The sequence below is a fragment of the Gavia stellata genome, chromosome 1 (genome assembly GCF_030936135.1).
Source record: "Gavia stellata isolate bGavSte3 chromosome 1, bGavSte3.hap2, whole genome shotgun sequence".
Lineage (NCBI taxonomy): Eukaryota > Metazoa > Chordata > Aves > Gaviiformes > Gaviidae > Gavia > Gavia stellata.
The window spans coordinates 76,954,592-77,026,680 of record NC_082594.1 but is presented as its reverse complement, the minus strand read 5'-3'; positions in this window follow the sequence as shown (position 1 = coordinate 77,026,680).

Here is a 72,089-nt window from a genome sequence, read left to right as displayed (position 1 = left end):
TGTGATTTCTTGATGTATGAAGTTGAAGATTGGTTTGTGTGTCCTAAAGACTTGTGTAATTTTTGCAGCTATACCTGTTGGCCTAACAAAAGGTATTCTTTTTCCCTGCAAACATTTTCTTGCTGATTCAATCCAGTAACACCAGCACTGAACAATTAGTCAGCATAAATGTTGCTAACTTTGGTAAATACCTGGGTTAGAATCTCACCTGCCATAAATTGACTGAGCATTCCTGAAGAGCCACCCAAAATATTCACCCATTCTGTGAGCATCCCGACCTCTTTCTTTGGAAAGAAATTGAGTTTCATAGGTGATGTAATAGAGAAAGAGAGTGCAATCGATAGAGAGACAGTGTGACTGTAATTGAGGATATTCTTATTTTTCAACAGTCTTTTCACATGGGAAGTTCTAACCCTCTACTTATTCTTTTGAGTAAGGAAACTTTTCTTTGCCTGGGAGGTAGATATTTCATGTTTCTTTCCTTCCCATAGGCAAGACCTACTGTCCCTCTTCACAGAATCACAGAATCAGTACGGTTGGAAAAGACCTGTAAGATCATCGAGTCCAACCTGGGGGAAAAAAAAAAAAAAAAAAGAAAAAAAAACACACAACATCAAAAAACCCACAAAAAAAAACCACAAAACCCACGCCATACAACAACAATAACAAGCCACAACCCACCCAACACCACACAGCACCATGTCCATCAAGCTACATCCCACAATGCCACATCCACACGCTCCTTGAATACCTCCAGGGAGGGTGACTCTACCACCTCCCTGGGCAGCCTATTCCAGTGTTTCACCACTCTCTCAGTGAAGAACTTTTTCCTAATGTCTAGCCTGAACCTCCCCTGGCGCAACTTGAGGCCATTTCCTCTTGTCCTGTCACTAGTCACTTGGGAGAAGAGACCAACACCCACCTCTCTGCAACCCCCTTTCAGGTAGTTGTAGAGAGCGATAAGGTCTCCCCTCAGCCTCCTCTTCTCCAGGCTAAACAACCCCAGCTCCCTCAGCCGCTCCTCATAAGACTTGTGTTCCAGACCCCTCACCAGCTTCGTCGCCCTTCTCTGGACATGCTCCAGCACCTCAATGTCCTTCTTGTAGTGAGGGGCCCAAAACTGAACACAGTATTCGAGGTGCGGCCTCACCAGAGCCGAGTACAGAGGCATGATCACCTCCCTGCTCCTGCTGGCCACACCATTTCTGATACAAGCCAGGATGCCGTTGGCCTTCTTGGCCACCTGGGCACACTGCTGGCTCATATTCAGCTGGCTGTCGATCAACACCCCCAGGTCCTTTTCTGCAGGGCAGCTTTCCAGCCACTCATCCCCAAGCCTGTAGCGTTGCCTGGGGTTGTTGTGGCCGAAGTGTAGAACCCGGCACTTGGCCTTATTGAACTTCATCCAGTTGGCCTCAGCCCATCGATCCAGCCTGTCCAGATCCCTCTGCAGAGCCTTCCTACCCTCAAGCAGATCAACACTCCCTCCCAACTTGGTGTCATCTGCAAACTTGCTGAGGGAGCACTCTATCCCCTCATCCAGATCATCAATGAAGACATTAAACAAGACCGGTCCCAAAACCGAGCCCTGGGGGACTCTGCTTGTGACCGGCCGCCAGCTGGATTTCACCCCATTCACCACAACCCTCTGGGCTCGGCCATCCAGCCAGTTTTTTACCCAGCGAAGAGTGTACCTGTCTAAGCCACGATTCTCCAGCTTCTCCATGAGAATAGTGTGGGGGACAGTTTCGAAGGCTTTACTAAGTCCAGGTAGACAACATCAACAGCCTTTCCCTCATCCACTAGGCGGGTCACCTGGTCATAGGAGGAGATCAGGTTGGTCAAGCAGGACCTGCCTTCCATGAACCCGTGCTGGCTGGGCCTGATCCCTTGGTTATCCTGCATGTGCCCTGTGAGCGCCCTCAAGATGAACCTCTCCATCATCTTCCCCGTCACCGAGGTCAGGCTGACAGGCCTGTAGTTCCCCGGATCCTCCTTCCAGCCCCTCTTGTAGATTGGCATCACGCTGGCAAGCCTCCAGTCATCTGGGACCTCTCCTGTTTAACCAGGACTCTTGATACATGATGGAGAGTGGCTTGGCAAGCTGCTCCACCAGCTCCCTCAGCACCCTTGGGTGGATGCCATCAGGCCCCATAGACTTGTGAGTGTCCAGGTGGCATAGCAAGTCATTAACTGCTTCCTCCTGGATCATGGGGAGTTTGTTTTGCTCTCCATCCTTGTCTTCTAGCTCAGGGAGCTGAATAGCCTGAGGATACCTGGTGTAGCTATTAAAGACTGAGGCAAAGAAGGCATTAGGTACATCAGCCTTTTCCTCATCCTTGGTGACAATGTTCCCCCCCACCGCATCCAGTAAAGGATGGAGATTCTCCTTGGCTCTTTTTTTGTTATTAATGTATTTGTAGAAACATTTTTTCTTATCCCTTACGACCATGGCCAGATTGAGCTCTAGCTGGGCTTTTGTCTTCCTAATTCCCTCTCTGCACAACCTAACGAGGTCCTTGTACTCTTCTTCATTTGCCTGACCCTTCTTCCAGAGGTGGTAAATTCTCTTTTTTTTCCCGAGTCTCAGCAAAAGCTCCTTGTTCAGCCAGGCCGGTCGTCTTCCCTGCAGGCTCTTCTTACGGCGCATGGGGACTGCCTGTTCCTGCGCCTTTAAGATTTCCTTCTTGAAGAATGTCCAGCCTTCCTGGACCCCTTTGCCCTTTAGGACCTTAGTAAAGTATTGTAACCTGCAACATTGAAATAATTAATATGTATTTGTAATCATCTTTAGGTGTCACATCTGTAATGCTATAAAGTGTCTGTGTGGACAAGAAGATTGCTTACAATGCAGTCAGGCAAGGTGAGGTGAGCTGATCTATTAGGTTGCTGCTAGGAAAATAACCAAACACACTCTGCTTTCCCTGTTCCAGCAGTAAATTTCCCCTAGGTCCCTTGCACCAGCTCCTTTGTTAATGTGGACTCCCCCTCAGCCAGTTCATTAATTTTGTTGGGTGGGTTGGTTTTTTGTCGGGTTTTTTTTTTTGTTTTTTTTTTTTAGGTTGGACTTGATGATCTTACAGGTCTTTTCCAACCTTAGTGATTCTGTGATTCTGTGATTCTGTGATTCTGTAATTTGCTAAAAAACTAATCGAGGTGTGTGGGGGGAGTGGAGTGTGTAGTTTTCTGCCTGGTTAGTGAGCTGAACTGGCTCATCCAGGCAACTAGTGAAAGGCCCACGAGTGAGAAAGAAAATGTACAGTGATCTGGAATGAAGTGAGGGGAAGCAGGAACACCTCTTCAACAGCAGTAAACTGTTAAGCTTGCCCTGACATTTTATCTGACTTTGCCTTATGAGCAACTAGAAAAAAAATCTCTTAGAATATAATGAGATTTCTGTATCATACCGAACTGTTCAATATACATGCTTTTGTAGTCTTGTGAATGCTTTCCTGAAGCATACGTAAGTGTACAGTTATAACTGTATGTAGTGACCCTGATCAGAAGACCACTGTAGATGGAGGAGTCAGTGACCCACATCACAGCTATCCTGAGCAGGTGCAGGCTTATGTTGTGCTGTGCCGCATGTACAGTGTGGCCTTCAGACCCAACTTGTGTTGCTCACATCCCTTGGCCTTAAGATAAACTTGGCCAGTAATTGTAACAGAGGAGCCTGCAGACAGCTCCCACTCGGTACCAGCGATTACACCACCTGCATGGCCTGGCCTTTATCTAAACAGTGAAGCAACAAGTTCACACATGCATATCTTCTTTGTTTGACAGTAGAAATGACGAAAATAGTTGTTTTCTTTTAAAAAATAGCTCAAATGACCAAATTGGGGCAACCCTACCACAGATGGGCTCTGCACAGCGTGCTGTGTCCTGATTAGAGGTCTGTTTGGTGCTGCACAACTCAGGGTTTCCAGCACCTGAAGGGAGGCAAGGTTATCTATACTACCCTCTCTTTCTTTATAGTGCTATCTCTAATAAATGCCATTTTAAGATATACTTTACAGAGTGCCTTTCTTATTGGGATCATAGTGAACCAGTACCTCCTGGTGCGAAGCATAGTGTATTCATTCCTCTTGATAGCACGAAAGCTGTACAGTCCAATAATCATTCCAGTGAAGAAGTGTTATCTTTATAAAAGGCAGGGTTGGTAAGAAAGAGAACACTCAGGCAAATTATCTTTTACAATAGTTTTCATTGTTTTTCACAAACTATGACTTATTTGCACATTCTCTAGACTATAAAGAAGGAACTCTTTGAACTGAATTTGTAGCAGCTTTCTAATGGCAGAGGAATTTGTGGAGATTTTTCCTTGTATTCTAGATGACTTGAAGACCTGCCCTCAAACAGACCATATCCCAGAATTTCTCATAAACTTGCACAACAAAAGAAACATTAATCTATTCCCTAGTCACCTCAGCACATTAAACACACAATTATGCTTAATAACAGCCACGAAACTAACAATAATGAGAAAAGCAAGTGTCTCAAGAAAATTCTTTTTCCCCTCATTAATGAACATTTTGCATACCCTAGCAAGCACTGTAAGACACACACTTACAACAAAAGTCCATGTGGCCCCATGAACTTATGCTGTATAACATGCTGTTCCATCAGTCCTGGTGTTTTGACTCATATAAATGGTTTCTTGCTGTGTAGAGAGAAAGCCATGTAAAGGGTTAAATGAAGAGGAGACAGGAGGTGAGGCTCTGGATACATGACCCCACAGCATCAAAACTATCTGCAATAAAAGGCTTAGGGGACTGAGTTTTGGGTTTTCTTTGTTGTGACCTATTTTGGTATTTCAGACTTAATTTTGAATGTGTTTGGGCTATGCGGTGCCAAACCTTTAAAACAAAATGTATCCTGTTACGGTTTCCTCTTACAGCCTTCAGTTCCATTCGTAAACTGCTGGACAATGTTTAAGAGTTTCCAGCTTATCCAGTTCAACTTTTAGAAAAGAACTATTATTAGAATAAAAATAGTCCTGGTGATTCATGCAACATGTCAGTGAATCTGAGGGAGATTCCCAGCTCATAAAAACCAAAACAAATAAGAAACAGGCTCTTTTTGCATAATCACACACAGCAAATGCTGAAAGGCTTAATAGTCGTTAGTTAAGGGGATCAGAAGACTTCTTTTTTTCTCTCTATTAACCTCACATAAACCAGGATGATAACACATGCATACATAACATACAAAATATAGGAAGCAAAACTACTTGATCATGGCAGACTTACTCAGCAAAGACTGGCTTGAGCCCTTCTTCATTAGAGATTTCTTTGTACTGGCTGACATAGCCCATCAGCTGAATTCAATTACTGAAGACTGGAATTGTGCTTCCTGACACTGTATGGAACTGAGGAAAACAAAAATTAACAGTAGTTAGAGATGTCCCTGAGAATCCCTGAGAGCAAAATGCATCTCAGAGCAAGGTATTACTAAAGGTAGACTGAAATGTAAAAATCTGGTCCTGAGTAAGGGAAAAACAAAATGGCTAAGGTCTGTCTCCCATTCAACAAGATCCAAATGGATTGTGCCATCCCCATTGTTATAGATGTTCTGTGAGTCTAAGTGCCCTTGGGAAAAGAAGGAGGAGCTGAGAAGCTGTTGCTTGTGGCCAGTTTCTGTTAGCCTGGATCACAGTGACTTACTCCCAAAGTAAAACCATGTCATTCTACTCAGCATGGCTGTCTGTATCATAATCTGCTTTCAATCTCCACCCGTACCAAATGCCCAGATAGAAACCTCAGGATTAATCCATTATATCAAATTAATTATAAATTAAGGGTATCATTCTGCACTTTTGTCCGTTTTCTCCAAACGTGCAGATCCTGGTATATTTACATGTGTTTGTATGACCCTTTCTCTTTCTTTAGATAGATATGTGTATGTCTGTCTGTGTGCATGTGTATATTTTCTGTGCTTTTATACATACATTTTCTTTGCATATACATGCATATATAGATGTGCATGCATACATACATTTTTGGTTATGTACACTCTGCCCTTTCTGTGTGGATAAATGAGGAAGATACATTGTAGAGATACACTAAAGAAATTAAAATAAAGTTTTTCCAAACTTATTTGGCCTGATAAGAAAACACACGTCCTTTTCCCTGACAGCAAAGCATGAAGTACTGTACAGTCCTGCAGAATGAAATCTCGGATTTGAGGAAGACCAGCCAGTGCTTCGACATGCTGGAATACCATGCTTGCCTCAGGCTAGTTGAGGGACCATTTTTGATGATTTTGGAAGTACCTAGATATTCCACGTCATTCAGGGGCTCAGTTATTGCTTTTCCTGGCAAAGCAGTATCTTCCAGCATGTCTTTGAATAGTCTCTCTTTATTCCTCTCAGCCAGCATGAGATGCTTTGGAAATTGATGACCCAGCTGCAGATGCAACAGTGAAACAGCAACTTTTGCAATGCTTTGATCATCTCAGGAAAACTCTCAGCTCTGGAAGTCTTTTTATCTTATATTCTGCCAGCATGATCCAGAGAAGACACTAGCAGTAGCTGGCAGGAACTAGCATCTGCTGATGTTACTTGAATGAGATTTACAATCTACATAAAGAAATGAGCTTTTTAAAAAAATCATCGTGATTTTCCTTGGCTTAGTAATAATAACAAATGAACAGGGGAGGATCACATTGTACATTTAAAAATACATATTTTAAAAGGGTATTGAGGAAGTTTTTAATTGATGGTTTTCTTGGTCTTGCTACACTTCTCTTAAAAATGCAAAGTGCCCCATTTTCAAGACTGCCAAAATCTGTATCTAGCACAGCAAGGGAGAAACAGTGTCTGTTGAACTCAAGCATGCTTGGCTGGTGGTGGACATCTACACAGCACTTCCTATTTAACCTTTCCCTCTACTTTTGTACTAATCTGCAAGACATGCTGAGAAAGATAATAAGCAAGATTACAAGATACAGCAGGCAAAACACACAGAAGTCATCAAAAGAATTATTGCTGTTATAGCAAGCTGATCGAGAATAGAGGCAAGTGAATAAATATTGCTTTGTTTGTGTTGGTATAATCCTACTGTCCTTGCTGAGATTAGATGGTTGAAAGTTAGGAAAGATTTTAGTCTGTTGTCTCAGATGATACATAACCGTGGCACACTCAAATCTTGACAATGACTCTTCAGTGAAGAAAAATTAACAGGATGCAGAAACGTAAGGACTCTCAGATATGAGGTAGCAAGATACTTTTTTTTGGAGATTACTTTTTATTATGATTCTTATAGCATCGATACTATCATCCTATTTTTTAGTTCAGGAAACGTATAAAGCAGTCATTATGTTTGGTGCCCGTTTTCAAATCACAGGACAGCTGTTGGCAGATCGTTGTGTAAGAATAGTACATTAAAAACGAGCACTGAAAATGTTGGAATGAATTATAAGAAAAAGAGAACTGAACACACAAGGTGAACAAGAATAGCACCAGAAACCACTGGATTGTTTAAGTCAAGTTAAACTTTGAGAATTTATTTGCACAGTAGTTCAAAAGGGATCTGCCTAAACTGCCTGAACTTTCTAGTGTCTGATTATTTTATTTCATGTGTTCATTAGATTAGAACGACACTCAGACATTGAGTCTTATTTCTAGATTAGCTGCATAAAGACTCTGAAAGAGTTTAAGTATGAAACCATCAACTAAATAATCCGGTAACTGCGGCCTTTGCATTTTTGGAGGGGCAGGGGTGGGGGATTTTGTTATAGGCACAGCAAGCAGTAATGTCTAAATTAAGATTGCCTAACTCAATGGAAACACTGAAAACTTCAGTGTGCAGATACTTATAACTTTGCTAAACTAATTGTTTGGACTGAAATGTTCCATGCTTGTCCTTTGCTTCTGATTCAGGATTTATGTTTTTATTTTGTTTCTTTGTAATTCTTAAAGGGTATTGCTGAAAATGGCTCAGTTGTTTCCAAAAATGAAGTTAAGGAAAAAATTTCTGCCAATATTGCAAACATTTTCCAACTATTTCATTGAAGTGTTTGGTGAAGACTATGATGTTTCGAAGAACATAATTCTAGCATCAAAGAGGGGTGTGTGTGTGTGTGTTCTGTTTTACATCCCAGTCTCAGTTGGCTCCTTCTTACCCCAAGTGATGTGTATAAGGGTAGAACAACACATTGATTAATATGACTCCCAGCAAGAAAATGTTGTGAACTAAATTCTCAGTGGTGTCCCCACATCCTGTAAGGATTCCAGATTGCAACTTGGGGAACAAGAACCTAAAATTAAGTTGCCACATGCACAGATGTTCAGCATCTATTCTGAAGAATAGGCTGAGCCTCTTCACTGTGCCCAAATAAACCTCAAGTTAAATTGAACAATTATTTGATCTGCTTACAAAGTATAGCAAACTTTGAAAATGCTGAACTAGATTATAAGGAAAGGAAAACAACAACAACAACAACAAAAATCTACATGGGAAATCAAGATGAACCCACGATACCACAGGAATGTAGTTTCTAAATTACTTGACTTTGATTAACACAGTTATATTGAAATCAACATCTAATACATTGCTGGGTAAGAGGTCGCCATGTAAAAAAAATCAAAAAAATACCTAAGTAAAACATAAAGATAGGCAAATAGCAGAAGACCATAACCTTCCAAAAAGTGTCCCACATCTACATGGGAATGAAGATACATGTGATTCAATAATTTTACTTACAACTCTTTTGGGAACCTCAACCTGGGATAGCAAGAAGATGAAATGGAGGCCAAATAGTGTGCTAATTAATCATAAACTCATATTGTCATGTTGTAAAATTCTGGGTAAGCATATGCCTAGAGAGCTTACTAAATTTTTTCAGATATTTGAGAAAAAATTATCTTGGCAGGATAGCTTTTCTAGATGATTTTATGTCTCCTTTCAGGAAAATGAAACCAAATATATGGCAATTGAGATCTTCCCCCTCTGCCCCAGCTTAATTTCCAGTGAGAATGAGGGCTTGGAAATGAAGTAGAACTGCTGGAGTGATCAAATCCCTCCTGCTTTATAAGACAATGTGCAACTGAAAAAGAAATGCATTGTCTAGACTTACCTGCTCGGATTCACTGTGGTGAAAACTGAGGTCTTCATCTCCTGGTCTTCAGGTTCAGACATCTGTCAGAGCATGTCAGGGATCCCTGCTCATGTGCCCAGGCCTCCTTTCTATAAAAAAAACTTGAATATGGAGCAGAAAAGCCTCTGACATGACAATATCTTGCCTTGATATGAATACAGGATACTGGGAATTTGGAACCCTTCCTCACCTCATAATGTAAATAAATGTGTTCATTGTCAAACAGACTAAGAAGAAAATATTGTTGCTTTAGAAAATTTCTGTGTTCTTTTTTTTTTTCCCTTGATCTAAGATAGGGCCTGCTTGGCTGAGAGGCAAACACAATAAGGCAGGAAGGATATCTGCTTCAAAAGATTAAGTGTACTAGATGATGACTACAATAGTAGCCATACATTTGATTTCCTTTCGTTCAGGACTGTCTGCAGTGAAACCTAGCTGGAATTTAGCTGCCATTTACCTGAAGCATAAAAGATGGGTGCATGTTGTGTGCCCAGATCAATATCTAAATAAGCATACGGACATACCAGAGAGTGAAAACTGAAAAGAATATCATTACATAATTCTGTCCTTATTCTTTGGGTGTTTTACACAGTGGCATTGAATCAAAGTGAAATTAGGTGTCAGTGCAAATACTTCTGTATGTCAAAAAAAGAGTTCATATTTCACTTTGTTTAAGGATTCTTTAGAATAAGAGATGCATTACATATATTTACCAAAATAAAGCAGCCCTAAAACAGTATTTACTAACAATGAGAACAAAGTTGGAAAATAACTTATGAGTGTATTAGCAGAGTACATCGGTAATCACTGCCTTTGATTACCTTTTTTTTCCTAATTCAGACTTTTTATTTAGTTGTGGTATTGTTAATGCTTCCTGTTTATTATTCCTCATCACACTGCATTTCCTTATGTTTCAAAATTTGCTTCTGCAGGGTGATAATTATGGACAAGATGTTACACTGATTTATACTGACATAACACTGCCATTATATCAGCTCGCTGTCTGTTTCCAAAACTCTATTTCAGGAATGCGGGTACCCAAAAGTGAATATAGGATTTAAGACATGTATCATGACCCCAGGAAAGGCTTTCGCACTTAATGTATCTTTCAGTTGTTCTGACTATATCATAATATCATATCATAGAATGGTTTCGGTTGGAAGGGACCTTAAAGATCATCTAGTTCCAACCCCCCTGCCATGGGCAGGGACACCTTCCGCTAGACCAGGTTGCTCAAAGCCCTGTGCAACCTGGCCTTGAACACTTCCAGGGATGGGGCATCTACAGGTTCTCTGGGCACCCTGTTCCAGTGCTTCATCACCCTCATGGTAAAGAATTTCTTCCTTATATCTAATCTAAATGTACCCTCTTTCAGCTTAAAGCCATTACCCCTTGTCCTATCACTACATGCCCTTGTAAAAAGTCCTTCTCCAGCTTTCTTGCAGGCCCCCTTCAGGCACTGGAAGGCTGCTTTAAGGTCTCCCCGGAGCCTTCTCTTCTCCAGGCTGAACAACCCCAACTCTCTCTGTCTTCATAGGAAAGGTTCTCCAGCCTTTGGATCATCTTCATGGCCCTCCTCTGGACTCACTCCAACAGGTCCATGTCCTTCTTATATTGGGGGCCTCAGAGCTGGATGCAGTACTCCAGGTGGGGTCTCATGAGAGCAGAGTAGAGGGGGAGAATCACCTCCCTCGACCTGCTGGTCATGCTTCTTCTGATGCAGTCCAGGATATGGTTGGCTTTCTGGGCTGCAAGTACACATTGCTGGCTCATGTTGAGCTTCTCATCAACCAACACCCCCAAGTCCTTTTCCTCAGGGCTACTCTCAATCCATTCTCCACCCAGCCTGTATTTGTGCTTGGGATTGCCCCAACCCATGTGCATGACTTTGCACTTGGCCTTGTTGAACTTCATGAGTTTTGCACAGGCCCACTCCTCAAGCCTGTCAAGGGCCCTCAGGATGGCATCCCTTCCCTCCAGCATGTCAACCACACCACACAGCTTGGTGTCATCGGCAACATTCCTGAGGGTGCACTCAAGTGGCCTTATAAAATGTATCCTCTCTTTCTCCTAAACTTTTTTTGCTTTTGTCAATAGACCTTTATGGCTATACCACCATTCCCTTAAGCACTGTATAAAACTGGACAAAATATGTATGGGTTGGGTTAATATGAGGAGAACTCATGTTAATTGGAAAAATTAAACACTCCTGAGTAAACCTGTCACATTCTTTTTAAATTTCTCAGGACAGAGGATTTCAAGTTGTATTAATGATATTGAGTAACCTCCTTTTTTTCTCTTCTTGATTTGAGACACTTCTAGAGGGCATCAGTTTAAGAAAGATCATTCACATTGGTCCCACTATTGTATTGCCAGTCTCAGCTCTTGATTTGTTCTCTGAATTCAAAGTATGCTCTATATAAGGGGGGGAAAAAAAAGAAAAAAAAAGACCAATAATATTCCTTTATGCTTTCTTTATGAGGATCATAAGAAATCTACTTTTTGTGGTTTTTCACTGGAAGGAGTTAGAAATATTAGGGATAGCTTGTATTTCAGTCTCTATGTACTGGATTCAATCTGTATGGCTTTTTGGGACTCTGTGTTAAACAACTAAACACCAGAATACCAGAATTTCTTTCAGTTCTCTATTAGTATTTTTAGGCTAGGAAGGCATTTTTCTACCTCTCTTAAACAAAAATAACCTCAAGCAATATGAAGTTGCTCAGTGTTCACTTGTAGGGATTCTTTCTTCAACTGTGTTCTGTTGCAGTCGAAATCTGGGTGCCTACATGTGTCCTCTCATCATTTATTCTGTCTTTTCACTTTGGGATATTTTTACAGTGCTTCATAACATCAACCTAAATAGTGGTTCTTAAATTACTATGACTTTTAAAATGTGTTAACATATATCTTGCAACATAAGACTCTTTCTAATCTTACTTTCTTCAGTCTTTGCATTTCTAGGATTTAAGGTTTCCTGTCTCTCCAGTCAGTCAAATTATGCTTTTGCTGGGATTCCTTATGACATATTTCTAATTTAGATCTTCAGTTTGATATCTTAGCCACACAATAATAATCGTCTTCTGAATGGGGCTGGTAATTACTGAATTTTAGCTTGCATTCTCACCAATTGATTCAAAAAGAATACTCAATAAAAGAAATATTGCTGACCAGGGTCTTAATGCAGCCCACTTGTATTTTCCTTTGAGGTCTTGATGTCTTTGGAACTTGAGTGTAGCTGACCAGTTTACCACCACTGAGACAATACCAGGGACAGGCAGCCAGAGACTGAAATGACACGACGTTGCTCTCAAAGTGTGGTCTCACTCAGATACTTAAAACATGCGTTTGTTTATATTGTATAGCTTCCTGAGCATTCGTCACCTCAGCAGTCCAGCCCTGCTGTCAGCAGTTTTGAACTAGCTGTTATTTTATACTCTGTGGACTCCTCTGTGCTTCTTCTCTATTTATTTTCAGTTGAAAAAATACTTGGAGCTTTCATTTAAACTTGTTTTGATTTCTCCTACTGTATCTGCTGAAACTGGTGTCACATTCAGTAGCTAGTGTTTTTGTTTACTGCTATAAAAATGTCCCTGACATCATGTCCAGGGGATTGATGTATTTTTTTTTACAAAATTTTTTTCTCTTTTCACAATATTAGAAAGATTTTTAATCACTGATAGGTTTTCCTCCACTATGAGCAAGAATGAATTATATAAAAACATATTAGGGTTTAAAAAGATACCACAAAGTAAGGTAAAACAAACATGTGTTGTTCAGCCACAGCAATAAGGAAGGGTCCTTTCTGCAGTTGCCTCTGCTTTTGTCTTCGGTCTAGTTCTGGGAAAAATCTTCAGGGTATTGTCCTTGGGAAAAACATTTGAGTTATTGAGTCATAATTTTAAGAAGGTGTCTAGTCGACCATTGTCAAAGAGGGTACCCACACACTCAAGTGCTTTGCTAGATTGGGGCCTTAGGCATTTTTCAAGTCATCTGCCAGGACTGTGTTTAGTACACTGCGATGCAATAGCCTTCCTAGCCTGAGCTATCCTTTCCTAACTTGTAAAAAATCCCTCCCTTTCCAGCTTTTCTTGGCAGAGAGTCAAACTTTTTGTTTCTTAGTTCTGTGAATATCTCACAGGAAAACTAACACACTCCCCAGAACTTTCTTGCTTGGTTTGTGTCAGGTTTTGTTATCATTTTACCAATCAGTCAGTCCAATAGTTTTAACAAGCGTGCAGTACTTCTTTGAGCTTTGTTTCCTATCACTCGAAAATAAAAAGCAGATTTGGTGAAGGAAATCAGACATTTTTTATTTAAAAGAGAAAAAACATCTAAAGTAAACCCAGGCAAAATCAGAGGCAGCTTGATTCTTAATGAACCGATACAACTTTACCTATAAAGGCAAACTTTCTCAAAACTGCAAACTGGATCTATTGAAGGATTTAGCACATAGTCCTGACTCATATTTTATATTACTTCAGGGCTAGGCTGCAGATGGGAGGATGAAAAATTTGATACCAAAATCCATATCTGATTTATGTTTGAGAAACTAGTTTTCCCTAGCTGACTGACATTCTGTCCAGAGAAAACTCAACATGAGCAGTGCTCTGCAGTTACAGTCTGTCTCAATCCTAGTCCCAAATTAAAGCCCAATGTGCTTGCTCTAAGGACAAATATTCATTGATGTCTACACAAAGCGTAAGAAAAAGAGGGAGATGGATAAATATAATATTCTTGCATCCATCTTCCCTCCTCTCCCTTCTCCTCCTTCTACTCCCCAACCAAAACATCTGTAATTAATACTTTCATGGAGGGACTTCTCCCTCTCACAGATATGATACTTGGTTCAGTTGCCCTCTCTTCCAGAAAAGGATTAAAATTATATCTTACAGAAATGCTCTAATTCAGGTCTTCTAGGGAAAGGTGGCTTTCTGTGTCCCTCTTATAGCTATTCTACTTCAAATTAAGAAAATCAGATACTTATGAAATCACAGCTAGAGCAGGGCCAAGTGCTACATCTTATAACCTGTACCACTCTCCATCTTCAACTGGATTTTGCTCCTACTGTCCTATGGGAAGGTTATTTCAGCATCTCACTCCTCTGATGGTTAGATGTCTACTAACATCTCTCCTAGCACATGTCCTTCATTAGTTTATACATAATTTTCTCTTTACAAGATTATCGTTTAGAAAATTCCTGTTAGGGTTGATTTGAAAATGCAAATCTGTTCATCTCCAAATCTTTCCTCTAAAAGATCTTAGCTTTTCAAAGGGCCAATTCAACTTGATTTTTTGCAATTTTCTTTCCTTGAACTTTTATTCCCCTAAAAAGAAGCTTTCTTTCCTAAGCAGTTTGCCTTTTTTTGCCTCAGTTTAATAAGATCCTCTCATATTCCTATTTTTTTCCTCCATTAGCTTTTAAGCCAGTTCTGTCAAGAACTCTTCCCTATCATAATTTTCCTGTGATTTAAATACAGCTTCAAATAGAACAGTTTGGGGTTTTTTTTCTTTTTTAAGTCACTGGTACACAAGCTGTGACTTATCCCATACAGCTCCCTGATCTTTATGTTCTAGTTAATTCTATTAACTAGTTCTCACAGTTTACCAAGGCTTAATTTTTTTTAAACATTGAATGTTAAATAATTTATACTAAATTCTTTTAAATATTGAATGTTAAATAATTAAATATTGAATATTGAATCTTAAATACTTTTGTATTTTGGGGAGGGTGGGTTGTTTTGTTTAATTACTTCTGGGTTTTTCTTTCTATTTAAACTCAGTTGGCTTGGTAGGGCCCCATCCAAAATTTCTTTGTACATACAGTTTCTATACAGTGTCTTCACTACTTTCCAACAAATCTTAAATTGCTTCATTTCTTCTGGTGAAGGTATTTCTTATTTCCTTCACAAGCATCCAACCATTGTTAGTATAATTTTCTTCTGAGAAATTAGTGTTTTCCATAATTGCATAATTCTCAATAGTACTTCTCTAATAATAATATGTGACAATCACATTGACTTCCAGCCCAGGGGAGGTAAAGGAAGTTCCCATATCAAGCTTTGTTTTTATACAGCCTTGAAGCAATTAGTTCAGTTTTCCATATTCTCTCTTAATATCCCCATTTGAGACTTGTCATGACATAAATGTAATTTTTTACACTTCTTATGTTTTTTGAGAAGCTCTTGTGACATGTTGAATAAAGACTGAACCTACGCTGGCTGTTACTTTTCTTGATTGTAGTTCTATGTCCTGAAGTATCTAAGACAGTATCTATACTTTGATTCTTCTATAAATATCCTTTCATCAAAAACCCTGACAATTTTGCTTTAAAAGGAGGTAGCTCCCATAAAGTCAGTAATCTTTTCTTACCTTTGGCATAAATTTCACATCCTTTCTCTCTTCCACTTCTTCCTTCTATATGTAGATTATGCTTTCTCTTGTTCTTGCTCAAGATACGCTAAATACCAGCCTTTTTCCCCTTGGAGTCCAGTCTCTAGTATCTTCATGCCACAGCACTTTCTGCTGTCTTATGGAAGTAGATGCCCTCTTTTTCTTCTTTACTTCTGCATCTTCCATTTCCTTTCTGTATCCTCCAGTGTACCAGATCTTTTCTGCCACTCAGTTCCCCACCATGAGTTCCTGTGCTCTGATGGCCCCATGCTTACATACCTCAGGGTGCTTGTTCAGATAACATAACCTCCTGCTCATCTCATTCACGAGATGTCTGCAAATCCCCCTGGCCATCTCCTTCATCAGACTTCTTTCAATTCTGTCTCATTTTTCAGATTTCTTTATTCCATATGCTCTGTCAATGAGGCAAAACAAGCAAATGTGCTTCACAAGGTTTTCACACATGCTCGGCACCACCATACAGTCCCTTTCACTATCTCCTTATTCTTCAGAATCTCTCACTGCTGCTCGTGGTTGTCACGAGTGGGATAAGACTATGTTTCTTCCTCTCAGGATGCTGGCAGTTTGGTTTTTTGAGCCTTTACCTTCAGGTAGTCCTGCTGTCTGAATAGCTTTGGAATTAATTACAAAGCAGTAGTGAAGCCAGAGGGATTCACTCATGTGCTGAGCTGCAGGATCTCTGTCCTCTAGGTAACACACAGCCCCCAAGGAGACTGCAAGCTAATAAACTGCTTGCAAACTGCATGCCTTGTAAACTGCATCATTAAACACACCTTTGGACGGACAATCCATTTACCACCAAAATACCAACAAACACTGTCATCTTTCCCCTTTAAAAGCAGATGTTACATAAACTTTTTCTGTTTTCTCGTCTCTGTGTGCAGGACAGAAATACCTATGAATATTGCTTATACAAATATTTTACAGATTGATACTTGAACTGGGCAACAGTACTTCCATCTTTCCCTGCCTTCCCTATCCACTGAAGTAAACGTCCTAACTTCTATGCTAATATCATGTATGAGCATACTTTCTCTGGACCTAGTGATTATGTGACCAGTCTTTGATTAGAGGAGTAAGTTTGGGTCATACAGCATGGTCACAGAACACAGAGCACTGATTCAAGGCAAGGATGTCCATGAGGTTTGGATTTGTTCAGGCTAACTTTGCACTCAGAGGCTTTAAGCTGTGTCAGGGACCATCTGGTCGTGCACACCCAGAGCCAAGCTAAGACAAAAGCACACAGCCAGCCTGAGCTCCATATCACACACTCTGGCTAATTTGACAGGACAGAAATGTTGGCATGTGCTTTCAGCATGATCTGGATTGTGTTTGTACCCATGGGTGATGCAGGGGGGCACAGACTGGGAAGCCTGAGCTTATTCATGCAAGGAGGAACAGCTTCACTGGGAGGGAAGGAGAATATTCTCCATACCCCTCAAACACATTGGCTCGATTCAACAATCTTCCCAGAGTGGTTTGGCACATCACAGTTTTCTCTCTCAGTGCTTGTGGGAACCAGAATATGCTGTCTCCCAAGAAGCAAGACAGCAACAGTCAGCAGCTGGAAACAGCTGGCTCTCACAAATGTCTCTCAGTGATCTACCAGCTGCTGGCTCTGCTGAATGTCATTCAAAAGCTGCTCTGTCTTTGGCCCCGTTGCCTTCGTTGTTGACCCTGCTCTATTCCGGAGTTAGTGAACTTTCTCAGAACAAGGTATATATGGGCAGAGATGCAATGAGGGAGAACTGGACCAAGTATTTCATACCTTCCCTCGTGTATTTTGTAAGGAGGGACAGAAGGTTATACCTCTCCAGAGCTTAAGCCTCCAACCGCAAATGACGGGTCAAGATGAATCCCAGGGGGAGGCAAGATGGAGGAAAACAACCAAATTTCGTATTTAGAGTGAGACTCAGAAAGCCCAGCTGTCTTCATCAGCATCTGTTGGTTACTTTAGGAAAATTATCTTACTGGCTTTGGCGGTTCTTTAAATTTCTGTATTACACACAGTTCCTAGTCACCTCATACAGGGCTTTGCTGTTCAGGATAAGTCCATTTGTGCATGGAGGCCTGCGTGTCTAAAATAATAACACAAAGAAAAGTGAACTTGTCTGCACTTGTTTGTGTATCTCAAAAGTATTTGACTTGCCTGACTACTCAGCAATCATCAGAAATCATTGATGGATTACGATAAAATAAAACACTTTTTCCCTCAGCATTGCTTTGCAGGTTTTCCTGTCATAGAATCCTTGTTTTTCTTTGGGACACAGAAAAATAAATTTCTCTCTTTTTTTGTAATTCACACCTTTTGGATAAAATGTTTTACAGATCTCATTTTACAGCATATATTAGACCAATTTCTTACTGCATGTGTATCTTTTCTATTAGGTGTATTTAATCAGCACCTCACATATTTGAATCTGATAGGTTACCTTAAAAATCCTACAGTGATTACACAATTTCATTTGCCATGAGTAACAGGTTTGGTATGTACAGTAAATCAGGCAATTCCCTGCTTCGCTCACAAGAGCTGAAGAAGTCACCCCATATTCTGGCCTTCACCAATGGACTGGATGTCATATAATGAGCCCACCTGCTTGCCACCACTTTTATAGGGCCATCGGTTGGTGGATTTCAGCTGGCCATGTTTTAGGGCTAGGTGAGCCGCCGTGAGCAGAAGATTTTACCCAAATGTAAAACAGACCTCTTCTCTCTTGCCCCACCCCCCCAGCCAAGAGTAGTAGAAAAACACTTTGTCAGTTTGGGGTTAGACAAAAGAGAGAGAGCAAGAAAGTGAGACAGAAAGGCTTCTCAGAGGCAATCCCACCAATATTTAGATGAACACCCCTGCGGCTTGAAAAGTTTAATTTCTTTCCTTTCATGTGGAAGCATGTTTTGTTTTAACATCTGTATAAATTTTCACCAGCTTTACCCATTCCTTTCTCTAAAACCATCATAGATTCATACTTGATTATTTCCTTTTTTTACATCCATGATCTGCTAAACATTTGAAAAGCTTTTTACGCTGTAGGTCAAATTCTGGTCTCAGTTGTGCACATGCAATCCTGATACTCAGAAACATTACCTCATTTTCTTTCTGTAAGTCAGGTACTAAAGTTTTAGAACGTATTGACTAATTCTCAAAGCTGGATGGAAAAAAGCAATTAAACAATATGGCTCTGAAATACAGAAGAGAGACTTTTTTGTTTGGGTTTTTGTTTTTTATAGGAATGAACAGTTAATTGAAATGACATGGTGCAAAGCTTGAGCGTGTGGCATGCCAATCAAGTTAGCTCAACTGACCTGCCCTTTTGTGTGCTACAGTGAATTCCAAAATGACGCTATGGTCCCAGGCAGTAGATCAAAAACCCTTATCCAGGTTCACTGTGGGAATTAGGTTGGATCCAATCCAAGATAAGGCTCCAGCTGTGCCTCCCTGCTCCCATCAGACGGGAAACTCAGAAATCTCAGTTAATCTAGCCTAACCACAAAACTTTCATAGCTATATATTAAAAGCTTTCTCTGTGCAAAAAGACCTACTTTATTAATCAAACAAGATCGGTTAATCTCATATGAACAATTTTCCTGTAGTCTATTAAGTGTCTTTGTCTTCTGCAGAGCTGTATAGTAAACATATGAACATAGGCTCTCCTTGAAGCTGTACTATGTAAAGGAACACTTTTGTAATATGTTTAAGAAAAATTACCTGTTAATCTTTTCTTTGGCTTGTCACACCTTTTTGTGTAAGCAGAAAAGGGAACTTTTGTAATTCTGTGCCTAATGGTTAAGAAAGCCTTTCTCTCATTGCAAAACTACCCGGGGCCATACCCAAGTATTGCCATCTGCAGGAGGCAACATCAACCACAGCAGTGCCAGCCAGAGCCAATACAATGATGTCTGAGGCAGGGTGGTTTTTGACAGATGGACCAAAGTGCGAAAAGAAGAGGCAGGGAATTAAACACTGTAGGAGAGGCAGTTCTAGCAGTAATCAGGTCTGGCAGGAAGCAGGGATGTCTTTCGAAGAAACTTTACTGGTGGCAAGATTCAGCAGAAAGACAGACATCTGGATACTACAGATAAACATCCTAAGAAAATTTTACAATCCTTGGAAGTTTCCTTGTCACAAGACTCCAAGGACACAGTCTTATATTCCTATTTTCAAATGAACAACAGCCCTTCCACCTTAGACAAGCTGTAGAGATGCACCCTGCCACCTACAGCAGCTACCTGCTGAACACTTGCCAAAGAGCAATTATTGCTTTATATGTGTAGCAGTGAAACACCATGTGGTTCCCGATGGGTTTTACATACTTACAACATATTCCGTTGATGCATCTTCCTCCACTATAAAAGCTATGATCCCTCTGTTTCCAGCTGTTCTGCACTTCCAACCCTGTTTTCAGGGCTTAATAATTCAGTCTCAAAAAAAGTCGCCACATGCTCAGTTTCAGCAAATAAAGTCTCAACACAAGTAAACACTGCAACATGAACTTCAAATTATCATCATGTTTATCTTCCATTATTTGTATGAAGTATTTCTTGCTTCTACTTTCCTAAAGAAGCAATTTACACAGTAAGTCAGAATTTTAAAATGTGAGCATTACTTTTACAGAATGACCAGTGGTAAAAATGTAAAAAATAATGTAGAGAGATCAGAATGAGCTCTTCCCATTTATGTTGCAACCTCCTTCTATTTATTATGGGACTTATTATGTACCTCACTATCTGAACAAAGAGTTTTCTCCTATTCCAAAGTTCAATTCTGATAGACTCAGTCACTTGCAATGGCGGTAATATGACACCAAAACACATATTACTGCATGTAGATTTGGGTTTATAAACACATTTCACCTTCATTTCAGAAATTCCTTCTGTTGCCATAATTATCATCAAACTGTCTATATTACAACGTTACCATGGATATCGTGGCCATGTCTCCATTGCCCCTTACCCCTTTAATTGCTATCTGGGAAAAAAAAAAAAGGCGCATTTCACAAGTCAGACTAGCAAACATTTCATAAAACTCAGTTTTTAGACAATATGGCTATTCTTTTTTGAATCATCTCTTACACATATATTCAAACACAGATTTTATCTTCCCACATAACCCAGGAAGATACCTGTGTACTGTTCAAAAAAATCTTGCCAAAAGAAGAAATAAAACACAGGGAAATATTTCTGACATCTCATAATTTATAGAGAATTAATGCCTGATGCAAACATTGAACAGAGTCTTAGCTGGTGTTGTTAGGCCGCCTAGTAGGTTTATGTCTCTTGACAATTATCATGTGTCTGTTTCTTTGCTCCGGTTTTACTCCCACTTCCCTCTTTCTTTGGAGTAGTTCAAGAACCATATCACTAACAACTTAGAATGCAAGGTAGTCTTAAATCACACTTAAAGAAGGGAAGTTCCCCTCTTCCTGAAAACAGATGTGTTGCTCTTTTATTTGTTCTTGTCCAGGAAGCTGACTTTTATCAAAAGGAGCACTGATGTCCAGAAATGCCAATACACAAAAAAAGAAATTTTTTTTCAGTTTGTCAAATATTTCTGTAATGGATACCAATGGTATTGCAGATTACACAAGATTTACCTTCAAAATTGTGGGGTTTTCTCTAAAAGTACAGATTTTTCAGACATGTAATGAACATGGTCAAACACATGGAAACACAGAATAGAGGTAGACCTATTTTCACAGCCAGACTAGTTGAATTCTAGGCTTCACCAAGTTCTCCAGCAGGAGAAAAAAGAAGTCCGTTTTCTCAGGAATGGAGGGAGCCACAAATCTAGACATCAAAAGCAACAAAAAAAGAAAAAACATTGGAACAGAAAACACTTCAAAAGGGAGAGTGAGCAGAAAACCCTCCTCTCCATGCCAGCTGAAAAATCCTGGTTTTAATAGAACATTTACAAAACAGAGATCCTCAATTTAAGTTCCTCAGACAATTCCAATTTTGGCCCTGAATCTCAATAGGTAGATTCATAGGGAATAGGGACCAGCACTGTGGCATACATTTCATCCCCCACCAGTTCTGCTATATACTGCAAGAGAATTTCACCCCTGAGGGTGAAGGAGAGATTAAAAATAACTATTCATCGAATTACCTGCAAGTTGAAGTGCCAGATGTAGTGGATTTCTTTCTGGGTTTTTTTTGGTCATGTTCTTTGTTTGCTTTTAATATGAACGTTATCCTCCTAACATTGTGCTAGTTCTCCCAAGTGATATTTCCATTTAAGGACCCTGTTTGATAGTCATTTATTTCCAGGGCTACAAAAGGCATTGGGTGATCAGCATTTTAGGTCATATATTTAAATATCTAAATTTAGATTTACCTCTATAAAATTTAGATGGTTTTATCCATTTATGCCTGCATACCTACATTGGCATTGTTTTTTTTCAATTCTGTTTCATTTAAATAACAAATTTGTTTAAATTTCTTAGTTTTTGTTAACTCTGTTGTGATTATGTTCCCAAAAGCCTTTAAAGGGAAGTACAATAGATATGTTTTCTAAGTGCAGGCATATGGATTTTAGCATACAGGATAGCCAGTCTAGTCAATGATTGCATTGTGCTTTTGGCAGGGTTGAACTAACTGGGCATTAAGAGAAAAGAAAAATAAGAACAATGCTGTCTGCATTTAACATTAATTTATTAATAAACAGAAATTACTCTTACAAAAAATTTAGGTAATTAAAATTAATGAGCAATTGCTGTCTTTGCCGGTCTGTTTGAACTTACGACTTCATTGTGTACACATAGATATCCTTTGAGTAAGGTCCTTGATATTTGCTCTCCAAATGCCATGCCACAGGATTTTGGTTCTGCTCCCTGACTGGAAGAGCCAAGCTCTACAGCTGCTCCACCCACAGCAAATTTTGGTTCCCTGTTTATTGGAGCACATTTTGAGACAAAACCATGACTTACAGATCTGGAATCTGCTGTCTGAAAACATTCATAGGAACAAAAGTTTTCTCAGATTATTCACAAATGTTACTGAACAATAAAACTCTCTGCACAGGCTGAAGCCACACCCAGCATCTAATTAGTTTGAAATGTCTTTTAACATTTTTTTACACTGTTTCACCACTTCTAATCCAACACATTGTGTTTTTTCTCTCTTTTTGATGTACTTCCTTAATCCATGTGTTCTATTAAAATGGTTCATCTAATGGTTTCTCCCTTTGAGCCATTTTGGGTTTTATTTTTTATTTCTGCCAAGTATATGTATAAAAATAAATCACTGAGCTTGGCTAAAACAAATGTAAGGAAGAGAAGAGATGTTATTCTTAGACTCATAGGTTCAATAGGATAATTCAGGTTGGAAGGGAATCACATGTATCTTTCCTGGATAGTCTCCTGGCTATATCAATTATTTCATATTCCGTTAGTTAGCTTACATTCTGGAAGTCATATAACAAAAGATGCAAACTATTCCTGCGCTTCATACAGGTAGCATTTCATAGATTATACCTTCAATGTCACTGAGGATCATTTAAATTAAAATAAATTTAAATAAAATTAAAGTAATCGCAAGATTTAAGAGCTTATTTCATCAACATCTGGATGGCATCAAGATGAGAGGAATTTTTTTTCCTTTTAAAAAAATGTTTAATATCAACAGTAAATAGAAAAAAAATAGCTTAAGTTTTCTTGAATTTTTATTCAGATTGTAGATTTTAAAGTTCTCTATAAAATACATGCTATGTTTCATATTTCAGTTTATTTTTCAATGTTCCATCTCCTTGATGAGGAATATAGAAAGTATTTAAGAGAAAGAATTCTCAAATATTTGAGAAGTAATGCATATATGTATAACAATGAAATACCCTTTGTCTCCTCAAGACCTCTTTCAACTCATTAATTTTCTGGGTGTCCATTTTACTTCCAGAATACCTACTTTAAACAAGACGTGTTCAGAACTGAGTGCACCCTGAATTTTCCCATTGGCATAAAGTATAAATCACAGCTATAGGCATAGATGCTTGTTATTTTCAAGAGGTTGAGAATCATGTTTGAAAAACATCTTTTTCTTTTTTTTTTTTTTTTATTTCAGTCCCTCAAGAGAAGTTATGGTTTGGGTTTTTTCCTGTGTTCAACAACATGCTTCAATTAATTCATATTACACTCCATTTCTCATGTATCTTTGCTCAATGAATAAGCATATATCCAAATTCCAATACTTCAGAGAAGGCTAGTAATAAGGAGATTAATTCCGTATTTGGTTCTGGCTGGCGAAGCATCTAAGGGTGAATAAGGGCCAGATATTAAACAGACGATCCTTAGGGTCATATTCAAAACACCTGCCATAACACAGTCCTTGCCTGGGTGGTTTTTATGTGCCACAAAAATAAAATCATTTAACAAGTATCACTACCATGCAGTCACAGAGCTGCATGGCAGCTCAGATGTGATGTCCAGGGTATTGGACATGTAAGATATCTAAAATATTCTTGAGCTTTTTTTAACTTGTTAAAGCACCTTTCCCACATCCCCAATATCATTATAGATCATATGACAGATTTTATTAATAATTTTCAACACTAAGAGAGCAGTACCTGCTTAATGGGAAGGGAAAGACTTTCAGTCTCAGTAGGGCACCATTCCACAAAACAAAAATGTTGACACTGGAGAAACATGGATGCATCCTTATTTACTTTAAACAAGCATTTGTCTCTGCAAAACTAACCTGAAAATTTCACAACCAATGGGCTTGAGGAGGATGGTGTCTAGGCATTTCTTGGTCCAGTTGGTCTGGAAGTACTGCCAGAGATACCATGATCACCTTGTGTTTCTGTTTCTATGTTAAAACAGATCCAGGAATTGCACCAGAAGAAAGAAAAAGACAGCCAGCTCAGCATGGAGAGGAAGCGCATGACATGCAAATGCAGTCTTGATCATTTTATTTAACATTAACGTAAATGTTATTGTTGGAGGGAAGAATAAATTATTATTAAGCATCTTCCTCCTTCTTTTGGTCTAAACTACATCTTCAGGATTTAGTTATTGTCTTTTAATAAAAGGTAAACAGGAAAGTTATTGTCTTATGTAAGCAATGTGAGAGATCAGATGTGAAAGATAAACGAGTATACAAGAGTCTAAGAAGTGTAAACTACGCTTTTTGAAATAAGTAGAAATCTTGTAAGCAATACTAGTATTAATAATACAAAATTTTTAAAGCAACAGTTTGTTTCTAAACAGTTTATGTGACTTGAGCCAAATTTATTCCTTGTGTATGTGTACTTACATGGATTTGTTCCAAAGACTAGTAAAGCCAATGGTAGGAAAATTCCCACAGCAGACTCCTGATCAGGACCATTAGTCAGTATAGTTTTGACCTCGTGTGCTAACTGGTAGACTAGAGGCATGATCATTACTCTTTTTTCATGAAAAAGTCTTCAAAGCAAATGTTCTGTGCTATCAATTCACAAATGCTAACCAGATCACTTTGCAAAAAATGACAAAGTAGTTTTTTTAGTGTAATGATAAATTACATATGTCACTGTATCATAATATGTCACACAGCAGGCCAAAAACTTTAATCACTTTTCAGATTAATTTAAAAAGAAATAACACATATGTATTCCAAGAGGGAGGAGTTAATCACAGCATACAAAAAACACATGCATGAGGTAAAAATATGCATATGGATCCTATTCACATGCCTATTTATCTGCATTCTTTTAAAGAGGTGGTGTTATGGCTATAGCTTCTTCACAAGTTTCCTGGGCCTAGTCCTCAGCTGTGCTAACGTCAGTGGTCCATTGGACCAATGGACCTACTCTAATCGTGCACAAGTTGAGGACAATAGCAGTTAGCCTAACCATGACATGAGGCAAATGGACCATTGAGCAGACCTGTCAAATTCACTGTATACAAAAAATAAAGTGAAGTGAATCTGGATGTTCAGCTACGGTGGGTGAATTCATCCCCCTGAAGACAGTTACAAAACATTTCTTTTAACGCTAAGCCAAAGAAAGGCTGTGACTAGAAGAAGACAATGAGAAAACACTAAAAATGTAACCAAGCTGCTGCTCTAGTGGAAGCAGAATTCCTTTAAAGTAATATGTAGAACTATATGATACTTCACAATCATTACTGTCTACGCCTAAAATAATGGGTGAAATATGTGAAGTTACAGCTGTAACTAACTTCCTTTTTGTACCAGAATAAGGAACTCTCATGTGAGATAAAGGGAAGAAGAGAAGTGATCCAGCATTAGATGGGGAAAATGGACTGTTTTCCCACTAATAGCAATACTAACAGAGCTACCCATAGACATAAAAGAAAAACTCTCCATGATATTAGCAAAGATTGGCCTCCAGTGAAAAAATGAAGTTAATAATTATACATTGTTTGGAAGTTAAAGCAACTGATTTAGTCAAATGGAATGCTTTTAAAATAAGCTAGTAAAAACAAGCAGTACCGCAGCAGCAAAAGTGTTTGCATGGTATGATTTTGGAGACACATATGGTCTAGGGCCAGGACTGCAAAGGGAACTGGGGGAAAACAAGAAGTCCAGTCACCACCTTGGGTACCCTGTTGAAAATGCAGAAACTTAAGCTTCCCCTGCAATGATTGCCTGGCCTAGGAGATGATTAAGCCCTACAGGCTGCCATGTTGTCATCTGTTCTTTGGCATGGTTGAGTATCTGATGCTGGGCATGTCCATAAATGCTCAGTAAATAGGCCTAAGCTCTACCAAGATTCAGAGATGATGAATTTCTCCATCTTCCTTAACTGGGAGGACAGATTCAATAAGCATGATTAGACAGACTGTGGTGAATGAAAATAGGCCTGAGTTAGTTGTGGCTCTGTTCAGGGAAGAAGGGATGGAAACGCTGCTCTGTCCTTGTTTTGGAAAAAAGGCACATAATTTCCAAAACCCACTCCCCATATAATTCACCAGTCTGGCCAGTCTGAAAACTGGATGGGAGATGGCGTTTAACAATCAATTATCGGCGCTTAAATGCCAACACAGCTCTGCTGACAGCTGCAGTACCCAATTTTGCAAATTTAACAGCCACACTCCAAGAAGCTGCACTCCAACAACCATGGATGACAGCATTAGATACAAAAGATATGTTCTTTATGGTTCTCTTACAAGAAGAAGATAAAAAGAAATTTGCTTTTACTTGGGAATATATACTATACACTTTTAACAGGATCCCACAGGATAGAAACATTCACCTACAATTGCTCATGCTGCACTTGCTGAACTCTTACAAAGTCTCACTCCCTAAAGATGTGAAAGTGTATCAATAAATAGATGAGACCCTGACTGGAGGAACGTCCCCTAAAAAGGTAGGGGAAACAGCAGCAGCAGTATTACAAGCATTGCGCAAAGCAGAGCTTGAAGTTCCACTTGAGAAATGTCAGGGACCAAGTAAAGAAGTAAAATTCTAGACACTTGGTGGATTGCAGGAAGTGCAGCAGTTCCACCAGACACCCTAAGTAAAACAGAACAATCACAGAATCACAGAATCACAGAATCACTGAGGTTGGAAAAGACCTGTAAGATCATCAAGTCCAACCATCAACTAACACCACCATGCCCATTAAACCATGTCCCACAATGCCTCATCCACATGTTCCTTGAACACCTCCAGTGATGGTGACTCCACCACTTCCCTGGACAGCCTGTTCCAGTGTTTCACCGCTCTCTCAGTAAAGACATTTTTCCTAATATCCAGCCTAAACCTCCCCTGGTGCAACCTGAGGCGATTTCCTCTTGTCCTGTCGCTAGTCACTTGGGAGAAGAGACCAACACCCACCTCTCTGCAACCTCCTTTCAGGTAATTGTATAGAGTGATGGGGTCTCCCCTCAGCCTCCTCTTCTCCAGGCTAAACAACCCCAGTTGCCTCAGCCGTTCCTTGTGCTCCAGACCCCTCACCAGCTTCGTCGCCCTTCTCTGGACATGCTCCAGCACCTCAATGTCCTTCTTGGAGTGAGGGGCCCAAAACTGAACACAGGATTCGAGGTGCGGCCTCACCAGTGCTGAGTACAGGGGCACAATCACCTCCCTGCTCCTGCTGGCCACACTATTTCTGATACAGGCCAGGATGCCATTGGCCTTCTTGGCCACCTGGGCACACTGCTGGCTCATCTTCAGCTGGCTGTCAACCAACACCCCCAGGTTCTTTTCTGCGGGGGAGCTTTCCAGCCACTCGTCCCCAAGCCTGTAGCGTTGCATGGGGTTGTTGTGACCAAAGTGCAGGACCCGGCACTTGGCCTTGTTGAACCTCATCCAATTGGCCTGGGCCCATCGATCCAGCCTGTCCAGATCCCTCTGCAGACCCTTCCTACCCTCAAGCAGATCAACACTCCCTCCCAACTTGGTGTCATCTGCAAACTTGCTGAGGGTGCACTCAACCCCCTCATCCAGATCATCGATAAATATTTCAAACAAGACCGGTCCCAAAACTGAGCCCTGGGGGACTCCGCTTGTGACCAGCCGCCAGCTGGATTTTGCTCCATTCATCACGACCCTCTGGGCTCAACCGTCCAGCCAGTTTTTAACCCAGCGAAGAGTGCACCTGTCTAAGCCACGAGTCACCAGCTTCTCCAGGAGAATACTGTGGGGGACAGTTTCGAAGCCTTTACTAAAGTCCAGGTAGACAACATCGACAGCCTTCCCCTCCCCCACTGGGCGGGTCACCTGGTCATAGAAGGAGATCAGGTTGGTCAAGCAGGACCTGCCTTTCATGAACCCGTGCTGGCTGGGCCTGATCCCTTGGTTGTCCTGCACGTGCCCTGTGAGCGCCCTCAAGATGAACCTCTCCATAATCTTCCCTGGCACCAAGGTCAGGCTGACAGCCTGTAGTTCCCCGGTTCCTCCTTCCAGCCTTTCTTGTAGATGGGCGACACATTGGCAAACAGGTGGGCAACCCATCCGGAAAAACCCCGCCAAGACTTGCATTGTTTTCCCTTTCCGGGAACGACACTGGGAATGATACCAGCACGCCTCCCCTGGAGATCAAAGTAACTATCATAGGATTGCTTATTCTTCTCACAGGAGTAATCATTGCCAGCATGAACCAAATTCTGTTCACACATTAACAAGGTCGACCTTGGGGTGGAGACCCTCACTTCTTTTGTTTATGCTAATCAATATGGCATCTATAGTACATTCTGCACCATACATGTTTCTCATTTGTGGATGCACTCTGTTGTAACAGCAATTATAAGGGAAGGCGATGAGGACACCTTACGCGCTGAAATTCGAAAGGTATTTTGAAACCTTTACCAATAAACAATTTTTAAAATTAATTCTCTAATATTTTTTAAAGCTGTTACGGATTTTTTGACTTTTGGTTTTAATTCACTCTGCTCTGCCTTGCAAGAACAGAAGAACTGGTGGTTTTTCTTTAAGAATTCAGGAGGCCAGACTTTTCTCCTTTAAAATGAAAGTGAGAAATCCTAGCCTCTCTCATTCTTCCTCAGGTATGCCTTTGCATTTGTAAATACTGACCAGTGCAAATACTCATACGTAAAAGTCTGCATTCTGTTATCTACTGTGCTTTACATAAGCACAGCTCTGTTGAGTTACTAATTTACAATGACATTTAGAAGAGAAAGGAGACCTGAAAGGTACTGTTAGCAGCCCTTTGCTTTCCAAACGTTTCTGAAAAGGATTGGCTGACCAGATCCCCTTCAACCAGCTAGACCCCAAAGCACCACTCTTCCTTTTCAGTCAATACAGGAGTTTCTTCTCACCAGATCTTGGCTGGGTCAAATTACCCTTGCTCATTCCCTCCTTGGGAGGGAGACAGCAAAAGGTGATTCAGTTCCTAACATGTGTGGTTCAGTTAGGTACCTACATGTGGATGAGATGAATATGCTGGAGGCATGCTGCTCTAGCACAAGTCTGTAGTCATTAGGTCCTTAAAAACAAAACACCTAGAATTAACTTTAAGTTATGTACTAGCTCCTTCAGCTTTTTTAAGATCCTAATTTAGCCTTTTTTATCTTTTTTTTTTTTTTAATAATTTTTCAGTGGAACATACTCTTACTTGATATTTGTGTGTATGGGTTGTTAATGTCAGTGTGTATATAGGCTTGTCAGGGTTTGAATGGTTTTGCTTGGTTGGTTTTGGTTTTGGTGGGACGATGAGGAAGACAAGAGGAGGAGGGGAGACCAAGTAGAACATACAATACATCTGAAGACTTTAAAACTGTAGGCAATGGACAAACAAAAGAGACTAAATTCTGAACATGTGTTGGAGATAGGACAACACCTTCCCATCTGCTGTTCCCTGTCCATAAGAAAGTAGAGATGTGTAATAAAGGAAACATCTGGGTTAGAAAATAAAATTCCCAAATTAGATCACCACGAATCAGTAGTTAATGAAACACTAGGCTCTCCTCAGTGTTGGAACAAATTATTCATTTCCAGCTAAAATTGTGGGGTAATCTTTTCTCATCTGAATGGAATTTTTTGCAACAATTATTTGGTTTATTTGCATTTATTCCCTTTTTCTATCTAAACTTTTAGTCCATATTGAGTTAAATAGTAAATGCTAGTAATTTCACAGTGTGCTTCACTGAAGTTCACTTGAACAAGTATAGATAATAAGATTTTATTTTAAAAGAATGTATGTGGGACTCACATGTTAGTGTTTATGAAACTGTACATACCTTGTAAATTCTATAGTGTAGCGCTGAGAGTGTACATGCTAGTTCTTTACCTGTCTCTATCTGTTTAGGAGAGCTACATCTGCTGTGAAAATTCCTGTTGCAGTCTATTCTTTATCACTTGGAAACTTTTAAGAGCCACAATGCACTGTCTTACATGAACAGGAATATTTCCAGTTCGGAAACAATGTACCAGACCAACTTTAATTGCCCCATTTGGTTCAAATGAGCAAAGTATTTGAAACAACCTGGTTAAACACGGATTACTCAAGCATCAGTGAGATAGAAAACAAATGAGTAACTGGCATGAATGGCAAAATGGCAAAAAAAAAACCCAAAGCCAAAAAAACCCAGCAGTAGTTGTCCCAGATTCTTCATATGAGATGTATATTTCGTTTGCTGATGATTGCTGAGCTTTTAATTATGCTTGACTAGAATAATCAGTGCATTAAAAAAATGGCACACTAATAAATTTACCATTAGCAGTGGATGCCTCTCTTCTGTACATTTTCATAGAATAGTAAATTGCTTTGCCATAGAAACATTGCCATAAAAGTTTTAATCTAATTTATACCTCACTGCACAGAAAGGAGTTATTTTTGCATGACTTCAGTGAGTTGCAGAGGACATACAAAAAACTGTTCCATCACTCATACCATCTAAAACATCACATGGATCTCAGAACGTATTGAATCTCTCCCCCATTTGCCTCTAAGGCAGGTAATCAGTATTGCTCTGGGACCAAGGTATTCACTTGCTGCCTCTGGACTGGCCAGTCAGTCAGTGACCAGTTGAGACATTTAATGTCCAATGTTGTTCCTGATCAAGATCTCTGTTTACAAGAATAGTATTGAAAGGAAAATTGTGAGGGCAACAGTCATAACAGCCATCATGGAGTGCATACCTGCTGGAAACTTTGCTCAATTAGTGAACTGGTCTATCATCCCTATAATTAAAAAGCAATCACTTTAAAGATGTTGAGGTAAGGTCTCTTTTTTGCCCAAAAGCATTTAACCCCAGATGCTGTTGGGATGAAAGAGATGGTGTTGGAATGAGAACTCCATGTGTGAATTAACTAGTGGCAGAGTGAGTGCTTTTTTTTTTTTTCTTTAAGATTTGGGGAAGAACTTCTGTAGGTTAAGTTGCAGCTGCAATGTGAGGAGGCCTTGTAAAAGTAAAGAGCTCTGTTAATGAGCAAATTAATCAAGGAAAGTACAAAAGAAGACTGCAAACTGCTTTTAAAAAAATCCTGAAGTATTACAAATATATCCCATACAAACTGTCAATCTTAAAACTCGGCATATAATAATCCATTTTATATAAATAAAATAAGAATTTACCATATGCTCAGGCTTTTAAGATTTCATATCTTGAAACCAAGTACCCCACAACTAGGCAAATACTCTGTTTGTGCACCTGACTTGCATATAACAATTAAGTAAGCAGATACAAAAGCAGCAATATGTACACATAGGTTCCCATGCCTTTCCTCCCTTTGTGGGTCCTCTAGATATTTTGACTGCATAAAATCAAGCTTATATCAGGCTTTTTTGGAATAAATGAATTAGAGCTGAAACTGACTGTGATCTGTGGAACGAATTATCTAACTTAATAGACGTGTCAATACTTTTTCATCATATATTCACAATATTCATGCTTAATTACATGTTTTTATTGTAGTTTTGTAATAGATGGAATGCCTTGATGAGAATTAATATTCGTTCCATTAATTCATTTTTCTTACAAGGTCAGACATCCTATCTTACAAGGTCAGACATCTTGTCAAGAGAATTTTACTAAAGAAAAGTTCTTTCTTGAAAGAAATTAAGGGGCAGGAAATGTTTGCTGGAGAAAGTGGCTGAAGGGTGGTCCTTGTTTTTTGTTCTACAAACCACTTTTGCGTATTCTCATGCTCCTGCATTTGATGTTTCCAATCAAGATCAAGGGGTGTTTTCCACAGTTTTGGGCTTGTATTAATTATTCTGCACATCTGTTCCTCCCAAACACAGAGCACAGATGTGAATGCTTGTAGAAAAGGCAACAGTGGGGTGGTCTACAAGTATTTTAGATGTGTAGTTGCCCTGCTCTCAGTAGGTAGACTACTTCAGGCTTCTCCATAACTCTTCCTAAGCTAAAGGCAATAGGGATCAGGCTAAGACTGATTTTCTTCCAGCCTCCTGGAACTGTGACCTCTGAACTTTACATTTTTCTTAAAATGACAGCATTCTCCGGCGAGCAATAACACAGATTACTTTCGCTGAACTGTATAAGACCACTTTCTAATCTCAGCCCTACAGTGAGCTGTGCTGTAGATGATAAAAGCCTTCCATAATATTACAATCAAGTCAAACTGACTTGGTACACAAAGGAAATGAGCAGAAACATATGCCTTATGTAATGGTTTCACACGAAATTAGTTTTCCATGGGTTGGATTTCAGCCACTATTCCATCATTTTCTCCATTTTGTTGAATCCCTGTTGACATCTCAATAACTTTCTTCCATCATGTACAGACACTTTAACTCTGGCTGGCTGGTGTAGCGGTATTGATACTTTTCACAGGAACTGCTGGATAGAAAAACATGCATACAGGTGACCACAAAAACAAATAAAAGAAAACTTTCTTCAAAATCAGAGATGTGTCAGAATCAATTTGTGCAGCATTGTATAAGCCAAATTCACCCAGAGTGGAATGACTGTTCAACAGCGGAGAAGATGTATTTCCTGGACAAGTGGCCCAGCAGTGACATTACCCATCTGCAATGGGGGAGATTCAATTTCCCCTTCTGCTCGGTCTATGCCAGCAACTTCAGTTCAACTGAGCTACAAGATACTGATTTCATGATCACAGAACAAGTTGGTATTTCTTAGGTAAATGGGTTTCTCCCCTCTTTCTCTTCTCCCGCTTTCCTCTTTTTCTCTCTCATCAATTTCAAGCCTTTTTTTTGTGATACAGATGAAAAAAGAGGACGAACTCTCTTAACATTTTATCATCCAATTGTAAAGAGATATGCTCGTCATCTTTGAAAGTCTAAAGATTTTCCTGCCAAGCAATTGACATGAAAATGTGAAGAAAAAGGAGAGGCTAATCTGAAAAGCTCCTAATATTCAACCCATCTTTAATTTAATTTTTGTTAATTCCAGCACACAGGCCTAAGTGAGTTTTAATGTTTTAAGGCAGAAAGGCTGCTAAATAATCAAATTCAAGGTTTTCTACACTGTGCCCCACTGATGGTTGAAACGGTACCAAACCATATGTGTTGACCTGGCCAGCAGAGGAGGGATATTGCTGCAGGTTCAGACAAAGCAGAGCTATGCCAGATGGCATGTACTCAAAGTAATTTGCTGGGACACAGCATCACATTAACAGAGAGGCATTTTTGGAGTATCTGAAATAGCTTAGGCACCTCTTTTCCAGTATGGAAGGGAGTCATGATCCTAGAGCCCTATAAATTTTGTTTTCAGTGAAAAAGAAAAGAAGAAACATTGACACATACATAGAAAAGGTAATGTAACCTGACCCACAGAAAGGAGTGGAAGAAAGAATCAATTAACAACTTTACTGTTTCCATGTTATGAAATAAAAAGCTACGAGCGTTAGAAACAGACCACCTACCAAAATGGTGAATATTTACACATCAGCCAGAGACTTCAGTCTGACTGCGCTGCAGTTTATTGGGAGGAGCTACTACTGTCATCTCTAAGTTAGTGCAATATTTCAACCAGCTTTCAGTACTTAAATAAGTTCAATGTGCAAAATGAGTTTAAAAGTGGTTCATGACTTCACACCAGCTCATTCACAGAAGTCTATTTTATTTGGCGATATTCTTGCTTTTTGGACATTGGACAGTATCAGTTTGGCATAATGAAGGGGATATTATTATTGGCACAATTCCTGTTACCAATAACAACATGAGATGCAGCGATGCAGCCAAGGGAGTAGGAAAATCAATTCTGCTTACAATTGAATACCAGGAGTTTGTTCAGGATTTTTCCTATTTTCAGAGCAAAAGAAGCCATGATGTTCTTTTTTAGACAAACATTTCACAGATTAGATTATAACCTCAAATCTGCAGTAAGAATGCTCTCTCCCATAGAATAAAAGATATCTCAGACCTCCATGTCATGCAAGAATTGAGTGCCAAGAAAAATGCCAGTAAAGTTCCTGGATTTTAACCTGGTGAAGAGTGAACTGGGTATACGCCACACTCAGAGTGAACAGTCAGCCTCCTCTTACTTCTTCCATGCTGTGCTGGTTTTGACTGGGATAGAGTTAATTTTCTTCATAGTAGCTAGTATGGGGCTCTGTTTTGGATTTGTGCTGGAAACAGTGTTGATAATACAGGGATGTTTTTGTCATTGCTGAGCAGGGCTTACACAGAGTCAAGGCCTTTTCTGCTTCTCACACCACCCCACCAGCGAGTAGGCTGGGGGTGCACAAGAATTTCAGAGGGGACACAGCTGAGACAGGTGACCCCACTGACCAAAGGGATATTCCATAACATATGACGCTGTGCTCAGCAATAAAACTAGGGGGAAGAAGAAGGAAGGAGGGACATTCGGAGTTATGACGTTTGTCTTCCCAATAACTGTTACATGTGATGGAGCCCTGCTTTCCTGGAGATGGGCTGAACACCTGCCTGCTGATGGGAAGTAGTGAATTGATTCCTTGTTTTGCTTTGCTTGTGCATGCAGCTTTTGCTTTACCTATTAAACTGTCTTTATCCCAACTCACACGTTTTCTTACTTCTACTCTTCTGATTCTCTCCCCCATCCCACCTGGGGGGAGTAAGCGAGTGGCTGGGTGGTGCTGAGTTGCTGGCTGGGGTTGAACCACGACACACGCTCATTTTCTTTCCTGTAGGTTTTACCAGAGCCTACTTTGGAAAGAGCACAAAATATTTTTTTTCTTTTCAGATGGTCTCTGCTACTGGATTCAGTCAAAACAAAGCCACTATAATTTATGAAAGGAGAAGCAGCACTGGGGACAACCTTTTTTTTGGCAAGGACCTTCCCTGTACATCAGAGCTAACTTTCTGTATGTGCTGCAAAAGTGATCAAGCAAGCAAATAGTGTGGTAGCATCTGAATGATGAGACCTGACCAGCCAATGCTGCTCTACTAACAATCTCACTTCTAAAAATGAATTTCAGGATTTACTTCCTCCTCTACTCTTGCTGTGCAAAAATTAGAAGGGAGGCCATATATTTGTTTTTTTCTTAGATGACTCAATTCTATTTTACCTGTGAATAAAATATAAAGAGCGTCACTATATCTGGAAAAATATTTTACTTTGTGCTCTGGAGTACATGCTTATTTCCTTTTAGTTACATATGTAAATTTAAAACACATGTTGCAAAAGTCAGAGTAGGTAACTAGGACATCATTTCATATTTTTCAGTATAAGTGATGCTGAGCGAATTGTGTTGTTTAACGTACTACTTGAACTGATAATATTAATTGATTTATGACCAATAAAACCATCACAGTATTCCCCTGAATATAAAAAGTATGCAACAATAATTTCTTCTTTTTTTTCGGTTGATAATCTCTGAGATATAAGCATAAAGTCCTATCATTAAAAAACTTACTCAGATAATGAAAAAAGACATAACTGATGCAGGGTATTTAACTCTTACTGTGCCAAAAATGAACATATTTCATTTCTGTCCCCTTTTCTGTCTTCCACCCACACCTTTTTTCTCCATTTGAACATTTTCTACTTTTCTGAAACTTGTCCCAGTCTTCCTAAGTATGATTTAGGGCACTGCCATCTGCATATAAACAAAAGGGGTGTCTGAGATTATTAAGCAGCCTCTGAGAAGTGTTTTTTAAGATGGCACAAGTATCAAATGGAGAGATTAAGCTAACAAGCATGTTTGAAAATTAAGGCCATAAGTACTTAGAATTGCAGAATCATAGAATAACAGAATGGTTTGGGTTGGAAAATTCTTTAAAGAAGATCTTTAAAGATTATCTAGCCCCACACCCCTGCCATGGGCAGGGACACCTTTCACGAAATCATGTTGCTCAAAACTCTGTCCAACCTGACCTCAAACACTTCCAGGGATGGGGCACAATTTCTCTGGGCAACCTGTTCCAGTGTCCCACCACCCACATCATAAAAAATGTCATTCTTACATCCAATCTAAATCTACCCTCTTTCAGTTTAAAAACAATGCCCCTTGTCCTGTCACTACAGGCTTTGGTAAAAAATATCTCTCCAGCTTTCTTATAGGCCCCCTTTATATACTGAAAGGTTGCAATAAGGTCTCCCCAGAGCCTCCTCTTCTCCAGGCTGAACAACCCCAACTCTCTCAGCCTTTCTTCAGAGGAAAGTTGTTCCAGCCCTCTGATCATTTTTGTGGCCCTCCTCTGGGCCCGCTTTAACAGGTCCCTGTCTTTATTGTGCTTGGGGACCCTGGAGCTGGATGCAGCACTCCAGGTGGGGTCTCTCGAGAGCAGAGTAGAAAGGGAGAAAATCCTCCCTCGACCTGCTGGCCAACCTTCTTTAACTGCAACCCAGGATACAATTGGCTTTCTGGACTGCAAACACACATTGCCAGCTCATGTCCAATTTTTTGTCCACTGGTATCCCCAAGTCCTTCTCCGCAAGGCTGCTCTCAATCCCTTCATCCCCCAGCCTGTATTGATACTGGTGATTGCCCTCACTCAGGTGCAGGACCTTGCACTCTTGGCCTTGTTGAACTTCATGAGGGTCTCACAGGCCCACTCCTCAAGCCTGTCAAGCTGCCTCTGGATGGCATCCCTTCCCTCTAGTAAATCAACTGCACCACTCAGCTTGGTGTCATCCGCAAACTTGCTGAGGGTGCACTCAATCCTACTGTCTATGATGTCATTGATGAAGAAATTAAATAATATTGGTCCCAGTACAGACCCTTGAAGGACAGCACCCATTACTGGTTTGCACTTGGACATTGAGGCACTGACTATAACTCTTTGGACGCAGCCATCCACCCAGTTCCTTATCCATCTAACAGTTGATCCATCAGACCCATATCTCTCCAATTTAGTAGGCAGAATATTGTGAGGAACTGTAAAAAAGACCTTACAGAAGTCTAGGTAGATGACTGCTGTAGCTCTTCCCTTGCCCACTGAGGCAGTCACTCCATCACAGAAGGCCACTAGATCAGTCAGGCACGATTTGCCTTTTGTGAAGCCATGTACTTCTAGTGCTTATTAACAGTGCTAGTGAATACTCTTATAAGAAGATGGAAAAAACCATTACTGATGCAGCTATGTACTAAGAATGACTAGAAGCACCCTCTCTTCCCATTTTTAATCTTATATTTATTTAAAGAACTGACGTAAATCTTTTAACAATTTAAGAATTAAATGCCATACAATTATTATTTGTCAGACATGATCACAGAACGAACCATGTAGGAATACTGCATGATTTTTTGGAACTTACTACTACAAGACAGGGCACTTTAAATAAACAGACAGCTCCTTCATGGCAAAATGTTACAGATGAGTACCATTAATAATATATTATATCTGCTTCCTTTATATTGCCTTTTTAAATAAACGTCTGCATTCCAAAATTATTTTTGTGACTGAAACCTGTTGCAGATTTGGAAGGTGATAAATCAAAAGCAGCAAGAACTCTTTAAGCTTAGGGAAGAGGTCAGGAAATCAAGGGTGAAACTAGTGTCTTTTCAGGCTCTCTGCACATCCTGCAGTTATCATCCTACAAATGATACATATGTGAGTTGTCCTACTAAATAAGGTTGCGATAAATGCTATAAATAAACACTGCAGGATCAGGATTTCTATGCGTAAGTCTCATCTTGTCAGATTGTCAAATATATGCACTTTTGACCAAACACACGTACATTTTACATCCTCATAGTAAGTATTCCTTCCAGATAGCTGTTTTACATCATCTTAAGCCAACCCTTGGTGCTGTGTACAGAGATTTATATCAGAATCCCTGCAGAGATTTCATCTGTGTTTGCAGAGTGTGAATTACTAGTTTCCTAAGAGGCCGTATTTTCTCTCTTGAGTCTCTCCTGTAAGAACAACTGTCCTGTCTACCTCTATAAATACTCCTTGAAATACTATAACTGGGAAATCTGAAAAGGTCACAGAATATGGCTAAAATTTAATCCGAACTTTGGAGGTCTTCCATGTCATTTCACTTCTCTATGTTACATAACAAGTTTAATAATTGTCTTCTGATACAGACAAATGCATCAACATGAACTTCCTGTAGCCTTTTAATACCTGATTTTGATAAAGTGTTGGTTGCTTCTTTTGAATTAAAGTGGCTGGAGGTTAATAGGTTGGGGTTTTAATACAAATAATTAGCTTAGATTTCCCAAAATAGAAAAAGTATGTGCACTGTACTGGACAGAGTAGAAATAAATGTTGCAGAATGTTTCTGGACTGTATATATATATCAAATGGAAACATCAGTCTGAAATTTTGACCATATCTAATTTACTTTAAACAAGTATAATTTTAAGGGACTGCATTAAACGTATTTATCTTCCGTGCAAAACAGTTCTCCAAGTCTTAAAAAAACACCAAGCTTTTTTTTCAAAATAGATATCGGGAAGTAAAAATTTGGAAGGAAATACTAGGTTTCTCATTTAGGTTTCCCCTGTCTATCTAAATGTACATACATAATATTAAGTAAAGATACCTATAGACTGGGACGTACAAATAATCCTTTCTCTATAGGAAATTGCTAGAAACACATTTACTACATTTCCAGTATGATTCAGCCCTGGTGCATGCTTCAGTTTTTTGCTTTTAAAACAGATGTTCTGTAAACAGCTAAATTTACCTCTTTGGACTGTTCAGCTTTTACAGAGTAGGTAAATATGATAGTTTCACTCACAGAATCACAGAATCACGGAATCACTAAGATTGGAAAAGACCTGTAAAAGCATCAAGTCCAACCATCAACCAACACCACCATGCCCATTAAACCATGTCCCACAATGCCTCGTCCACACGTTCCTTGAACACCTCCAGTGATGGTGACTCCACCACCTCCCTGGGCAGCCTCTTCCAATGCTTCACCACTCTCTCAGTAAAGAAACTTTTCCTAACATCCAGCCTGAACGTCCCCTGGCGCAACTTGAGGCCATTTCCTCTTGTCCTATCACTTGTCACTTGGGAGAAGTCTGGAGTCTCCAAGGATTTTAAAATATAACACACACTATAGCTAAAATTAAAGAAAAAAAAAAAAAAAGTTCCTTGATTGATTAAATGTAGCCCACAGTAATCTTTTTTTTTCTTGTGTTCAGCTGGAATATCATGTGTTTCGGTTTGTGCCCATTGCTCCTTGTCCTGTCACTGGGCGCCACTGAGAAAAGCCTGGCTCTGACTACTCTGCTTTTCCTAGTAAAAACAAGTATTTCTGATACCAAATATTTTTTGTTTCATAATTAGTTCCTGAGAATCAGACTGCTTGGTACCAATTCAAAATATTTATTCTCACCTGCCTTAGGACATCTGAGAGATAACTAACTCAGACTTGGAAGCTTACCTTCTGTAGAAAATGGAGGGAAACTGGGAATCTTTGGAAGGAGATTTGCCACACCAGAGCACGGCAGGCAAGCCTGGACATACCCTGTTCTTCCCACTGACTACATGAGAGCTCCTGTGTGGGACCTGGCTGTCATCTGTCCTCTGGATGGCCTGATTTGCAGAAAATTGATTCAGAAATCAATGCATATTTTAAACAAACATTCAACTGTGTTGGTCTTACAGGTAAGTAGAACCTAACAACATATTTTGAAATAAGATTTTCTATGACTCCATTGATCTCCTTTGCTCTAAAAATTCTGTGTTAAAAAGAAGGTAAATCACAAGTGCTATTGCTATGAAGTTATATAATTGTATAATATGTTTTTAAGGCTTAGAGGAGACATGCTACCATCAGAACTATATAGAGATAACACAGTGATTCAACTTGCAACAGGTTGGTTACACCTGTCACATTTAGTATTTCCACAAAAGCTAAACGGTAAGCCTGAACTGATCTGACAGTAACCCTCTAATCCACTTGACTTATTTTCTATAGATTAAATTCATTTGAAGAAATGTCTTATTTATTCATTCACATTGCTACATTTTAAAGACTAGATTGAGAAATTATTTTGAGAGAGGAAAAAATTTGCCCTCATAGCTTGCTTTCCTTCAGGGTAGTCTTTATTCAATTAAAATGGACACATATAGAGAGAGGAAATAAGGCAGAAATTAACAGGTTATTCTGCAGTTTCTGTCAGATGTAAGATGGTGTGGATTGTGTAGAATCATCGAATCATTTAGGTTGGAAAAGATGTTTAAGATCATCAAGTCCAACCGTAAATCTAACACTGCTAAATTCACCACTAAACCATGTCCCTAAGTGACTCATCCACACATCTTTTAAATACCTCCAGGGATGGGGACTCAACCATCTCCCTGGGAAGCCTGTTCCAGTGTCTGACAACCCTTTCAGTGAATAAATTTTTTCTACTATCCAATCTAAACCTCTCCTGGCGCAACTTGAGGCCATTTCCTCTTGTCCTGTCACTAGTCACTTGGGAGAAGAGACCAACACCCACCTCTCTGCAACCCCCTTTCAGGTAATCGTAGAGAATGATAAGGTCTCCCCTCAGCCTCCTCTTCTCCAGACTGAACAACCCCAGTTCCCTCAGCCGCTCCTCATAAGACTTGTGCTCCAGACCCCTCACCAGCTTCGTCGCTCTTCTCTGGACACACTCCAGCACCTAAATGTCCTTCTTGTAGTGAGGGGCCCAAAACTGATCACAGTATGTGAGGTGCGGCCTCACCAGCACCGAGTCCATGGGGACAATCTCTTCCCTAAGTGTAGTAACATTCAAAAATCTTTACATTTCAAAAATCTTTAGGGACAGATGTGGCTATGTTCTTCTGTATCTTATGTGCAGAGCGTGTTGTTTTGGTGAGTAGATTTTCTGTACAACTTATATATAAATAATCAAGGAAAAACTACAGGAAAGAAGGGTCATTGTCTTCCTTTCCTGTGTGTTTGCTATCAGACCTTACAATTCATCACAAGATGAGGAAAAGATAGTTAATAGGGAAAACTTGCAGGTTATAAGAAAATCCTGGAAGAGCCATAGCTTGAGTTGACTTTTCACTCAGCCTACCAAACTAATTTAAAAGTGTAAGGACTCGGAGAACTAATGACCCAGGTCAGATAAAAAGTCTCTCTCTCTTTCCAAGTGGAAGGCTTTCAGATTGGCATACAATGACCCAGGCTGGAGCAGTCTGAAGAATTTGGGCGTACCTTCCTTTCCAACACAGCATGGGCAGACAGCAATGTGAAATGCGTATGCATGGGCTTTTTGAAAAGCCCTGCATTTTACTGTGTTTTGTTCTCATAGCTAAGATGGAAAAACCAAAGACATGTAGGAAATAGCTATAGAAGGAAATTTGAGATGTCATTTATTCCATCATCTGTAGATAATGTCATTCTCATCAGCATCTGTTTAACATGTTTGTTTATACATACTTTTATTGGGGAAGACTTTACACACTTACTGGGTAAATTACTCCCGAGACTTATGACTGTTGGCAATGAGAATGTTTTTGCTCTTGTCTCAATTAATCTCACTTTCTGCAATACAGACCTGCTATTTCTTATAGGCAGCACGTAAAAAGTTTAATTCCCTTTCATATTCAACTGATACATTAAAGACAGTTATCATGTTCCCCTTAGTTTTCTTGCTTTCTAGGCTAAGCCACCCCTGTTCAGTCACCTTCTTGAAGCCCTTTTTTTCCCAAGATCTGATCATTCTCAGCGTTCTTCTCTAGTCTCTGTCCATCTGGTTCACATCCTTTCTTAATTACAGTACCCCAAATAATACTTAGTGCTCCAGCTGAGCCTTCAAGAGCTTCAAGAAGACTTGAAGAACCTCTTAATGTGTTGTGCAGACAATATGCCTCCTAGAGTGCCTTTTTTGCAACACTATTGGCTCACATTCAGCTTGTGCTCCACAATAAGCGCAAATCCTTTTTTTGTTGTTGTTGTTGTTAGAAAGCTGCTTCTTAGCCAGCCCTTCCCCACCCTGTGTTTGTGTAGATGGCAGTTCCTAATAAATGCCTTGCCTGAAGAAAGCTGCCACCAGCTCCCAAGAGAAACCCAGGAACTGCTGTGCAGACCCAGAAAACCAAGACTGACTCAAATATTGAAAGAATCAGGCTTTTCTACACTGGGAGAGGTGAAGGCTTGAGATCCAGTGTCTCAAAGGATCCCATTCCTGCAGACCAGAGAGGGGACCCAGAGCAGGCTCCCTGGAGCCATGGCAGGGTTGGAAGAAACTGCTGAATTCACAATAGTAAAAAGGAGAATGGCATTGATCCCTGTACTGGGAAACTTTATCTAATGCAGTAGCATGTCTGGATAAAAAGGGGGTTAGGGGCTTTGGGAATAGAGAGATAACTCTCCTTTCTCTGTAGCTGCCCTTTCACCAGAAGTTCATTTTCAATTCGTTTGGAGACAGATTTACTAGAAGAGGCTAAGGGAGCTGCATCCCTCCTTTTCAACCCCCCTTACACATGCACATGCATGCAGACACCTGGAGGTTGGCACAGAACACACTCAATAGTCACGGAAGACAAACTTTCTCCAATTTACAGTTGCTTCCTAATTATCCTGTGGCCCTGTCATCAACCCTCTCCCTCCCATTAGCTCCTGTGGCTGAAGTTATTGTTTGCTGAATGTGATTCTGACAACCTGTCCTTCAGAAGGGTAAAGCACATAATTTAAGAAATAGTCTTTCCTGCATCATGTCAGCTTTTGTAACAATGATCATGGCCAAAGGAATATCCAAACAGATGCAATTCTGTTACCAACATTTTAATTTCCTTTCCCTTTACAACTTTTTTTCCTCCCTTCATCTACATGTAATAGCTTCATGCTGAAACTTGGTTCTCTGTGGAGCAGATAGGCAGAGGTGAACTTACAAGCCAGTGAAGAGCAGATTCAGTGTGTAATGTATGTGTAATGTCATTTTTTAAATATAAATTAAAGTAGGGGGGAGGAACAGATTGCTGCCAAACGGTGAATGCTGCAACTGGTAATGGAAGAATTATTTTCATGCATTCAAGACAAAGTGCTGAAGTGCTGAAGAGTTTTATAATCTGTTTTATAAAGTACTTGACAATGTCCTTCTAGCATAAACCTGGCCAGAATAATGACTAGATTCCTTGGCTATTCTCAGCAAGTTAGAATAAAAGCTCCTCCTTTCCCTGTATGAAGAGTCATGATTTCTTCCCTTTCAGAGGGAATGAAATCATTCTCCTCCTGCTCACTCCATCATATGGCCTCTTCCAAGCAGCTGAGGGTCAAGTAAACTGCAAGTGTTTTCTGCTTGCGGATCTCTTTGTCCGAGCGTGAAAGGGCTGCTGGGCCCTTTCTTTCCTGCTTCAAATTTGTAATGGGCCTCTGCCAAGGCACAGGTCAGCAGTTTGCCCAAGTTCTTTTCTTTGACTTAATCCTCCTGACAGGCACAGGTCCAGTGCCTCATGAAGATCCTCATTAAGTACGTCTGCCCCATTTCAGTCAGGTGAACATCATCACGTTGATGAAATAGCCCAGAGCAACTGCTCAGGCACGACTTTATTACTTACGCTGAAATACTGCATCTACTAGTCTTGGCCATGAAGGGTGGTGTTTCTCTGAAACTCCCCACTCACCAGATGGACTGCAGCAGCTCCAGCAGCATTTCAGCCATCTTCTTTTGGAAAACAGCACTGACAACTGGGTCAATAAACAGCTATGAGGCATTTGAGCACATACTCTACTTTTATTGCTCCATTAATGCTGTCTCTAGAAAAGATACTTGTGTTTGAATGAATAGCCTGCAACACATTGTAGAAAAACTCTGACTACCAATGCATGAACAAACTTTTACATCAGACCTTTGGGACTCTTCCTTCAGAGAGGAGCCCTTGCCCCTGCAAATGTTTCAGAAGATCTGGGGAGCCAGCATGTGGTGTGTAGTGCTGTCTGTGAAATCCTTGATGGCTGCAGAAATATCACATCAGAAGTGTCCTCTCTGACTTGGCAGAGAGGGGAGGACAATAACAAGGGGAGGAGTGCTCACACATCTTTTTTCTTCAGCTAGTTTCTCATGTGAGTGTGAGAGAGGGAAGAAAGTCTTGTAGTTTTATCTGTTGCACTCCTTTGAGGGATGGTCAAAGGTAATGGCCAGGTGCAGGTTTTTATTTTTCCAGGACGTGATTATAGTGCTTTCTGCAAAGCAAGGATCATCTTTCAAAGCCTCTTTTTTAAACTCTGTCTTAGAAACTTAGCAGTATACAGCAGGTACAGAATCTCAAAGGGACAGTTATTTTATTGTGAAGGTGATAGAAATTCGATTTTCTGATCTCCCAGCGTTTTCTGCAAATTCGTTGTGGGTAGGCTACAGCGTATCTAACTGAGACTAAAGTACAAAGCATCAGTACCGGGGAATGGGGAAAAGCATTTAAGAGTGGTCATACATGTAGCAAGAGCCAAAAAGATATCATTGATGTCAAGCTGGCTAAATACTTGTAACTTACCTATTTCTTCAGGAAACAAAGTTTTCTCCAAAATACTTAAGTGTGTAATCCTACAGGAATAAACTGGATTTGCCCAAAGCTGCTGAGCCCTTTGATCAGCTCTCTTCAGTCCTCCCATCCCCCACCAACAGGATAACACTACCTGAACTCTACCTTAATTTTCAAAAGCCCATAATTACACCCTGTTATGTTATTTACTTCTTAATACACCATGACAAAGCTATACTTGGTCAAGAGCAAGGCTTTCCTAAGCATGCAAAAAGTAATTTCCTGTCAAACACCTGTGGAATAAAATCCCCTAGAAATAACTAAGGTCCGGGATACAGTAAACAAAGCCAGGCAAAAGCAGGTCCTTTCTCATGGCTACAGGTCCCTTCACCTTAACTGAATGCTGGAGGACATGGTTTATTTCTTTTTCTAGATTTCCTGCCTATTAAGACTCTCTCATTAGTGAGAGAAACCTACTGAGCAATGAAACCACTCCAAAAATGAGTGTTTACTGAAAAAACTGGCCAAGAAATCATGGGCAGGAACTGCAGGGTGGCCTTCTGCACTAGCTTTGCCCTTCCAGGCAGGGGAGTTAGATAAGCTCCCTTTTCATTCTGCTAATGAAGGCCAGTTGAACTGTACCTTTTTAAAAGTCTATCTGACAGTGGTCACCAAAGCAAAAAGGCCCCAAGCATCCCAGTTTTTTTGTATTCACTAAAGGGAACACAGAAGTGTGGTCAGAACAGAGCATCCTTTGACTCACAGCTCTACACCGTACCGAGCTATTTCCAGCAAAGTCATGAACAGCAGTTTTAAAAGGGAGTGTCTGCATCTCCTGCAACAAACGCTACCGTCTAACCTCAAGATCCTTCCAAGAAAGAACTGTACTTTTACATTTAAAAATTAAACAGGCCTGACTAACTGTCCAGTACAGTGAAGATGGTTCATCTTGTTCAAGGAAACACTGGATGCTGAAAATCCTGAGGCCTGTATTTCTGTTTCTGCTACAGGTTTCTTCCCCAACTGTTGTTGTTTATACCCCAGTAACACCCTCAGGCAGGAGTTAAAGCTACATTATTTTAGGTATAGCACATTCAACAAAAACATGACTCATGCACCAAAAAGGCTAAGTTCATCATGACAACAATGTTCTTGTGGTTAATCGTTAATATTTCACTTTATCTTCCATGAAAAATAGAGACAATAACACTGCCTCCTAGTATGTATTTTGAGGCTAGGAAGCGTAGTTCATAAATGTTTGGCAAGTGCTTGCTTTTTAAGGTGCAGGGTACTAGAGAAGTATAAAGTAATACATAGACTTTCCCTCCAGAGCAAAATAAGCACTGTAAAGGAATTATGTAGCACATGTAGCTGTTGCAAAATAAGCAATTGTAATATTTCGGAATTTTTTCCACATGAATACTGAATAATAATGTGTTCTTTAAATGACCCCAGGGTGTTATGGTAACTGAGACCACATTCCTTCACAAGTCATCACGGCGCTTTGTTTTATTAATAATTATAGTACAATGTTCGGTAAGTTACAGTAATGCTGGAAATCTCTGTCTCTTGTACACCCTCACTGTTAGATCATCAGTTTGACAGTGAAATACCCCAAATCCCAAACCAGCTCAGAAATATATGTCTTTCAGCAGACGTTAAAATTATTTGGTCCTTAACCATGTCTCTCTGGCTTATCAACAGCCAAAATTTCACAGCAGATGTGTCTGCTATTTAAGACTTCTGTTTGCCAAAGTGTTCTTCTGGCTGGGATCAACCCCTTGGGTGCTGTGCTGGAAAACTTGCCAAAAACAGGGGGGCTTGCAGTGCATTTGGATTTTTCTGTCTTTTCCTCAGATTTCATTTTTAGCTTGATCTTCTCTCCTGAAAAAGGTCAAGGAAATGACAATGAAGTTAAACAATTATAAAACACGATGTTCATGTGACATAATTACGTAATAAATGTATCTTCTCACAAGTTCAAAATTTCCCATGCTCTAAATGTAATTACATAGGAGGAGAAATTTGGAAGCAAACTTGTTCTCCTTTATGTTAAGCTATTAGACATCCAGTCACTAAATGTACCAATATAGAAAGCAGCTGCTATAATAACCTGTCCAGTATTTTTTTCTTTTCCTTTTTTTTGGGTACTACTGCAAGACCTTCTATGTTCTCTGCTAATTTTCCTTGCAAAGTATTTCCATATCGATATCCTCAACATGGAAGCAAAGTGGTTGCAGGCCTGTGCAAAAGAAAAAGTGATTGATAGTGTATTGTCAGGCTAATCCAAAGCTTACTGAGGTCAATGCAATTCTTTGCTTTGGCTTCTGTTGGTTTAGGGAGCAGACTCTAAAACAGTGCTTGAGAAATCTTAAAAGTTTATTTTGAATAGGAAAAGATGACCTGCAAGCCAAACAGTTTATTCAAAAGAGAGTGAGAGAGAAAAGCAAGGCAAAGATTATTCTTGTTTCCGTGCTGCAGACTGTGGAGGAACAGTTCTGTTCATAGTGTTGATTTATGAATAACTTCATTGCAAATCTGAAAAATCTAAAAAAAAAAAATTACAAGAAGCAATACTAAAAACATGAAGAAATCTCATACCTTCTGAGGCAATAAACACTGTGAAGTCTTAAACACATGACATTGTGGTTTTAGAATTTAGAATGTCTCCCTTTTGGGTAATTCCCATGAAATTAGCAATTTTGGATACCGGAAAGCGCTTTAGGTCTCACACATATTTTGAGATCCGAATTTCCATTGTGTACTTAATTTATCCCAACATTCCTTACTGAAAGCACCAAGAGAACTGGATCCCACTATCTGTGCAGCTCATCTCAGTGATTCTGCTCTTCTTTTGCTTTATCTGGCCGTATTTTCCAAGACCTGTTTCACATTAAATGGAGAACTCCTGCCTTTGGAACAGCTACTGGAGGGCTTAAAAGTTCATTCCAGCAAAGAGCAATTCAAAAGCAGATTCCTGCTTGTTAATGGACTCTTTCTTCCTGTGAAGAAAACAGTGAAGCATAGATTTTCTCGTCCCACATCAGACCAGTGATACCATATCTTGTCTCTAACAGCAGTCAGCTGTGGGTGCATCTGAGAAAAACACAATGGGCAATCAGAGACATATAAGCCCATTGAGAACTTTCCCCTGGCTCTGGCCACCAAGGAGTTGACTTACATTTTAAAGCTGGAGGGTTTTATGCTCTTAATATTATGGCCCACAGTTCTGTGGGTTGCTTATATATTTTTAAATTATTTTTAATCCGTTTGTTCTCAGATTCATTGGAAGTCCCGTTCTGCTGTAATACAAGAGGGAATAAATATCTTAGTTACCTCTTCTGGAAGGTTTCATGTGTTTTTCTTCAGTCTTACCTTAAGTATCTATGCAAACAGGAAACAGGTCCAATTTCTTGGATATTTCCTTCACCTAAAAAAGTCTAAAGAAAACACTTTAGAATTTTACAGCACTGTCACATGCCCTTGTATCATTTTATCTCTGTATTACACAAAATATTGTGACTAGAACTGAGAATAATATTCGAGCTAGAAATATCATATTTATTTATCCAGTGGCACTGTAATCACTTCCCTTTCACAAATTCATTTTATTTCTTACCTGGTTTGTCTGGCATTAGGCAAATGTTATTATGAGTCAGTTCATTTCCCAGCCTGAACTTTCTCACTACTTTGAGAGGGTTTTCAGCTGTCCCAAGTTTTGATTGATTTTGAATGATGTGTCACCACTTCATTATTCCATGCGCTTTGCCAGTTCTGAAAGGCAAGCAAACAAAATGTAAAATCAGTTGTAGGATTCTCAAGGCACTCTGCTGCTAATTATTTTGTAGCACTTTTCTCCTCAGGAAAATAATGTTTAAATTACATCACATTTCTTCAAATTTTATATATTTTCCAAAGACACTCTTTGGCAAAATGAGGACTAAAACTCCTGCATGTGATTTAAAGGATAAACAAAAAGGGGGGAAAAAATGTGCTAGTTCAATGAAATAATTCTGCCAGAGGAAAACCATAACTAATGTCAGATTAGTGTCAAAGCCTCCTTGTGCTACTTGTGCCTTGCCTTTCCTTGAGGCTACCTTTCACAGAGGGATGGTGGGCTCTCACCAGCAGCCTACCTCCCATTTTAATTCTTCATTTTTGAAGAATGCTTCTTCTTCCTGCCTGTAGTAACTTAGTGATGGACACAGCATGCATAAATCATGTGGAGTAAGAATCTTTCATTTTCTGAGTAATTGCACTGCGAAGCTAAAGTATAAGCTGAGTGCAGGATGTCTCCCATGGTATCCCCTGCCAGTGGCTCCCCTCCATGCAGCATAGAAACTATCCAGGTATCTCCATTTCCAAAGAAAATAGCTGTCTTTTGTTCAAACATGAATATTAATCAGTTTTACAGTCTATAATGTATATCCTAATAAATGCAACAATGTCATCATTATCAACAAAACCATGCAAAAATTATTTACTGAGGATTATTTATACATCACAAGTTGTTGCAGGGAAGTTCACCTGCTTAGATTTACCAAGATGAAAGGCAAACCAACATTAAGGACATAGGGTGGAACAATGTCAAGCACAGTTACTGAGTAATACCACTGTAAAACAAGCTGCAACTTTTTCTAATCCTAACCCAGGCTTGGAAGAAAACATCAGTCTCTCAAGAGGACAATTGACACTGTAATGTTTAACAGCTATGCAATTAGATATTTACTACATATAACAACTCCCAGCTACCCATTAAGAATGTATATATTTCACTTTATTTATTACTGTTGAGCATATGTTTTTAAGCATGTGTATGTATGTGTCCAGGAAAAATAAACACATCTTAATTGAATCCAAAATTTAAGGTAGAGTTCCTTGGGACATTAGAGCTATTATTATCAACTCTTGATACTTGAAATCTGGAAAACAGTATTCAGCAACCATTAAAACTACATCCAGCATTCAGTAGTAGATTCAGAGACCTAATTTTCTTCACTCACATTCAGAGGAAAATTGGTCTTGATGTGTTATAGGCTTTTATTTTAGTATAATTTATATTTAAAACCTGAATGGAAAAACAACTTTTGGTGAGCTTGGAATTGTAACATACATTTTAATTTGTTGAAATTAAATTTTATTATGAAATCATGACAAAACAGTTATTTTTGTAGATATAATTCTTGATTTGTTGTAAAATAAAAGGTGACTTCATTTTCCATGCTTGAACTCTGAAAATGGGCACATTGGAGTCTGCAGTCAAACTGCATATCAACCTAAATCTTAAACAAGCATTCAATGATGCACTGTCCAACTTGATTTCATCACAAATTGCATTGCTTTCTGACAAGCACTGCCAGAGCAAAATTAAAATAACATAAATGGGGATTATTTTAGCAGTACTGCCTTTACAATCAAAATTATTACAATCTCAATAATAGAGATTAATATAGTATAAATTACTGTGCTTGGCTTTATAGTAGAAGGGTCACATCTTGGATCATAAGCATTCTTTTAAAGAAAATCCTGCTTTTCAGAAACTAAATATGAAATAACTGTAACTTTGTATCTGACCTTTCTGACCTAATCATGGTTCCCATCATCCCAGAGTTGATGTAATAGCTGCTATCTTTATTTTTTGAGAAATATCTAAATGTTTCAAATTTTGTGGTTCTTCTGAGCAAAAGTGAACTGAAAGGAGTTACATTTTATCTCAGAAGCTCTCATTCTGAGACACAGTAAAGAATACAGTGAAGTTATTGTTGTCCAAAGTTTTTAACCAAGATTAATTAGCTCTATGAAAAGAAAGCCCTATCTCAAAACTGAACCTTAAGTTTCATGCAGAGTTCATGGGTAATGCAGGGAAGTTCTTTTTTATGGCTTACATCTTCTTTTATGCAGCAGATTGGACTATAGCAAAGATTTTGTCCAGCTTCAACATTCACTGTTATTTTTGTCTTCCAAAACTGAATTCCACAGCTGTCAAGAAAATACTGTGCATTCAGCAAAGGTCTGACTTTTAGAGGTAATGGATCCAGTGAAACACAAAATCCAGGTCTACACAGCACCGCACAGTGCTGATTATGCATTTTAGCAGAGCTGAACTCTCATTCCAAGTCAAGTCCATCAAAAGTCATTGTATTGGGAGCATGCCTGGATAAACACACCTTTTTTGTCATTTGAGAGCACCAAGTACCACATGCTGAACGTGAGAGTCAGTCTATTGCCTCCCACCCCAAATCATTGCCCGGGTGCCTGCATCTCCCCATTTGTGGTGTGGTGCCTCCACCTCTCTTCTCTTCCTCATGACCTTCCCATCTGCCTGCCAAAACCCACAGTGGCCACAGCCATGGCAGCCCGTGCGCACGAGGGCTGTGTCCCTGTGCATTTGGCACAATCCCCAAAATATTTGTCTCATGAGTTAGCGTTTAAATGGCTTAAGGTGTCTGCAGTTTTTCAGTGTACGTGCAAAACCGAATGTCTTCAGAGTTTAAACTAAAAGTGAGAGATTAGGCCTGGAGTATGCTGCTCTTCTAATGTACGTACTGTTATTTTTAGCGAGATCAGAATATATGCTATTCAAGTTAATAATAAACATTAGTACTTGTTAAAGGGAATAGAAACATTGGAATTCTGCTGTGTTTTTGACTAATTTTTTGGCTGGCTGGCTGCAATGTAACGGGTGATGGAAAATCATAGCATGCCAATGGCATGGTAACAATTTCCTCTACAGCGATGGGCTTCTACATGACAACCTGATGTGGAAGCAATGATGTTTTGCAACCAAAGCATTATTTTAAAAGCAAAACTGCTGTGTAGATCTAACTTAGAGGTTAAGAAATTTACTGTTTTCCTAACTTCATTCTTAGTCTTATGAAATATTCTTTGAAAAAAGGGACATAAATGGCAAGAGAGAAATGATGTGCAAGATTCTGTAAAATAATCAGATGTTAACATAACATCAACACCTGAACAGAGAAGGACCACACCTGAAAGTGTGACTCCTATCTAGTGAAAATGCAGGCCCAATTCAAAATCCGTATCTGTAACTATATCCATAGAGATACTGAAATAACACTAACTCTTAGATTTTCCAGTCCTCCCCGACACATTTTTTTTCTATTCTTTTGATTTAAATAATATAAAAATAATAGGCTAAAATTTGCACTGCTTTTACAGAGAAATTGCTGTGTTCAGGAAAAAAACCAAAATAAATCATGATTATGGTGACAGAAAAGTGAACAGATGTGCAGCAAGCCAAAAGAAGCAATTGAAACTCACAAGAGGAAAATGAGGGCAGGAAATACCCCTATAAATTCAGTGCTCATCAAATACTGTAAAGAAATGAGAGGGGGTTCAACAGCCATAATACAAAAAAAAAAACCCCACCGCTGAATTGTGAGGACTAGAGAAGATGAACTAAAAGAAGCCAACAACAACCTGTCTGAAAAGAGTACAATGTAATGGCTACTGAAATCTGCAGACCAAACAAACAATTATCTACTTGTACTATACACTGCTCATTTTAATAAATAGGAAAAAATATGAGCTATTGAAATAATCAGTAAAAAGGGATATGTAACAAACTGCATAAAAAATGTAAAAATTTGCAGAGGAAAATATTCAGACTAGATGTTACTGTCCTGTCAGTTTTACTACTGAATAAATAAATATCCATGAGCAACATGCGTTTATAAAGAATAAATATCTGAAGATATATCATATAGGCACAATGGCACACAGAGGAAAATCTCCACAAATTGTTAGAGCAAGGTAATTCTGGGAACACAAAAAAGCATGTTGTCCAACAATTCCCCAAGGTTAAAGTAAAATGGAAAAAAAACAAAAAGAGAAAAATGAAGTTGGGGTATCTCCAGCCTAGATGAGCAACAGAGTGTGATTTTTTTTAGAAGTATAATCTTGGGCCTATATGCCTGAAATCTGTATGAGGTCAGCATCCAATATTTGAGTCTTTCATTGGATCAGGCTATTTCACTCAACTCTCAACAGCTGCCAGAAATCTTTGTATAATATGATACGTTTTGCCTTGGTTTTTTGTTTTGCTTTGTTTTACAGATTTGTAGGTGTTTATTACCATTTCCTCCTGTGACTCCAGTCTGCTGGGCTGAAACGCCAGTGATGAGTGAACTCAAAACAGTAGAGCGTTCTAGTGAATTGCATAAATCAAATATTTTGCATATAATGAGCTCTTTTTACAACACAAGCTGTTGCACCTCCTGTGTGCATGTTCCTGTTTCTAAATCGGTCAATAGCACGTATAGCATGTTGTAGAGTCTGAGAGATTTTCAGTTTGAGGCATCCAGAAACTCTGAGCCTTAGCTGGCTCAGTGAAGGATCCAGGCTGTGAAATCCACTGGAAAGTGCCAAAATGAAGATGGACTGTTTGACCTACCTCAAAGGGACAGGGGATATCGGGAACATGTCTGCATCATACAGTGGGGATCCCAGGGGCTACCTGAGGAATGAGCTACGAGCAGCTCTGCTGAGGACCTTCCAGTAGCCCCTTACAGAAGATTAAGGGAGCAACAAAAATCTGACTGTCATCTGTTTGTTTGTTACAACTAAAAGCTAAGAAACTCACCTGTGTTTCCAACACAAAGCCCAGAAAATGTTTAAAAGTTGTAAATTGTCATTAGCAATGTATTACTGTTATAAATTTTGAGCCTATACTCCACCATTCTTGAGGATATTGAGCTTAACCAATACCACTTGTTTGGTAAGGTTGTCTTTTCCAAGGAAACTTTCTTAATTTCCTGAGTAGATGTAATTTTGCACCTCATGGTACCTTGCAAGATAACCTAGGCTGCTTTTCTTGCAACAGCATATTGTGGTGATTTAGTTGAAGCTAAACTTAAACAACTTAAGCAATCTCTTTCAGTGGTACATTTCTGTCTAATATATGGTTGATTTAGATTTTGTGCTGGCCATCACAGCCTTGTCTTGGAATTTGATTTTTTTCAGTGTTGTCAACACAAAATCACATCTGTGGGCTATAAAGGAGTCTTTACAAAGCTCAGCTACATGGGAGTCACATTAATCAGTCAAGTGGTGAAGCATGTTGCTGTTGGCAAATTCCAGAATAATGTTTACATTTACCTGGTGTCTGCTGTGTTCAGTGTAACATCATCTTTCTCACTTCCTTTTCCTGAAATGAAAAATAACACTCATCCAAAGATGAGGAGAACTAGATGAGATGGAAGGATTCTTTTCTTTCTGTGTGTCTTCTGACTCAGAAGGCAACGTACGCATGTGTAGAAATATATTTTTTTCCTGAAAAATGTCATTAATTTCTCACAAAAGTGCAAGACCCAAAATGTTTTTAAAGACTAAATTTTTATTCTATTTAGATATCACCCACCAGGGCAGCTGGTTTGTATTTCTAGTTCCTCATGACTTTTAGTGTGCCTGACAGCGTTTCAGCTTGATGCATGGTGCTCTCATGGATCATTAGCATCTAAGTCTGAAAGTAAGTACTGAGTCCAGGAAAACACTCATTGAGTCCATTGCAATGAAAACGCTATAAACTCACATTCACAAACACAAAGGTATCAAGCACCTCTTAAAACTCGATAAGGTGCTTGCCTTCAGTTCTCCAAACAGAAAGTTATACAAGAACTCCCCTTTCCCTCTCATTTCAAGTCTAACGGGCTCATGAGCCTTCTGGTGAGCCACTATTTTGCATCACGGGATGGTAGAGTCAAGCCAGATCACAGAAGATAGTGAAGCAGCTGAGACACAGACACTGCATTGCTAAATAAAGATGCTCTGGGGTTCTTTACTTCTTAGTCTAAAAACAGGAAACCTCTTGATTTTCAAAGCATTTGATTTTTCAATAACATACAACAAACTTCTTCAAGGAGGGAAACCGAATTTCACTTTTTTATGATCTCATTCACCTTTTGACTCCATTCCTTCCCAAACTCCACTGTGCCCCTTTCCTGTTCCATCCCAACATGTCTTTCCAGCCTCAAATTCAGACATTTTCTGCCCCATTCCCTACCATTTTCTTATGTCAAGTACTTTGGTCCCACAGACTGCAGCCCTTTAATAAGAAAAGCTGTCCTTTGACTTGTCATCACTTTCTTCACTGACACTCCACCTACTTTCCCAATTCAACACCTTCCTCTTTCCTGCCACTTGTAAGGTTCAGAAACACCCTTCTCCCATAGATTACAAATCTGTTTTAACTTGATTCCAACTGCTCACCCCTAAATTCTTGACACCACCTCCCCCCACCCTCCCAAGTTGTAATCCTTGCCTTACAACAACTGCTCCCATTTCAGTCTGCAGTTTGTGTGCTTTCCAGGGCTCTGTTCAAACCATCTTGTTTGTTTAGCTGCAGCTAAGCCTGCATTTCTTCTGCAGCACTGCCTCCACCTGCAGTCTGTGCTCTGTAAAGAGCAAATATACAAAGCATATTAAGCATCTACAAAGCATTTACTCTGAGTAATAGTGAGGTGGGGAGGGCACAAGTGCTGAGGTGACACAAGGAGTGTCATGTGGGAGTGGGGGTTGGCCATGTATGCATTGGTATGAGTGCAAGCGTATAAACGCATAAAAGTAAAGTGAGGAGACAAGCAAAATCTGATCAGAGGATTAATCATTTACCTCCCTTGTAAGATTTAGCAAACCAAACGGAGCACCCAATTTTCCAAAGAATTTCTTCTCTCCATTTTGCTTGGGCTCATACTCCTCTGGCTTTGAGTATGGACTGTTGGCAAAAGACACCTGGGTGATCATCCAGGGTGGTGGTACCCAGACATGGCCTTGACCCCTGCACACCTGCAGATTAACTATGCATGTGGAGCAAGCCAGATGCAGGAAACTCTGGATATGCTGCTCAACACCTTGCAGATGATCTGTACATTTCCTGCAATTCTTGTCCTGTCTAAATATGCTGAACTGACTGCACACTTGCAGTTCAATTTACATGGGTCAGTCTTGCCAGAGCTGTTGTGTAATACAGTTTAACTGCGTATGCTCAGCAAACATGTCCAAAAAGTGGCTGGATTTTCCTCTCCAGGTCGGTAGCAAACATACATAACACTCCCTGTAGCTGATGGGGTTAGACCTAAACCCTTCACTCATTCCCCAGTAGATGAAGGGAGCACCAGTACCTTAGAAGGGATCAGGCTGCGGTCAGACTACTCAGGAGAGGGAACAAGAGATGTTAGCACAGTCCATTTAGCAGTTTGTTCAATACGTGTACTTCCATACACCCCCAAATCTGACCTAACTTCTTGTTCCACCAAGTTCTTAAGAAAGTCATTATGACTCATCCAGTTAGATGAAGTCATTAGCGAGCATCCAAAAAGGAAGTGAGATGGAGTTCTTTGTGCATTACCTCAGCTATGGCTCCCAGCCCTGGATGGGGGAAACCACTTCTGCAAGGGAGCTGGGAAGAATGCATTACTGGTAGTGGTAGGTTCAAATCTCAAGAGCAGGCTCTGCTAAGAGGGCTGTTTCTATACAGACCTTGTACACAGAAAAAAGGTTCTGTAGAAGTACTGACTCTGCAAAAGATGGGCACATTTCAGTTACTATAGACTATAGTCTGGCCAAAAGCACTATCACAAATCTTAAATATTTCCAGTTCTTCTAAGTGACTTTTTTCTGGCATGTATCCAAAAGATCTTTTTAAACACCTGTGTCTTAGCATATATAAGTGACAACATACAGTTAAGCTCATGTTGCCCAGTTTGCCAATTCGCCTACCATATGATAAAACATGCCAAACAGACATCCGAAGGGATTCATTATTTCAAAACTCCCATCAAAGGAAATAGGAAAATATTAGTCTTACAGGTAAGGAGGAACTTCAGCGTGAATTGTGAATGATGAAATCTAGATACTGGCATTCTGTTGTGTTAGCACAGCCAAATAAGCAAGCATAAGAAATAAAAAAAGTAAGTGGAATAGTCTTTTCCAATACTTCTCTCCTTTTGCAGTTCAGTTCTTTCAAATTTGTATTAGCTTATCCTTTCAAAACCATTCCTGACCACTACACAGGTATTTTTTACTCCAGATAAAATTAATTCATTCTGAGTGGCATTTCAACAGCCCTTGACCAGATGTTTCCAGTTTTAAATGGAGCCTGCAGACTCAAAACTGATTTGCTGAAATTTTGTTCACTATAGAAGGGCAATTAATGAGTGTCTGCTACAGCACTCCTTTCACCTTCAGTCAACTTACTCTTTTACAGTGTTTGTTACCCCCATGTAACAGTAGTCTCGTATTTTAAAAATCTCAAAATTTAGTAACAATCCACTTTGATGTACTGTATGAAAATCATTGCTTGCCTTTTTTTTTCCCTAGAACATGTTAAACCTTTTATGGTATCATTTTATCTGAACAACTGACCAAAAAATTTGGCATAAAATTTATTTAAACTTGCTTTTGCTTTAAGATAACTGAAAGAGCTGTGCCATGACAAGCCACTGGAAGTCATATTATTTGTTGCATCAGTAATGAGACCTAATAATTGGACTATTGCGTCTACAAATGACTTTTTAAAATATTCCTGAAAAAGATGTTAGTCCTTCTAATACAGTTACACCAACAATTAATTCTTCATTTAATATTTTTATGTGCTTGAAGCGAAGCACTGCAAAACTGCTTGGAATTAACAATAATAATTAGTGGGTTTTATTCTGAGATCTTGCTAGCCCTTTATCTGTATCACAACTTCCAAACCACTCTGCTAAGCAATGAAATAGCATGCTGAGTCCACACATCTGCTGATTTATAGGCATACATTTGATTTTGTGTATAGTTGTAGCACCACTGGATTGCCCTGTGTGTAAAGCATGCAATGAGATATATTTGGCATTTCCAGCTTCACTGAACTGGAATAATGATCTCCAAATCTGAGGGGCTCGATTTTGGACCAGAATGAGAATCTCTCCTACATTCAGAGCTTCCACTGTAGGAAAAAAAACAAAACAATTTTCATCCGACTTTTAGGTACAGATATGACGATTTAGTTTGGCTCTTCCCTGGCCAAAGGGTGGAGACTGCTACCCTCTGATGCCTTACTGGTATGTGTGATAGAGATGATAATTCATCACATTTCTTGTGAATATATGATAGACTGTTCATTGCTCTATGCCTTGTAGATTTACCTACAGCAGATAATAAAATTCAGATGTGTTTACAAAGCATTAGCCTAATTGGAAAAAACAATCTGCTGGTAATGCGCTCCCATAGTATGAGGCAATGGAGATACAGGCTTCTATCAGGATAGCACAATGCTTTGGCCAGAGTCTCAGGGACTGAGAAGAAGGTCTAAGGAACTGAGCAGTACTTTTGCCAGTACAGGTCATTCCTGAAGAACAGAAAAGCAGTAATTGATACTCTAGTTAATACTAATGCTACATATAGGCAGTAGATAAAACAAATTCTGCTACTGCATTTAGCAGCATGTGGCACTTGCTCTCTTCTCCCACTGTATGGGTATAACATTAATTGACAAGATCAGCACTGAAGAATTGGGTCTGAATATACCCAATCTGTAGCAAATAAGGCTGTAAATCTGATATTTAAAAAAAGCAGGGACATGGAACAAAAGCTTTTTTAAAAGCTACAAGTAAGAAGAACAACAAAGTAAATGTTTTTAGACAACTATGATACTTGAAAAATGTTTGATCAAATGTATTTGGGCATGCAGGTTACATAAGGAACCACCCTACATCTATGCTCTTCTTAAGCCTCAGAGAGTTCTTTTAAGGATGTTTCTCCAGTTTCCATAACTCAAACAGATTGCGACACCGTACTTAAAGCTTGGGCCTGTATTCTGATACCTTTAGTCAAGTTGGATCGTGTCCTACTCTTCAGTTAACTTTCAGTAATTTCAGTGGGACTTTTTACAAGGTAAAGGTGACTGGATCTGGACCTCTAAAATGAAGACATACCTTCCATATGGGTAGGTAGGTCTTGCTGTTCTATGAGAACATTGGTGTTTTCTTTTAAGGGCAAGTTGTGGCTCTTCATATGGTTGCACAGGTTTTCAGGCAGGGATATCTTAAGAAATTTTCTATGTTATTAAGGAACAATCTGCTCTTTTTTCTTGTGAGTTGGCCAAACCTCAGCAGCACTTCTGCGAGCTCCAGATGCTGTTAAGCCCAAAATTTCAGCGCACTGGATTCCCGTAACTAGAACCAGCTCAGACATGAGTAACACACTCCCCAGCAGCTTTCTAGTCCATAAGCTTAAAGAAACAACTGCCTCACCTAGCAGCACTGCATACTTTGGTCCAAATATTACTTTAAAAAATATATATAAAGGAGCATGGTAATTTTTGGCAAGCTTTTTGAGACTTATTGCTCGTGTCAACTGCAGACTGTGGGAGTTTTTAAAGTAAAAATTAGGCAGCTCAAGAGATGCATGGCAAAACTCTTAATGATGTTCTGCGTTTCTCCACCATTTTAAGAAAGGAATCTTTTTCTGTCTCTCAAAGTTGAAATTAAAACAGATTTAATTAATTCATACACTGGGAAATATATTTGAATTTTAGTTCATTTAATTTCAGAAGAAAGGACTAAAATAGTAAAAAATGTGATCACTAAATAACAGAAATAGTGGGCCAGATTCTTCATTCTGATGCATTTTAGAGTATGCATGATGCCTCTATATTAAGCCAGCCCAGGTTTGTTTCCTTGTCTTCACTGCAATCTGAGGTAACACAGAGCACCTCACAGAAAAGTCTCACAGAACCAAAGGGAAACATCCCTGCACTGAGTGCCAGCAGCATTACAGCTGTATAAAGATGAGCTTTAAGCTACCTGAGCATATAACTTAAGACAGCAGCATGTAGCTTAACTGCACTGCAAGACCTTGCCAGAAACCCATAGGCTTGAAGACTGCACAGTCTTCCTGGGGCCATAAATACAGTCGTAGCAGCCATGTTAATACCACCAACTGCAGTACTGACATCTGTCATTATATTGCAATTTTATTCAGGCATAGATGAGGGTTGTTCATGTGCTGATCATTTGCTATTTTGTTTTAAACTTTGTTTAACTTCCTCACAGTTTATCGCTGGGAGCTGAGTTTTCTTTGTCTTGCGACTCACATTATAAATATGCCCTAAAAATGGTATCATTGGCAACATGCCTGATTGGAAAGACCATGAATTATATAAAACAAGATTTTATTAATGTTGTAATCTCTGACCTTTCATTCTCTGCTTGAGAAAGAATCTCATTATGTTGTTACTGTCATATCTAAACAGTGCAGTGGGTTTTCCCGTTTGATTTTCATTGGAGGGTTGTGATTACAGACAAAAGGTAAGTGCTTTAAAATGTTTAATATAAAATATATGGTGTTTATTTGTTTGTTTTAAAAAAAAGAATAAGCAAGGTTTTTATAGAGCAAGTGTTGACTAAGTCTTGGTATTGAACGTCAGGTGAGCTTCTTAAACACAGTTAAATTCCAAAATCTGCAAAGCTGATGCAATACAGGGGTATATAGGGGAGGGAGACAGTTACATTCACTGTTGTTTTACTGCAAAGGGTGGGATCAAAAGTCCATCATTAATAACTGTAAATTTCAGTTGTTCTTTGACTTCGAAATCATAATCCAAACAAACTTTTGTAATGATTTATAACAGAAACCCTCAGTAGAGATGCATGGGATTCCCGGCTTCTACATCTGAGAGTTGAGAATAAGGTGTTCTGTAACAGACTAATTTTATCTCCAAATCGCAACACAAAATGGAAATAAATACATGTTGAAGGAAACAAGATAACTGAATCATTTGTTTAAAAAAAAAAAAAGGTAAAAAAGGAAACTTAGTAACATTTGTCCATGTGGTCCAGTTTTTTTACCTGTTTAAGGTCCTCATTCTGCACATTACTGGATGAATTCACCTGCTTGTTCAGGCTGCCATGGGGCTTACTGACCCATGACTTAACTTACTTACACAGGCTGTATGTTCAGATCTGGCTATTAGTCCTCATACAAATATATATTGCAGTCTGCATATAACCCAGCAGTTTAACTAATTTGATGGAAAGGACAGATTTTTTGGAGGGGAGGAGTCAGTAGATTTTTATTTGTCATGATGTAAGTATGGAAAAGAAGTGAATTAATCTACACAGAATCAATGTACTCTACCATCTTCAGTAGTTTAGTAAGTATTTCATGGTTTAGTACCTCCTTGAGGAGGGAAGATATGCAAAAGCCTGCGGATTCATTACTTAATGGAGGAAACATTTTTATATGTCCACAAGAGACCTCGAAGGGCACAGCAGCCCCTGCGCCTTTCATGGCTTCACATTCACTATTTGGGGAGATAATGTCAGCAGGGAACACACTCAGGACCTTCTGTAGCTGGCATGAATTTCATGGCTTGACCTCACCTCTCCCTGACCTGGCCACTCCAAGGCACTTTCCATTACACCCATCTCACACAGGTGTAAGCGTGTAACTTTCCTTTTTGGTCCTTTCCTAGGAGTAGAAATGACACATTCAGGCCTTTAAAGCTGTGGTTCTGTCCCTAGTGAGGCTTTCAAAAGCATTTGATTAAGCTTGGTACCTTGATTTCAAGTCTGAATGTTTCAATGAGCTGCTGAAAATCTGTGACTATTTGCCTCTGTTTAGCTGCTAAATACTCCTGAAAAATCTAGTTCTACATGGGTATTTGAAGCTGCGTGTTACATCATTTGTAAGTGACACCCAACTTCAAACCATCCTCCACTGTGCAACCAGTACCTATATACTACGTAAGTGTGGTAATGATTAAAAAAATGCTAGAAGTGATAAGAAATTCTCCAGCCTTGTATTCCTTCAGGGATTGCTCCAAAAGTCTCCTAGTTTAAACCATGGCTCCCATGTTTGATAGGCAGCCGGTTCCTAGCTCTGTGAAACCCCTCAGGCTGCCTCTAATCCCATGGTGCTGCCACACAGAGTGCCCTGATGGAGGACACTGCTTCAGTAATGGAACAGCTGTCTACTTGCTAGTTTTCTGCTGTACAAAGAAAGGAACCAGAACAATTTTCCAAGCCTTTTTAAAATATTTAATTTCCTTACAAAATTGCACAATTTTGAATTTTGGTTTATACTTCAAACTTTCAGCAACACAGAATTTGAGGCTCTAATAAGCTGCAAATGGAATACTTCGAGTGGAATATTTCAATATTTAATATTGAAAGTCAGTCAGGTAATTACCCAATCTGCACCAAAAATACTGATAGAAAAGATGCATTTTGTAGTCTGCTCTTCCTATAACCAAAAGAGAATCATCTATTTCTTATAATCTTATTTTGCCTGGGTCTTTGACCATTATATTTTCTTGGACATACTCCAGATAAAGAAGTTTGGTCTGTTTTTTCAGCAGGAATAAACACTTGAGTCTTCCATACCTTCCACACTTTCCACTCTTCAGTGCCAATCGTTAGAAAGACAACATCTCTTGAATTTGAATCCTGAGGAACCACAAAGTCAGATCAAAGTCTGTGCACAGAATAGGCATATTTTATCTCTGGTAAATAGCTATGTTGAAATGACATTTCCATCTTTGAGATTTATATGCTCATAAAGTCAAGTTCAGTATTGCAGATCTTTACTTAATTGCTTTTGCGACTTGCTTTACTATGGGTCTTAAATCAGCCCAAAGGCTGCCTCATCTTTTTAATAAAGAGGTTACAGTGTTGTTTCCAGGCAAATCTGTTCTGGAAATCTGCACCTTTCTTCTTTATTTGTTTTACTGTCATTCAGAGAATGAAAATGTATATAAACAAGTCATCCATGAAATTCCACGCATTGGTGTCATAACTCTGAGGCCTTTGAATCTTCATATTTGAACAATTCACAGCTCAGACGTCTGACTTGATTGAGCACAGATGTCTATGATATCACTAAGTTCTTCGGAAGACAGGGTATATTATTGCAGTATTAACGTTGAATATGTTTCTGTTTAATATGTGCTCCTAAGACCAAATTCCCTGTGTCATCTGGGATGTTTTCTGCAGATAAGAACAAGTTAATGCAGTTCTGCTAGAAGTTAAAGTCAGACTCAGCCCCAAAACCAACAAGTGAAATTAATATAATTAGGTAGTTGTTGATGCTAATAGTTTACATGAATTCAAAATGGATCAAACAAATTCATGGAAGAAGAACCTATTCAGGGCTATTAACTGTAAAGCTCAGGAAATCCCTGATGGAGGTGAAAAAGTATGTTGCTATTTATTCCCTGTTCATACACTTTTTCCTATACAGCTGTTATTATCGCTTACATAAACAGGAAAAATTAGATCATCTTTAGTCTGATTCATTATGGCTTTTTATATGTTCTTACCTATATTTTGAAGAAAGCAATAGCAATTAATAGAAAATATTTTACTCATCTCAGTAAATGAACCCACCTTCCAATCTAATGAAAACCACACAAGGAATCTTTCAGAGAGTGTAATACTCAATAGCACATGCTTTCAATACAACAGGACTAATACTAACATCGATAGTAAAAGTCCTTTGGATTTCAGTGAAGACTCAAGTCAGTGCTGATCAATAATGTTAATGAAAAAAAAAATAAAAATCCCAAAATGTCACTACTGGAGAGATAACGTAAGTCCATAGCAGCATACAATTTGCACATTCCAAAGATGTAATATTTCCTGCATTGTATAAGCCCTTTAGTTCTTCATCATCATTTTTGGTATATGAAAATACTCCATTGACAGCATTCATAACTGTCATACACAATGTTTAATCTGTTGAAATTCCACTCTGTCCTGCTCCCAAGGTGTTTGGAAGTTTGTTTGCTCACTGCTGTGAAAATTCAAATGTCACTGCAAAAATCAGAGCTCGCTCTCTGTTGTTTAAAGTTCTACCATAGCTTCTCATATATCGGCACTTCCTGAATTAACAACAAAACCAGACCCAGAGTTTCCTGTTAAAGTAACTAGGGAATCACTCCTGAATTCTTCTCCCTCCCTCTCCCTCTGCCACTATTACCTGAACAGATGTGGACTTTATTTTGGGGCAGCAATATTCCTTACCACATCCTGTGACCACAGTTTATATTAAATTCTTTCCCTATCTCTCTAATGTCCATTCTACCTTTATGCAACAGTCTCCTTACAGAAAGAGAGTGTTGATTAAAGCAGTACAATCAATCATTTATAACCCCTGTACAATCCAATAAATGCTGATGTGGTCATATGTTGTTTCAAAATATACCTTAACAAATGTAAATCAAAGCCTAGTTAAGGTTAATTGAAAAGATAACAGGTTAGGAATATATATTATTTAATGTACAAATCCAACCATCATTAGATTGCTGTTCTGCAGAATCTATAGAGTTTTCAAAGGTAATTAGTGTCCAGAAGTTTAATAATCCAGCTGCAATTTATTTATGTTAACCACCCTCTCAGGCTTTTAAATTCAACATTCTTTGAAATCAGATCTTAAACATCTCCTGAAACTCCTGCTAAAAAGTCACAGTTCCTTAAAGTGATGCAAGTATGTATTACAGTCTTCATAAAAAATAACAGTCCATTTCTCCTTCTCCTGACTGAAGAAGAGTCTGGAAATATAAATTCTAGTGCTCAGAAACCAGGAGGGCAGCAAAAAGAGCCCAGAATATCTTATAATTAGGACTGATGATATTTAAACGCCATGGTTTTGGGAGCTTGACTCATATTTATGAATAGTTGGGATGAAGAAAATCACAAGTGTTTCTGGGTTTTGTATGTTAATACTGTATCTATAAAATGAAGGTGTGATTTTAGTGTCCACCAGCATAATATACCTTGTTCAGGTAGTTAATAGCTATGAAGGTGTAAAAGTTTTAGCTCAAACTAGGGAGTAGAATATGCATTTGTAGAGTTTCAAACGTGGTTGCTAGTACATGCCAAAGATATGTGGGTCATTACTACTGCTTCCCATTTATTACATTTACACAAGGATGCTGGTAAGTGCTGTCATCATATCTTTGTTTTGTTGTAGAGAATACTATCTCATGTACATTAATTAAGTGCTTCTAATTCTTGTCCAGCCTAGACGAGGGAGCAAAGGACTCTGCATTTATGCATGCAAACATCTTGATGGGATTGCGGGGGAACCTTTCTAAAACTTAACAATAACATATATATGGCAGTGAAATTTCATCATGATTTATACTGTAAATCAGCTTTGAATTTTAATTCTAAGCAAAAACTATGTATGATATTTACAAAATCATTCAACAGTTCTAAGGAACATACAAGACTACAATACAACCACATTTTTCTTTACAGAACTCTAGAGAGAATTCAATAGCATATATTTATGAATTAGAAAATCAAAACATAACTTGGTTCTTTCATTTCTTTTAATGTCTTAGCACCACTCTATTCATAACCCTCAATATGAAATAAATTACTTTCTTCATTTGTCTTTTTCCTGAGATAAACACAAACAGATGAATACATGTAAGTCAGGAAAAGAGATTAGTTCTGTGGAAGAGACATTAAGAAGACGCAGGTTACATCTGTGCATTTACAGTGGGCTTCAACTAACTTTAGCCTTTTTGCCAAATCTCTTCTCTCTGAGGATTTGCATCCAACACAGAGAGGATGAATCACAATCCAAAGGAGCATTTCTCTCTCTGTTGACCACAGAGGAGGCTGGGTGCCTTACTTTCTTACAGCTAAAGTTAAACAAGATTATACATTCCTTCTTCCTATATACTACATACAAATATATTAATACTTTAAAAAAACCCAAAAAATCCAAAGATGTCCTCACTCATCCATATGTAGGAGATATACTAGTCCATAGCAGATATCATAAATCTAGGGCTAACTAATTATTCTTTCCCATGCACTTTAATTCACTTTGGAAGTCCCACAGTTAAAGGGGTTTTGTGGCTTATAGCTCAAAGCAGAGCTTGTTTCTCAGTGATAAACACAGATGTTTCTCATTAACAAAGTTACAGTAATTAAAATTTGGGTACAGATCAGATTTTTCTATGAAACTAAAAGCAATTCACAATAATGGGTTACATTCAAAAGTACTTCACTATATTTTGAAGGGTTGCAGAGCCTCAGTCCAACACCTGCTGTTGACGCCTGCCCAGCCAGCTGTTTGAGATCCATCGCATGGGGCATGGGTTACCTGAAACTGCTCCCTCCAGCAGGGCCAGCTGCAGTGCTGGCTCATATGCAGCCTCGCAAGCTCTCTGCTTAGCTGAGGTTAGACTTGGAAGAATTGCTCACCAACTCTACCAAGTTTGAATGGTACTGCTTCTGTTTGAGATCCAAAGAAATCTTGTGGGCTAAAAGTTTAACTGCCTTTTCAAAATACATGTTAGCTAAATAAAAACTTTGCTTTCACCCTCCAAAGTTGCCTCATTTATATCCTCAGAAAGTCAATTCTACAACATCACTACTCCTACTCACCCAGTCTCACATTTTTCATGGAAAACACGCTCTGTCTGCCACTTCCTCACAGAAGTACAACTTTCTGGCCTAACTATCAATAGCTTAAATAAGCCCTTTCCAGAGGTCTGCTGTTAGGGACACCTTGGGTTTTATGATTCACCTACTCATTTACTTACAGTAATTGCAGGAAACAGACCTGCAGGCTTCACAAGTTTCCAAATCTATTCACTTTCACTTTAGGTAAGGCAAGAAAACAAGTAAGTATAACACTAAACACCTGCAAGGACTTCCTTGCCTCATCTTCGCACTTGCTTGAGCAGGGTTTGGATTTAGGTACAAATCCAATACGGATCTTCTTTCTCCCAGGTATCCTGCCTCTTGACTGCAGTTGTGTGGTGGGTTGGTTTTCATGTTGGTTTCCGCACAATTACACTGTACCATTCTGTTCAGCTATACTAGGGGTTGACAACTCATCCTCTATTACCTTAAAACCTCTCAGCATAGGTTGATTTTTAAGGATTTCTGGTCTGATTTGGAGAGAGGACATGGGACCTCCAGGAATGGGCTCAGGTCTGTGTATCACAGAAAGCACAGAGCATTGGGAATGTGCCTAAACATCTGTACTGGGTCTGACTGGGAAGGAGTTAACTTTCTTTATAGCAGCCCATATGGTGCTGTGTTTTGGATTTGTGACCAAAACAGTGTTGATAATGCATCAGTCTTTTAGCTATTGTTGAGCAGTACTTGCAAAGTGTCGAAGCCTTCTCCATTTCCCGTTTTACCAGTGTGCAGGCTAGGGGTGGATAAGAGGCTGAGAGGAGACACAGCTGGACAGCTGACCCAAATTGGCCAAATAGATATTACACACTATATGACATCATGCTCAGCAATAAAATTGGGGGGTGTGGGGGTTGTAGTTTTTCCAAGGTAGCCATTGCTCAGAGACTGGCTGGGCAGTGGTCAGCTGGTGGGAGGTGGTGAGTGACTGCCTTTGCATTACTTGGAGTTTTTTTGCTTTGTTTGTTTTTTTTTTCCTTCACTTATTAAACTGTCTTTATCTTGATCCATGAGTTTTTCTTGCTTTTGTCCTTCCAATTTTCTCACCCATCCCACTGCAGGGGAGTGAGCTAACAACTGGGTGGGAACTTGAACTTAGCTGCCAGCCAGGGTCATCCTACCACAACACAAAAAAAAAATTTGAAGACTCACTCACCCTTCATGCTTTATTTGCTGTCAATTTTTGTGGGTTCTTTCCTTTTGCTATCCATTTTCCTACCTGTGCTATAAAGAGTGTTGAAGTATTTTATTGTAGGTCTTGGGTTCTATGGTGAATCAAAAAATTTGCTTTCATTCTGGTGCCTAAATCAGATCAGGCATCAAGCCCTAGCTGCATACACTACATGAAAAAAATGGGAAGTAAGTGCTGAAATTGTTTACTCAGATTTCATAAAATTCCCCCCCAGTACGTTAACATCTATGTATGTTGAGGACACTGCCGTATAACACCAGTGATATGCGTACAGTAGTAGAATTTTCTATTTTCTTTCTGCATAAATATTTACTGATGATGGTATTTCATCAATTATGCTATGTAGTAACCCATAAAGTTGAATTATAAAATTACCAGCTGGCTGAAAACAAATGTCACTATAGTAACATTTCCATTACAAATCATATTATCGTAAAAAACTATGTGTATGGAAAATTTCCCATTAGTCTGCATTAAGATTACAGTTGTAACATGCCTACAGTTCTCCAAATATGCAGCTGAAAAAACCCCTCATTTCTAATACCCTAAGCTGCATTTTTTAATTTACAGACTGATACTTACAGGCCAGTGACTCATCAGAGTAACAGAGTCCCTGTTCTTGGTGCATGCTCCACATGGCACAGCAAGGTCACACACAGGAGAAGTGGCTGGTGGCTCGGTCCTTTGCACAGACTAAAAGCCTGGGAAGTATTTTTTACTTCTTGTATGCATAGCTTGAAAAGTTGGTATCTCTCACTGAAATTTTCAGTGGTGTGAGCCGTCTACTAGAGCCTGACCTCTTATTAGGCAGATGTATTTCTGCTGTTGTTAGAGCCATTCAAACATGTGTGGGCTTCTTTTACAGGGTGGCCAGATATGGCAATTGACAGTGGATCTTTGCAACACTTTGTGGCTGTGCTCGAGGTAGCTGTCATAACTAGCATTAATGCTAGGTTAACAATTCTGCAAGAAAATAGCCAAAAGTAGCCAAAAATCCAAAATTATTTCTAAGCTACCATTAACAAGACTATGAGGAAATTCTTGCAGTAGAATTAACTTCCTGAAATAAACTTTGCATTCTTTAGCAATTTGTGGTCAGTTGTAACAATAAGAAAGCAGCACCGGAACTATCACAACTATCGCTGAAGGAAAATCTCCAAACAAGTTGAACTTTTAAACTGCTAAGTATTACTTACAAATAAAATTGTCTAATTCTGCCCAGCTGGAAGACAGCTATGCAAGTGTATCTTTTGTTAATACTGTTCACTAAGGTTTTGTGGGCTTTTTTTCCTGTGTAGCATTTAACATTAATCATATTTTCCATACTAGGTATTTTAAACCCCACTCTCAATTAAAGACCTAGAGAAGATGGTTTAAAACAAAAAGTGCTCCCAGGACTTGCAAAATGGCGTGGTGTAAAATCATAGGGAAATCAGATGGATCTGACTGATATACTCAGGAAAACAAGAAGCTCAGGAGTGCCAGGATACTGCCACAGGACTCTGCTAAAAGGGTGCTCATCACCAATGTATTCTTAGGATCAGAGAGAAGCTGGAGAACATTTAACAGTATATCCAAAAAGCAGTTTGCTTGGAGATCCCAAACCAGAGCAGAATTAATCCGAAGGAGGGAGGTTTTTTGCTGCTGACAGAGAGTGGGGTGGAGGCAGGAGGGCGAGCCTTACGCCCTGGCAGTCTGCAGCTGCTGCAAGCCCCAGGCCCCTTGATGCTACCTTTGCAACAGCACATGGCTCTGTTTATTAACTAGGAGGTCTGTGCGTAAAATACAAGGACTAATGCATGGAAGAGTTTCCTAAAAGCAGAAACATGTTCAAAACATGGATGCATTTCAAACAAAGAAACTGTGCACTGAAAAGATAAGTGGTCAAATAACACTTTAGGCAGAAGGGCCTGTGCTGCTCCAACAAAACCACGGAAAATTAGAATGAAATAGAAGTGGCCTTTTAGATATGAATTCCATCATCCTCTGATTGTATGATACATGCAGTTTGGATGTCAAACTCAGGAGATACTCCATTCCTCTTGGCTTAAGCGCTGGAAAAAAAAAAAAGAAAAGAAAAATAAAAAGAAAAAAAAAAAAGAGGAGAGTGAAATTTAAGTCTATTTTGATCAATATACCCATCTGGGTTTAATTAGACCAAACTGCTATATAACTTCAGCATTGCTTCTCTGCTTTCCTTCCTCCCTGCTGTCCTGTGTCAAGCTGCCCATTCCTCTCTTCCTTTCTGTAGCACTCATTTCATTGAACTACAGTGCTTGCTTTCTTCCTCAGATGCTTGGCTGTCAGTGGACTGGGACCATTTATGAACTTGTTGCTTCAAGAGCATGTCATCTGCTTGCTACCGTTTTTCAAAAAAGCACAAGACTGACAGTTTCTCTTCATGACTATTCTTATTACTGCTTCTTTGTGTGCTTTTGTAAAGCAGTGTTCCCGTACCTAAGTACTGTTAGTTAGACAAGACAAGCATAAGAAATGAATACAAGAACTGAATGCCATTTGCAGACAAGAGTAGGCCAAGACAAAACATTAATTACACAACTTTTCTTTAAAAGAGGGTTTAAATGAGCAAGGTTTGAATCTAAGAAAAGGAAGACTGCAGAAAAAAATTGTGAAATACAACTCTTCCAAGTTATCAAAAGAAAATATTTTCAGGCTTTAATCAATTAGCTTTCCCATGGAGATACTAATTATCACTGTCCCTTCTTCCTACATCTCATTTTATATTAAAGAGTTAACCTCAAACACTCAAAGACTGAATTCCAATGAGATCAAAACATCAATCTAACGTGAGGATTTGGCCTATCCTTTTAAGCCAGCATTATGGAGAACCTTTTGCATTTCTGACTTACAGACCTTGTGAGCAATCAGGGACAGTTTTGGTACTGGCAAAGCAGATACCCTACTCTCTTCATATGCTTCCAAACCTTTTATCATGTCATTGCTACTTCATAGTCTTCTAGTAAGCGATTCTACCTGGTTTGCCTGACCCCTGTAACTTTAAATTGAGAGCTAACTTGTGTAACAGTACTGAATTTGGGAACGTGTACGTGTGCATGTCATTACCTAGCATGTCCTTTCAGCTCATGCCCATAACCATTTTCCAGTAGTGCTCATGTTCTCAGAGAAAGCTGAAAAACATACTTGTAAAAATATGCACAGAATTTAAAAAAACGATGAAGTCTAAAAAGTGCCAGCTAAGTCTAATTTAAAAAAAAAAATTTCATTACAACACACCGATACATAGTTACCTCCTTTAATAACCAAAAATAACACTTCATGTGACAGATACACATGTGGGATAGAAAACTGGGCAAGAGGAGCTGAGTCTAAATGCTTAATGCATCCTGGCTTGTCAGGTAGCACATGCCAGTTCCACAGTATGTTCAGTCTTCTGTCTTGTGCTTGAGATGCATTTCCTTACACTCCTCTTTTTACGGACAAAATGACCTTGTCCTACTTTCAGTCTTTTCCACTACCATAAATAGATATTCATACACTTCACTTTTCCATTCCATTTTAACAACATGCAGGTCAGATCTTTCTGACCATTGGAATGGGATATATTAACAACAGTAATGTAATAGTTCAGTCTGGTTCTGTCCTGTAGCTCTTTGATGTAATATTCAGAGCTGAGAGATTTTGTGGACAGAATATCCATCATAGTTATGGGTATTCCCCTACTGACACGACAGCTGCCATTGTTTTCCCATTAAAGGATGATAACCATCTGGAACAACCAGGAAATGAACAGAAAGCGCTTCAGATGGAATAAATATATTTTTTTAATTACAGGTTTTACATCCAAAAGCATGGGGTGGGGGGAGGAATTTATAGTTTTTCTGTTGAAAAGGTAGCAATGGGAGGGGTTTTAAAACTATTTCATCCCTCCTACAGCTTTAGCTAGCAATGTAAGTCTAGCATGAAAATTTCCAGTTTGTAACATTTATCCCCAATGTTTTGCTTAAAATATGTTTCTCTCATTTTTTAAAGGTTGGTGAAGATTGCCCTGATAGAAAAAAAAAACAATGAATAATAGCTTTCTAACTTACATTTTAAGGTAGGCTATTGATTTATTACAATACAATAGTCAAAATGTTGTTTCATTCATTGCACAGGTTTTCAAACTCTGCAGTGATCATTACGCCAATCCACAAATGTATGAAGAAATAAATTGTTATCATTAAAGAATGTCTTACTTCTAGCTGTATAATTTCTGAACTTATTGTAGCAAATCATTCATTTGTGGTGTCTGATTTTTTTTGGTTAATACTGTTTTTTACCCAAGTAATTGTTAGGGTTTTGACTAATAGGTTAAATTAAGTGCTTCCATTTTCCTTGGAAAAATCCACATTTATTTAAAAACTGGAAAACAAAAAAATTTTTGGCTAAATCACTAAAATATTTTATATTCCTGTGACAACATTTCTAAATTTGTATTTTTGCATTTTTTCTGTATTTATACTGAAATATTTATTTAAGTACAACTTGACAGTGATCGCCCATATTTCTGATATGTTGTACTGACACAATAGTTGCCTTATTGACTATTTTTCCAATAAATTGAATTCAAATTCTGACTTTGTTCACCTGAACAGCTCACCTGAGTTGGAGACATGAAAGTTTATGTCTGATTCATAAACAAAATTTTCAGCTCCTCTAGGACAAAATGCAAGACTTTTGCATCATGATGATGATTCTGATATTCTTATTTATAATGTTCTGGAAAAACAAGCAAAAC